A 72089-nucleotide genomic window follows, 5' to 3' on the forward strand; every position below is an offset into this window, starting at 1 on the left:
TATACTACTACTTTAATTCTCACTACAGTCCTGTGAGGCAGGTGTTATTGTCATCATCTCCATTTTGTAGAAGAGCTAACAGAATCACAGGTCAAGCATTTTGCTCAAGGTCATCCAATTAGTACATGGTAGAATGGGGATTTGAATTGAAGCAGTCTGGCTTGAAAGTCTGTGATTTTAGCCATTACCACATATAATTTGATAAATGATGAGTTTATCAATCAATCAGTACATTCCAAAGGCAAGAGTCAAGTAAATAAAGTGGGTTTGGCAGCCAAGGCTGGCTGCCCAGCAAGACACCTGGTACATGGAAGTGCTCAGTAAATACTGGTAGACTGAATGAATGAAGATAGGCTATGGAGAAAATGGAATGGATAAGAGAGATGCTGGAGATTACAAGAGGTGAAAGCGCTGGGATCCCAGATGGACCCATTTACCCACATGTGTACTGTGGTATGAGCTGCCTAACTTCTTTCAATATTTTCATTTTAAAAATAAATTAAAAATATATATATAATAAAAGAAATTCACAAATTAGTAGCATGTATGCGAGCTATTTGTTCTGAGGGGTTGACATGTCTATGCTTCTGGGTCCTGGAAACTGGGGGATGAGGGTGGTCAGGCTGGAAGCACCAGGCAAGGGCCTTTGGGTGAAAACCTAGTGCCATTTCTTCTCTCTCCCAGGAAAGGGTGGTCATCTGGCAGTTTTTAAACAAAGACTACATCTATGGTGAGCTTTATAAGAATCGTGTGAACATATCCAGCAATGTTGAGCAGTCCGATGCTTCCATCACCATTGATCAGCTGACCATGGCTGACAACGGCACCTACGAGTGCTCCGTCTCCCTGATGTCAGACCTGGACGGCACCACCAAGTCACGCGTCCGCCTCTTGGTCCTCCGTGAGTGTCTCCAGTCTTTCAGGAGTTGCAGGAAGAGGGTGGGCTGGTGGCAGCACAGGGGGAAGAGCCCTGGTGATGAGACAAAGCCAGAGGCAGCAACAAGGAGCTCAGACTCCTCCCCTCGTCCAGGTTGTCTCCGGCAGAGGGACCGTTCCTCCCTTTGCCACTAAACACTATTCTGAGTTCTCCGCCAGTGGCCAACAGTTCTCGAGGACAGAGAAGGCCGATTTGGAGTGGTCCCTTGCTGTGTTGGTGGCCTTTCCCCCATACCAACTCCTCTTTTTCGTGCCATACTTATTACAAAGATAAAGGAAAATCTTAAATCCTATTGCAAAGACTCATTGTGCCTTAATTGGGTGCACATCATGATTCTCTTGTATCTTTCCCTGTCATAACTTTGGCTACCCAGCAGAAATTCTTCATGCCACCATCTGCTCACCCCCATCCCTCAACACATACTCCATCAATCAGGTTCTACTCCCTTTGAAATGTGTCCCAAGATAACATTCTTTTCATAGGAATGACTTATTATTGGAATTTATAGTTTGGGAAGGATCTGAAAGATCATCTACTTTAATATCCTCATTTTGTAGATGAGGCCCAGAGAAAGGAAGCAACTGACTCAAAGTCAAATTGTTATTGGAAAATAACTGTTATTTAATGAGCACTTAGTCTATGTCCAATATAAGAAATGGCACCACTGCTGAGAGGTTGCAATGCTTTAAACCAAAACAAAGATCTTTTTTCCTTCTTCCTTTTACATACTTGATTGCATTTTATTTTTAATTAATATGTTTAATTTAAATTGAATTTATTTTAAAATTTAGTTTAATTAATAATTAAGATATTTTAATTGCCATAAGGTGGTTGCCTGACATTTCGAAAGCATTATAGTGAGTCAAACTATACAACTGTGCAAACTAGCATTGTATAAAGGATAACTAAGGTCTCCTTCCACCCCACCCCCTAGAGAGGTAGCCAATGGCAGCACAGGTAGGTATTCCGTATTTTCCTCCTGTCCTTTCAACACACACACATTCCTGCGTACTTTTTTCTTTTCCTTTCTTTCCTTTAAAAAAATGGAATCATATTATAAAGATCACTGCGTTTTTTCTTTCTAGCCATGTTTCAAGCACATTTATCCAGACGGGCACATGCAGATCTACTGATTAACAGCATACATTCCCTCACATGGAGGTACCATGATTTATTCAAGTGTTCCATACTGATGAATATTCAGGCCATTAACTTTTTTTTTTTGTATGAACAATACTACAATAGACACCCCCGATACACACATGTACATATGTATGTTAGGGGTCTCTTAAAGCGCTCTCATTTCCTCTGGGCAATGGAAGTATTAATGCACACTTCCCCGAAATCCTCCACATAAGCATTATGTAAATGCTGATCCCCTGCCTCCCAACCAGAGCCAGAAGGATACAAATTTAATCTGAGATTATGGAACTCGGTGAAACCAATGTTTTACTTTTTTAAAACAGAAGAAGGGTCGGGTGCGGTGGCTCATGCCTGTAATCCCAGCACTTTAGGAGGCCGAGGCAGAGACCCGCCTGAGCAACATAGCCAGATCTCCTCTCTACAAAAAAAATTAAAAAAATTGAGGTGGAGGATTTCTTGAGTTGGGGAGGTCGAGGCTGCAACGAGCCGCGGTGATCCAGCCGCTGCCCTCCCACCTGGTTGACAGAGACCGGCCTCAAAACAAGCAAGCAAGCAAGCAAGCAAGCAAACAAAAAACATAGAGAAGAGATAGCCCATTTTTTAATGCACTCTAAGAAACAAGTTTAAATTATATGCATATAAACATACATAAATAAAAACATATATAAACACACACACACGTTTTCTTTCCTAATGGCTTTGCAGCTAGGCTATTTTAAGGCAGCCGGCCCACTCGGGCTGGATGACCTCAGTAAACCGAGGTGAGCAGGAAGCTCCAAGCCAGGCAGCCCCTCAGCCTGCGCCTCGGGGCAGCACGCGTGGTCTCAGTCTCGGTCTCAGCTGGGAAAACTGGGGCTCTGGGACCCGGGACCCGGTGCCGCGGAGTGAGATCGGTGGTCTCCCCGGCCTCTGGCGCCCCCTGATGTCTGTAGCGGGAGTCGCAGGCCTCGGAGAGGCCTCGGCACCCGACTGGTTCCCTTTCCCCTCTCTCCCTATCACTGCTCCTCTAGTAAATATTCAGGTAACATCTGCAGTCTGCTGGGGAGGTAAGACTGAGACTGCACCGAGGCCCCGGAGTCTCACAGTCCCCACATGTGTGGAAGGACTATTTGATCTGTTAAAGACCTGTTTGATCGGAGGTCCTACCTGTTTTCCATGGTGGAAGGCTGAGGAGAGAGACCTTAGTGAGGGATCTGGACAGGGTGAGAGCAGGGGTTCCCGGGTGAGGCCAGAGGGTTTAGGGGCTGAGAACTAACACATTCCGCCCTAAGGTTGATCTCTTTGGGAGTGGCTGGTCACTTCTTTGCCATTGTCTGTACCTCTGCCTCTGGAGAGAATTAAGGATTTGCTTTCAGCAGTTTTCCCTTAGCAAATGGTGGTTTCAGCAAAGCCGTAACAGTTTTTGGATGCGTTCAGATGCCTTTGAGTGCTCTGTAGATGCCAGTAGGCCTCAGTTACTTTTCTTCCCTTTTTGTCTTTTATCCCAAAGAAACCTGGTTGCAGAAAGGCTCTACTGTCAGTCATGCACACTTGGTATGACTTTGGGGACATCTGGGACTCCTCAGGTGGGATTGGCGTTTTGCCCGCTCTCCAGTTGTGGAATAAGCCTTTGCTTCCTATTCAAGGCATTCCTGGGAAAAGGCTGAATGGTTTGGATGCGTGGCGAGGGATTCTCCCGTACCTCTGAAAAGCTCAAGAGAGAAAGCTTGGCTCAGCAAGCCCATCCTAGGGGTCCTCTGGGAAGTGGTGTTCACCTTCTCTTGTTCCCCGGGAACCTGCTTGTTGGCTGCTGGTAAGAGTGGTCCTTAGGCCGCAGCCTCCCCATCCCCACACTGCTCCAGTCCCAGGGTCTGGTCCAGGATAAGTGAGGCCTGGCCTTGAACTTTGGACCTCTTATGTTTAGGAACCATTCAAGGGAAAGTGACAATCAGGGAGGGTCTCTAATTTCCCTCATGCTCGCCCCACACCTGGCCAGCCCTGACTATGGCAGCAGAAGATGTTGGGCACACCCAGCAATAGCCTGGCTGTTTCCAAGAGGAAATACTGTGGCTGCCGGGCTAGAGGGGAATGGTGTGTGTGGAAGGGTTTCTCTCAGCAGCTGCCGGGTGGGGCTGAGATCAGAATGCACTCCTGATGCTCAGAGACCATGCACCTGGATTATAGAATGAGCAGCACTGTTCATTGGGTAAGCAAGCCATCCAAGGGGATGTGAAAAGAAAGATGCAGAGGGGACAGGCTTGCCACCTAGGGATTCCAGGAGCAACCCTCTCCACTGTGTGTCCTCCGCTTCTCACCTCCAAGGACAGGACCTGAAGTCTCAAGCGTGCTTCACGCTGCTTCTTGCCTCTGAGCAACTTCTTGCCACTTTGCACGTGCTGTTCGCTCTGTCTGGAGTATCATCACCTCTTTCTCCGACCACCACTCCCACCTCCACCACTGGTCTTGTTTACTGTCTTGCTTCCTTTAGGCCACAGCTGATCTTGGGATTGGGACTGTGTTTAGGTCTTATCCACCCCAGCAGCCTTGCCTCCTGCCTGGTCATTGTTCAGCTACTTGTCTTTTGACCCCACTAGATTCCTTGACCCACTCACTGTGTCCGCCAAGTGCCCAGCACTGTCAGACACACAGTAGGCACCCAGTGAGGTTTGTAGAATGAACCCAGCTCCACAATGGTATCTTGACAATGCTGAGTGAAAGGCGCAGGGTTAAGCTTCCCAGAAATCCAGGGAATCGGGTTGGGGTTGTGAGATGAGGGTGACTGCCGTTCTGGGTAACCTCCAGTCTATGGGCTTCCCTCTCCTATCTCTGCACCCTCTGCCTGCTCGAGTTCCCTCAGTCCTCATCCTTCACCCTGCGCACAACTTTACTGCTGCCTGTGGGTCCTCCCGTCATCCCGTGCTCATGGCAACTGCACGTTATCAGCAAAGCACAGGAGGAGGATGGTGCCGAACCCAGAGAGAACATTACTAAGAAGTGAGAGTGGAAGGCTTCAGAGATCACTTAGTCCAGGGGTAGACAAACTAGGACCAAATCCAGCCCACAGACTGTTTTGACATTTCTAACATACTATTTAAAGAGAAAAAGTAGCAGCAACAAGGACAATATGTAGTCTGCAAGGCCTAAAATATTGCCACCTGGCCCAGTACAGAACAGGTTTGTTGTCCACTAATTTTATAGAATGGAACACTGAGGTCGAGGGGAATTGAGGATTTTCCCAAAATGGCACAGATGAATCAGTGGCAGAAGGAGCTCATATAGGCTGGTGGAGAGTGCACAGGATCTGGAGTTAGAAGAGCTGGGTTCTAGTCCCAGCTTTGCCAGGACCCATGAGCAAGTGTCCTCTCTGGGCTTCAATGTCCCCATCTTTCTTTCTTTCTTTATCTTTTTTCTTTTCTTTACTTTTCTTTTTTTTTTTGAGATGGAATTTTGCTCTTGTTGTCCAAGCTGGAGTGCTATGGCATGATCTTGGCTCACTGCAACCTCCACCTCCCAGATTCAAGCAATTCTCCTGCTTCAGCCTCCTGAGTAACTGGGATTATAGGTGCGTGCCACCATGGCCAGCTAATTTTTTGTATTTTTAGTAGAGATGGGGTTTCACCATGTTGACCAGGCTGGTCTCAAACTCCTGACCTCCGGCGATCCACCTACCTCGGCCTCCCAAAGTTCTGGTATTACAGGCGTGAGTCACCTCGCCCGGCTGGAACATCCCCATCTTTCTAACAGCCATGTTCCGCTATCTTTAAAATCCCAGGACTGTAAACTAGAGCACACATGAAACCATGCCTTGGAAAGTTACTGCAGGCCCACGATGCTTCCCAGCATATGTACCACTCCTCTGTGATGGTGACAGACCACTGAGGGCATATTGGGGTAAACTGGTTTTACAGCGTTCCATCTCACTACTCAACTACGGAATTTTCTGCCTGTGAACAAACAAGGCAGTATGTGTGCATGGGCGGGGGTGGGGGGCGGGGACAGTGGCTGTCACCAAGCCCCACCTGCCTCATGCCTTCTCTTTGGTCTCTCCTCTACATAGTGCCACCCTCCAAACCAGAATGCGGCATCGAGGGAGAGACCATAATTGGGAACGACATCCAGCTGACCTGCCAATCAAAGGAGGGCTCACCAGCCCCTCAGTACAGCTGGAAGAGGTACGACATCCTGAATCAGGAGCAGCCCCTGGCCCAGCCAGGTAAGAGGGCAGTAGGGAAGGTGGGCTACCCACGTCAAGGTGCAGCACGTGCAGCTGATTGGCTAGGGGCTGCAACTCAGGTTGACCAGTCAGATCCCCCTGAAGGCCGCTTGCTTCCCTACCCTACCCCTATCCCCATATCCCCACTTCTCTAAGCACTGGTTTCTTGTTTTTAGACGGAGTCTCCCCTGGTCGCCCAGGCTGGAGTGCAGTTGGCATGATCTTGGCTCACTGCAACCTCCTCCTCCCAGGTTCAAGCGATTCTCCTGCCTTAGCCTCCCAAATAGCTAGGATTACAGGTGCCCACCACTATGCCTGGCTAATTTTTTGTATTTTTTTAGTAGAGACAGGATTTCACCATGTTGGCCAGGCTGGCCTTGAACTCCTGACCTCAGGTGATCCACCCACCTCAGCCTCCCAAAGTGCTGAGATTACAGGTGTGAGCCACTGCACCCAGCCAGCACTGGTTTCTTATAATAATACCTACTTCATAGGTTCTGGCAAGAAACAAAAATGATTCATGTAAAGCACGTAGCGGAAGCCGTGGTAAATGTTAACTTGTTTTCTTTGTTCCGCATTCCTCAGTTCTCTTGGATGAACGTGCCCTGATATGCACTCTGTGCGAAAGCATGGGTAGGATTTTAATTTGATTGTGTCCTGAAGTATACATTTGAGACCCCAAGTCTAACTCAGCGGCTCCACCCAAAGGTGGGAAATTTAACCTTCCCATTCCTTATCCAGGTGGGTCCATCTCAGCGGTCACAGACCCCCACTGCCCCAAACACACCACCCTTTTATGGCTTCACCCAACTACAGCACCATATTGCTGTAAGGGTCCTTAGGGGAGGCGATGGTGGATTCAGCTGTAGTTGCCAGGAGACCAGTTTTGTACTGGGCAGCTTGGTATTTGACCTTTCAGTCAGGAAACTAACTGGAAAAAAAAAAAAAAAGAGCTATATAAAAATCCTACCATCCTTTCCACATCCGGAACCAATGGGTGTGGAAATACCCTGGTGGAGTCCCAGGGCGCCTAGTGCCCACCCCTGCTCCTGAGGATCAGGAAGGACAAGGCTTGCTGGGTGCTGGGTGCAGTGGCTCATGCCTGTAATCCCAGCACTTTGAGAAGCTGAGGCAGGAGGATCACATGAGGCTAGGAGTTCAAGACCAGCCTGGGCAACATGGTGAGACTCCTGTCTCTACAAAACATTTTTTAAAAATTAACTGGGCGTGGCAAGACTCACCCTTTAGTCCCAGCTACTCAGAAGGCTGAGGTGGGAGGATCGCTTGAGCCCTGGAGGTCGAGGCTGCAGTGAGCCATAATCACACCACTGCACTCCAGCCTTGGTGACAGAGCAAGACCCTGTCTCAAAATAAAATGAAATAAAATAAAATAAAATATTTTTTAAAAAGAAAGACAAGGCCTGAAAGGTGTCAAGCAGATTTAGCTTCCGGGAGGTCTTTCAGTTGAGTGTAGGTGGAAAAGGAGGCCAGAGGTGGAAAGCAAAGCCCAGCGGGGCACACAGCTCTTCTGAGAAGATGAGGTGCCCAAGGGTGGGGGTGAGGACCGGGGGAAGAATATCTGGTGTCCTGGATAAGCCCAGCCGAACGGATGCACACACTGGGGGTGCACTCAATCCAGGATGAGTTTTATCACTCGTTTGGGGGCAAATTGACTTCTTAAAAAAGTTAGTAGAATCCACTTGACCTAACTTAAAATAGGTCAATGTAACATAGATTTTCAACAAGCTTCCGGTTGTGTTTACGTATTTCCGGTTGGCAACTTTTTATCGAGTATGTCTGGAATTTTTGTTGAAACCACCTGGCAGCTATCCCAGGGCTCCGTGGCCTCCTCTCTCTGGTCTGTGAATAGCCTAGTGACTCCAGTCATGGTCATGGTAGGTCTGCTGTGGACACTGGTAGTGTCTGATCTTCTTTCCAGCAAAGTGTGTATAGGAGCACCCAAAGCTGAAGGTTACAGGTGGCAAATGCTATAATAGCTTTATACTCAGTGGTGATGTAACACAGAAGATGCATAAGATCAAAGAAGGGTTCTCCAAGGAGTGGGTATTGGAGTCGACAGTGGTTAAGAGCATGCCATGCGCTTGACTCCTGGCTCGGACATTTGTTAGCTGTATGACCTTGGCAAGTGACTCAGCTTCTTTGTGCCTTAGGTTCTATGTCTGTGAAATGGGCACAATGCTAGTGTTTACTTCATAAGGTTGTGAAGTTTAAATGAAAGTAGATATAAAGCACTGAGACCAGTGTCTGGTAGGTAGTAAGCACTCATTTAATGCTAAGTATTATTAGCTGTTGTCTGAGTTGGGTCCTCAAGGATGAGGAGGCTTGGCAGGGAGAAAAGGAAGGAATCATGACTATCTGGTGCGGCTGAGGGGCAGAGTGCATGTGTAGTGTAGGAATGGTGGGAGATATTCTTGTTAAGAAACACAGTGACGAGAAATCACGAAGAGCCTGTGCGTCACACTAGGGAGGTTAGTCTTTGTCCTGTAAGCCACAGGTACCTTCTGAGGAGCCTCACAAAGGGACACCACAGCTGCAGTTCTCTCCTGCCTCCACCGGGAGACTCCTCTGGTTGTTAGAAGCCAAAACTTAGCTCTTTCATTATCCAAAGGGGAGAATCCTGAGGACAGGAAAGGAGGTGAAAAGAGAACTGCTTCTTTAATTTGTGAAAGCTTTAATTTGTGAAAGCTTTATCCTGTCTCTAGTTAAGATTTGCTGAGTCAGAATGTGGACCTGGGGGTGACAGAAAAGAATATAGTTAATGTCCATAACAACACGCTTTTGCATCTGGAGACACTGTGGGGTGAGGGCAGAGTTCTCAAAGCCTTTGTTTCCACCCCACTTCACAGAGCCTTGGAGAATCTGCCAATTCTGGCCAGGTGCAGTGGCTCATGCCTGTAATCCCAGCACTTTGAGAAGCTGAGGTGGGTGGATCGCTTGAGTACAGGAGTTCGAGACCAACCTGGGCAACATGAAACCCTGTCTCTACCAAAAATACAAAAATAAAAAAATTAGCCTGGCATGGTGGTGTATGCCTGTAGTCCCAGCTACCTAGGAGGCTGAGGTGGGAAGATCCTTGGGCCTGGAAGGCAGAGGTTGCAGTGAGTCGAGATGGTACCACTGCAGCCTGGTCACTAGAGCCAGATCTTGTCTTAAAAAAACAAAACAAACAAACAAACAAAAAATAAATTTAAAAAAAGAGAATCTGCTAATTCTTCTGCTTCTGTGGGTCAGCCCAAATTATTTCTGGCTTTTAAAACATTTCAGTCCACTATGGATGATTTGCAGAGGAGGGTACCTCTGCCCTCCTACATCTGAAGACAATTTCCAACATTACAGATTGGTTCTTCTGACTAAACCCTCAGTGGAAACAAGCTAGCAGTGAAAAGAACAGGGAATCTAGAATCAGGAAACAAGGATTCGAGTCCTGACTTCTCCACTTTGGAGCTGTGAGTCACTCACAGCCTCTTTGACCCTTAGTACTGCCCTTTGAAAAACATTGGGATTCCCCAAAAGCTGTGAAGAGGATGAGAGGAGATCCCACGTGTAATAGCTCTCAACAGACTTTGTAAGCTGTGTCCCAGGAAGCTGAGTTTCATGCGCTGAAGAAACAGGAATTTGGATATCAAGGAAGTGGGGGAGGGGGTAGTTCTGGGGCCTGGAGCCCTTAAGGGGAGGAGGTTGCGAAGGGTGGGGACCAGTCCCGGGAGGATCGTGAGGGCCCTGTGTGAGACAGAGGTGGCAGCAGGGTCTTGCCGACAAGCTACGGGATTGGGTAGGGGTTGGGGGGGATGCAGAAACGTTAGATCTTGTCAACGTGACATTAGCGTCTTGGTGAGATCGGAGGTTCTCTTAAGGGGAATCTCACCACAGCTGGAGCAGAGGAAGGTGGGAAGCGTGTGACCGTCCTGTGCATTCCCCTTTCTGACCACAAGGTGTCGCCACTGCAGCGGAAACATTAGTTTTCTCCGGATTTCGGAAATTACTAGTCCCGTTCCGAAGGAAAAGGGGCTTGGGAGCCCCAACTCAGAATCAAAGAAGGTCCTGTGACACAAGACCTGCACTGGTTCATCCCAGCAGCTTCTAATGCACACCGTTTGCACCAGGGAACTGGGGGAGGATAGCGCTGACTCAGTGAACTAGGAAACCCCATGTTCCCCACCCTCAACAAGGCCTAGAGCTCAAACCTGGAGTCTGACAACTAAAAAGGTCCTGACTGTGCAATGTGCTGCCTACACTAAACCCAGAGTCTGAGCTTCACCCTCTAAAGGGGTGGAGATCTGTTACGAGCTCTAGACCTCGTAAGCATGCCCAGGACCATAGAGCATTTCCTACAGTGTATTCCTTCAAGATGCCTCTTAAAAATAACAAATCCAATTCATTTAGAAAATGGAGGGCATGAATACCATACCCCGCTGTCAGAGGTTCGCAGTGCTCAACAGCATTGTAGGAACTCTGAAAGTGCTGCCCTTAGAAAGCTTACTTAACCCTAACTCAGTGATTCCTATTGCTTTTTTAGGGACCCCTCCATGCCGCATATTAATATCACATGTAAACAATGTTCCAGAAAACATACTGAGGCGTGGAATTCTAGGATAGAAGGGGGCACATTTTATGAAGAATGAGCATCCAGAGAGTGTGTCCTGGGGTTCAAGGGAAGAATTTGAAGAAAGTACAAGCGAAAAGGCTGAAAGAAAATAGCACCAAATCAAAGTGTTATTTCTAGGTGATGGAATTATGAATGATTTTTATTTGTTCTCTCTTCTTTAAAGAGGCTTTCCTTGGCCCTTTGGATGAGATTAAAACCCCTTGCCATAAGCTCAGATGGTACCTCCATCTTGAACTGTAACCACCATCGTTTCATGTCTGTCTTCTTTGGGAACCTGGAAACACCAAGAGGACAGGGACCCTCTTTATCTCGTTTATAGCTGTGATCAGCAGCTAAAGATTTTCTGTATTGAACTGAATTGAAATAATACTTTTATATCATTTATAAATTATTATAAGGAGCATACATTGCTTTTATAATAAAAAATTTTATTTTATTTTTATTTTATTTTGATGGAATCTCGCTGTTGCCCAGTTGGAGTGCAGTGGTGCATCTGCAGCCCTCACTGTACCTCCACCCTCCCAGCTTCTGCCTACTCCTTTTGCCTCAGCCTCCAAGTAGTTGGGACTAGAGGCGTACCACCATGCCTGGCTAATTTTATATTTGTGTAGAGACGGGGTTTCAATGTGTTGGCCAGGCTGGTCCCGAACTCCTGACCTCAAGTGATCTGCCCACCTCGGCCTCCCAAAGTGCTGGGATTACAGGCGTGAGCCACTGTGCCAGGCCACAAATTTTTAAAAGAAAATTATCAATGGCTCCAGGGAGTTCCAGACCTGAAACAGGATTTTTGTTCCTGTTTTATCATTTCTTAATTTTGTGTCCTTGAGCAGTTCACTTAACTTCTTTAAGCCTCCAGTTAACTCCATGAATTGGAGATTGAAATATTGAAGGTTGCTGGAAGGATAGAGGACATCACATTTGAGGATGCGTACTGAGCAGCACATCTGGAGAAGGAAAATCTTGAGATGCAATCTTGCAAGAAAGTGACAATGGGGAGGAGAGAGGGCTGCTCCCCTGGTTTCGCCCCTAGCACCAAGTGGCAAGAGACAAAGTTGTTATGATTGACAGGGCCAGATCTGTGACCTGAAGCTTGGACTTGTTACTGAAGATTACGGGCAGCCCCTGAAATGTCTGAACAGAGCAGTGACAGGATCGTATTTACAATTTAGAGCGTCTCCTAGGAATGGCGTGTAACCACCTGGTGGCAGTAGGGATCAGGCAAGCCTGGCTCTGCAGCAAAATTAGAGGATGCAGGTCTCCAACTCCTCTCAAAATAGCAGTTATAACAAAGCATCTTGGATGGCAGGACATATACATATGCCCAAGCACAAAGCTCTTGCTCTCAAGATGAAGAAATTCATAGGATGATAGATTGAGGGAAAGGTCTTCCATGAGACATTCTGGTCCATTCTCTTGGATTCTGGAGATCAGGTGTTTTCACTCCCACTTTCCAGAAGCCTGGAGCTCAAAGAAGTTAAACGGCTTGCTCAAGTGGCGGCAGATGCAGAGGAAGAGTCTAGACAGTCTGCCTTTGTCCCACCCCAACAGCACACACATTCAGCACCCCCCATACCACACACGCAACACACACCACACATCACACACTCACCACACACACCACACACTACACACGCACCACACACCACACATCACACACTCACCATACACCACACACACTACACACGCCACCACACACTACACACATCACACACCACACACACTATACACTACCAATAATACCACAATAATATTACACACCAATAATAATGACCCCAACACATCACATACCACACACTACAATAATAATTCACAATAACCACAATAATACACCATACACACTACACACACTAACAATAATATCACACACCACAATAATAATTAAACACACCACAAACACCACACCAACACATCACACACCACACACACTACACACACCACACACATCACACATCACACACCACACACACTACACACACCACACACATCAATACTCACCACACACTACACACACCAATAATAATAACACTACAATACATCACACACCACCACACACACCACAATAACCACACACATCACACACCACAATAATACCACACACCACCACACACCACAATAACATCAATAACCAATAACACACCATAAATAATCTACCAATAACAACAATAACCAACAATAATATTACACACCACACACTATACATGCCACACACACACCCCACACATTACACACCACACACACTAAACACACCACACACACACACCAACACATCACACACCACACACACACCACACACCACACACACTACACACACCACACACCACACACATCACACACCACACACACTACACACACCACACACACTCACACACCACACACATCACACACACCACACACACTACACACACCACACACACACACATCACACACCACACACTATACACGCCACACACACTAAACACACCACACACCACATACACTACACATGCCACCACACACTACACACATCACACACACACCACACACACTATACACGCCACACACACACCACAATCACATTACACACCACACACACTAAACACACCACACACACCACACCAACACATCACACACCACACACACCACAATACCAACTTCAACACACACATCACTACTGACCACATCACACACACTCACCACACCCACTACACACACTGCCACATACACACCACATCACATGCACCACACACACTACACATGCCACACACCACACACAACACACACCATATATCCAACTGCAAACGGAACAACGGCGAATACTCACACACCAGACACGTCACACATCAGACACATCACACACTCACCGTACCCCACACACCACACACACACCACACACACACACACACGACACACTACACACTACACACACCACACACACTCACTGTCCCCACACCACACATATACTTCCCACACTCTACACACATTCACATACCACATACCACATTCACCACCCCCTACCACAAACACCCCAGAAACACACACCACACACTACACACACACAGCACACACTCCTTATACATACACCACACACTACACACACACACCACTCTCATAGTGCACAGCACACCATACATCACCCACTCACCACATGCACATCTCATACCACACACACTCCTTATGCCACATACACACCCCACACATCACACTCCCACCACACACACTATACACGTCACACATCACACACACTATACACACACCACACATCACACTTCCATCACACACACTATACACGCACCACACATCACACTTCCATCACACACACTATACCCACCACACATCACACTCCCACCACACGAACTATACACACACCACACATCACACTCCCATCACACACACTATACACACACCACACATCACACTTCCATCACACACACTATACCCACCACACACATCACACTCCCCATCACACACTATACACACACACCAATCACATCACACTCCCATCACACACCATACACACACATCACACTTCCATCACACACACTATACCCACCACACATCACACTCCCATCACACACACTATACACACACCACACATCACACTCCCATCACACACACCACACACACACACCACACATCACACTCCCATCACACACACACTATACACACAGCACACATCACAATTCCCATCACACACACCATACACACCACACATCACACTCAATCACACACCATACACACACCACATCACACTCCCATCACACACACTATACACACACACCACACATCACACTCCCATCACACACTATACACACACAGCACACATCACACTCCCATCACACACACCATACACACAGCACACATCACACTCCCATCACACACACTATACACACACACCATACACACACTCCCATCACACACACTATACACACACACCACATCACACTCTTAATCACACAATAATTATACAATAATACCACACATCACACACTCCCATCACACACACTCATACACACACCACACATCACACTCCCATCACACACACTATACACAGCACACATCACATTCCCATCACACACACCATACACACCACACATCACACTCCCATCACACACACTATACACACCACACATCACACTCCCACCACACACACTATACACACACACCACACAACATACTCCCATCACACACACTATACACACCACACATCACACTCCCATCACACATCACACACACCACACATCACACTCCTACCACACACACTATACACACACACCACACAACATACTCCCATCACACACACTATACACACCACCACACTCCCCATCACACCACACTATACACCACACATCACACTCTCATCACACACACTCCTTATGCCACATACACCACACACATACTCCTACCACACACAGAGTATACACACACACTACACATATTTCACACACACCACATACCATACATACACTACTCTCATAGAGCAAAGCACACACACACTGCACACCACTGACACACCACACACACACTGACACACAACACACACCACATAACACACACACACACCCCACACACTTCTCTCGTGGCAGAAATCCAGAGATCAGAGCTTTTGATTTCCAAAGTAATAATATCTTCTGATTAGAAAGCATTTTCATGCAATACCTAATGTGTATTATGTTTCCTGAGCACTTACTACATACATATTAGGTATTCTGTTGTGGGCTTACATTTATTATTAGTACCTCATTTTATGCTCGCAAGTACCCTGTGAGGCAGGTACTATTGTTTCTGATTTTAGTTGAGGAAATGGAGGTTGAATGAAGCTGAGTTACTTGCTAAAGACAAATTAATAAGTGGCAGAGCCAGGTGTCAAACCCAGGGTGCCTGAGTGAATTCTAAGCACTTCACATTGTGAGCCCTGCCTGGTTTAATCATCCTGCAGCCCTGGAGGTGGAGAGGGGGGTCTGGCCTGGAGAAGCTCAGTGGCAGAGTTTGTGCCTCCCTAAGAGTCCAGACCTCCCGTTCCTGGCTATCTCCACTCCACTGTGGTGCCTCTCTTCACCCTGACTCTTCTTCCCCTGCAGCCTCAGGCCAGCCTGTCTCCCTGAAGAATATCTCCACAGACACATCAGGTTACTACATCTGTACCTCCAGCAATGAGGCGGGGATCCAGTTCTGCAACATCACAGTGGCCGTCAGATCTCGTAAGACCAGTTTGGGGAGAGAGGGCTGACAAAGGCCACAGGATAACTGGTGGTGGTCCAGAGACCACTGTGAGGGGGAATAGGGGAGCCTCTCTAGGGCCACGCACCTGCAGGGTAGCTGTGGTGACCTAGGCAGGATGGACTCTGTGCCAGGCACCTCTCACTCTGAGGCCAGTCCAGTTCCACTGGTGTTTGGAAGTGGAACCTAGGACTGACTTCTAGGACTGAGAGGCTTCGTCAGTCCCACCTGCCTAGAAGTCACTCAGTGGGCGTGGAGGAAGTACCCAGGGCAGCTGCCGCAGAGTCTGGACCACATCCTTCTGGGGTGAGACACCACGTCTAGCTTAACGAGCTGGCTGGGCTGACACCTGAGGACTTTTGCAGAGCCAGGGTAGCCCAGAGAGTGTTAAGATGTGAAGTGGTCTATATGTCTCTGTCTGAACCTCCATCCTGAAGAGTATTCCTGGGCCACAGCTGGTCACATTCCTCCAAGACCATGCCTTTCATGGAGTGTTACCAGAAGCCGGCAGCTGCTGCTCCCCTGGCTGGGAGGAGGCCCGGAGCTAGCTTAGAAGCTTAGCTAGTGCAGCTGCTCTGTCCTTTTGCAGCCTCCATGAACGTGGCCCTGTATGTGGGCATCGCGGTGGGCGTGGTTGGAGCCCTCATCATTATTGGCATCATCATCTACTGCTGCTGCTGCCAGGGGAAGGACAACACCGAAGACAAGGAGGATGCAAGGCCGTGAGTGTCTGGGCTGGTAGCCTGTTGGAAGGGTCTGGGGAGACTGGAAATATGCATCCCAATTCCTCACAGCCTCTTCTACTTGCAGCCCCCATTTTGTGCAGTATATCACCCCCATTTTGTGCTGACAAAACAATGACCTGCCCAACCCATAAAATGTGCATTGCAGCCCCAGGACCTGCCTCCCAGGCCTGTGGTTGTCCAGTCTGGGAGCTCAGGGCAGGGCTTCCTGCGGCATGACTAGAGCCAAGTGTGGCCTGGAGCCCCTGTCACGGGGCCAGTTCCTCCTGGGCTGGTAGAGCCAGCCTGTTCCTGTAACCCCCTCAGCTCATGCATGGAACAAGTGTGTGGCACCTTTACTCTCAGCCCAGCCTTTCAGCCCAGTGTCCTCTGCAGCTGGTGGGTGGGGAGGAGGTCTGGAGGCTGCTCATGAGGACCAGCTCCCTTGCGGGTCCACCTGAGAGCAAATCCTTCCCCTCTGTCCCCCGCTGCCCTGCAGGAATCGGGCAGCCTATGAGGAGCCGCCAGAGCAGCTGAGAGAACTTTCCAGAGATGGGGAGGAGGAGGACGACGACAGGCAAGAAGAGCAGAGGAGCACGGGGCGTGAATCCCCAGACGACCTCGGCCAGTGACGAGCCGGCAGCAAAGGGCGGCAGAGGAAGGGTTAGGGTTTCATTCTCCCGCTTCTGGGCCTCCCTTCTCCTCTCTAAGCCCTGTCCTACTGTCCCTCCATCCCAGACATTGATGGGGACATTTCTTCCCCAGTGTCAGCTGTGGAGAACATGGCTTGCCTGGTAGAGGGTCCCTGTGACTGACCCTGCTGACCTCGCTGTCCTGTGAAGTAACCCCTCCCAGCTGTGATACCTGGTGCACGGCCTGGCCCTCATTCGAGACCAGGCTGCAGCCTCCACTTCCCTTGTAGTTGGCAGGAGCTCCTGGAAGCACAGCACTGAGCATGGGATGCTCCCGCTCAGAACTCTCCAGGGAGGCAATGCCAGCCTCGGGTGGTGGGGGCTGCCCTGCTTACCTGTGTGCCCAGCACCTGGAGGGGCTCTGGGCAGAGGGTGTGCACTCCACACATTTTTGTTGAATGAATGAAAGAATAAGTGAGTATGCTTGGGGCCCTGCGTTGGCCTGGCCTCCAGCTCCCACTCCCTTTCCTGCCTCACTTCCCGTAGCTGTCAGTATGTTCCAAACCCTCCTGGGAAGGCCACCTCCCACTCCCGCTGCACAGGCCCTGGGGAGCTTTTGCCCACACACTTTCCGTCTCTGCCTGTCAATATCCTACCTGTCCCTCCAGGGCCATCTCAGATCACAAGGATTTCTCTAACCCTATCCTAATTGTCCACATATGTGGAAACAATCCTGTTACTTTGTCCCACATCCAATCATGGGCCACAAGACACATCCTCTGAGCGAGTGCCTCTCGCTGCATTAGAGTGCCAGTTCCTTGAGGCAGGGCCTCATGGCTTTTGCTTTCCCTGAAGCCCCAGCAGCCGGCGCCCATCCTAGTGGGCACTTAAGCTTAATTGGGGAAACTGCTTTGATCGGTTGGGCCTTCCCTTCTTTGGTCTCCCTGAGATGATTTTAGACACAAGGATGACTCCCACCCAAACCCACATATTCATTCAGTGAGTTAAATATGAATTGATTTAAAGTGAACACACACAAGGGAGCTTGCTTGCAGATGGTCTGAGTTCTTGTGTCTTGGTAATTCCTCTCCAGGCCAGAATAATTGGCATGTCCCCCCAAACCACACGGGTTCCTGGTTGTTCCTGCATCCTGATACCTCAGCCCTGGCCCTGCCTAGCCCATTCGGGCTCTGGTTTTCTGGTGGGGCTGTCCTGATGCCCTCCCACAGCCTCCCTCTGTTTGTCGAGCATTTCTTCTACTCTTGAGAGCTCAGGCAGCGTTAGGGCTGCTCAGGTCTCATGGCCCAGTGGCTGGTCTTGCCCAACTGCAGTTTACTATTGCTGTCTTTTCTGGATGATCAGAAAAATAATTCCATAAATCTATTGTCTACTTGCGATTTTTTAAAAAAATGTATATTTTTATATATATTGTTAAATCCTTTGCTTCATTCCAAATGCTTTCAGTAATAATAAAATGTGGGTGGAAATTCTTATTTCTTTTTTAATGTAGATTTTGTTTGCAGTAAGATAAAGCTTGGGTCTCATGGGTCATCTCTACTCACCATAGCACTCTTCTGCTTCCTAGGGGAGGTGAGACAAGGTAACGGAGTTGAGAATCCTGGGGTCCCTCTGCTCGTGGCCGCAGTAGGGTCAGGCAGTGCCTCTAGTGGCTGCTGGGAATAGGACAGATTCCTGCCTGCTAGTGGAGGTATATTCCAGGAGCCTGCAGTGTCAGTACCCCAGGAGGCCTGGGCATCAGTCCACATGCTTGACGGAAGATGGTGGACATGCTCTAGCCAGTGCTGCTCCCTATGATGCCCCTTCTGAGAAAGGGGCGGGGTAGTCCTCTTGTTCTGTCACAGAGAACTGTGACGCTTCCTCCTCCAAAGTAATTTGGCTCCACTGTCGGCTCTTGGCTTTGACATTGACTCTCCTGAGAGACATTCAAGGTCTGTTCCTCGGTGTCCTTGCCTGTGCTCCCTCCTGTCCCAGCACTTGTCACGCAGTACTGTGTGCCTATTACACCTGTATACAGTTCTGTCTCTGCCTTGCCCTGTAAGATTTGTGAGGACAGGAACTGTAGCTGCCTTATGGCCTGGCATGTGTTGACCCTTGACAAAGGTTTGTTAAATGAATAACATTTGGTATCACAGTATCTTGCCCAAGGATATCTCCTAGCTCTCTAGATACTCTGAGGTGACTTCCAATCCTCACAGTGCAAAGTTCCACAAGCATGTTCTTGAGGGAGCCACAGAAGTGGAGGCAGCCATCTTCCCCCAGGTTTGACTTGACTTCTCTCTGCCCCTCAAAGGACTCTGAAGGTTCACCTGCCTTAGCTCCAGGCTTAGGGAAGAAAAGGAGGGAAATCGAGACCCACTGCATTAATTCAACGACAAATATTTTGTGAGCATCTACTTCATGCCAAGCAGTGTGCTGGTTGCAGAGTATATAAAAGTCACTAAGACACTATTATTCAGGAGGAGCTAAAATCTAACAGAGGTCACAGACATAGAAACATAAATGATGTGAGCAAGAGAAGGGGCTACAGGAACACAGAGGAGGGCCTGAGTAACTCAGCCTAAGGGAGTTCAGGAAAGCTTCAGAGAGGCGGTTGCATTTGGGCTGCATCTTGAAGAAAAATGAGGAGTTTTACAAGTGGAAAAGGGCTGATGCTGACATTTCTTCTGTCCTCCAATGCAGGTTTCTGTTACTTGAATGTCAAATCACATTATCACTCTGTAAGACTACAGTTTCCTGCTGAATTTATTTCAGTCCACAGACTCTGGGAATTAGACTGTTGTAGGTTCTTATACAATCAAAATTACTCCAGCAATACAGTCTCCTTAGAATGTCAGGCATCCCTTCCCAAATTATGGTTTCCAGCTGCTGGTTCAAAGACTTCGTGGTGTTTTAGAAGAGAGACAAAGGCTACCCATTAATTGAAGGAAGACTGTGTACTAAACCCTTATTGGGCACTTGAGACAGTTTTTTTTCGTATAATCCCCACTCACAATTTCAAATACTCGGGCATATGCCAATGTTAGGTGTTCATGTTATCACCTAAGGAGGGACTCTGGCTGCCCAGAGAGGAACCCACGAACTAATATACAGCTTGGTAAAGTAGCCACTCTTCAGGGTCTTGTTATTTATTTATTTATTTTTAATTTTACTTTAAGTTCTGGGATACATGTGCAGGACGTGCAGGTTTGTTACATAGGTCTACATGTGCCACGGTGCACCTCTCAACCCGTTATCTAGGTTTTAAGCCCCACATACATTAGATATTTGTCCTAATGCTCTCCCTCCCAAAAAGTCTTGTTCTGAAGCTGCTTTTGTGACACAGTGACAGGACCTCAGCTCTCAAATGCAGAGCCACGTTAACCAAGCTCACAGTGCCTGATGCACCATGCTTATAGCAGCAGCACTTGCTCTGGGCCAGACACTGTTCTAGGCCTTTTCCATAGAACATCTCATAATCTTCACACTATGAGATAAGTGCTATTATTATTCCCATTTTACAGATGAGGAAGCTGAGACACAGTGAATTTAAGCAATTTGAATCAACACAGAATGTCAATTTGCTATTTATAACTGTCAAGTAGACCAGCCTTTCTGTCCACCTGACCCAGGCCATCTCACCCCGTGGGCACTATGCCCTCAGTTGCTTACTGGGCTTGGAATCAGAACAAGAGAAGTTGGCTACCATCAAGGAGCTCTCATCCTCGATGGCAGTCTGTGTAAGTAGGTGTCATATCCCCTGTGGAAATTCTGGAAGATTCTCTGGTCTTGGCCCCATCCCTGGATATTCTGGCTTGGGGCCTGGGGCATCTGCAGAAGTGATCCTATTGGTAAGTCTGGTCCAATGGGGAGGGCCTTTCTGAGGACGCTTGGCTATTGAGTTTGCTCACCGAGACTGCCTCTCCTCAGGTAGGTTTCCAGGAAGACCCAGCCTGGTTTCTGTCTGTGATGGTCCTTTGTCTGCACTTCCTCAGCTCACCATGTCATCCCTTCCTACAACCTTTTTTCTCATGCATACACTACCTTTATATTTGCTAAAACACTCCTCCAGCTCCAAATAACTCTGTTAGGTCTGGGAACCGGTCTTTCCTCTTGAGGGGATACTGAATTTTGCTGCTCGGATCTAGGATTTTAAAATTTATCTCTAAGAGGCAATCTTAATTTCCCTGATTTCCATGTTGTTGAGTAAATTTTTTGTTTCAATTAAGATGAGCTAAACTGCTATAAAAGTGGACTAAAAAGCTATAATGGCTCAAATACAATATAAGTTTGTTTCTCACACAGGTAGCAGCTTTTGAGACAGACTCAGGGGCCCAGTCTTCTGTTTATCTCCAACTGTTTACATTAGTGGGTCTTCTATCCTCAAGGGCCTGGAAATTGCCTGCAACCAGCCAGCAGAGAGGAAGGAGAGCAGAGCAAAGGTGCAGATGCTTCCTCAGACTTGATCCAGAAGTGACCACCCTGATTGTGCACACATGCCATTGGTCCATTGGCAAGCACTAGTCACAAGGCCCCAGATTGTGCAGGGAAGGCAAGGAAATGCAAACTTGTGACCTTATGATATGTGCTCAGGAAGAAAAAAACTGGCTATTGGCTTCTGTCACAGTTGCCTCTTCCTAAGTTCCACATACCCTTTCCATTTTACAGATGAGGAAACTGAGGCTCAGAAGCAGAAACTCATTGGAGGCAGTATTACTAGTAGGTAATGGAGTGAAGATCAGACTCAATTCTGTCTGATTCCGAAGACCTTGCTCTTTCTACTTGAAAACATTTTCTCTTGATCCTGTGTATGAACAGGATGATGGAATGGGGGACATGTGGGAGTGGAGACAGAGTTAAGGTTTTTTTGTTTTAAATTTGTAAAATTTGTGTATGGCAGTTGTTACTTATAATACAGGTATCTCAAGTATAACAATATATATGCATTTCTGAAAAACTTGCCTTCTTCAAAATCACACACTAAAACTAATAGGACATACAGGAAAGTTAGGATTAGAGGAAGACCACGTAAAACCAATGGAACTTTGAAAACCAATGGGCCTTTGTAACCAGATCACTTTCAAAACGTTAACAACCCTTGTGAAAATACAAGTGATGTTAAATCTTGGTGCTAAATCTGTTAGCACCAAGTATCACAGTCAGTCAGCCTTAATGTGGGCACTCATTTCTACAGAGACCTACTCACCACAGTTTAAAAACTATCCATTGATCCACTTGTCTATCTTTTTGCCAATACTGCACTGTCTTGATGAGTGCAGTTTTCATTTTTCATTGTAGAGTCCTCTTGATTATTTAAGATTGTTTTGGCGAGCCTAGATCCTTTGCTTTTCCACATAAATTTAAGAATCAGCTTTTACATTTATAAAATATATGCTTACGATTTTGATTGGGATTGCATTCAATCAATAGATCAAGTTGGGGAAAATTGACATCTTAATACTGAGTATTCAAATTTATGAAAATGACATACCTTTTCTATTAATTAGGTCTCTTTCATTTCTCTCAGATATATTTTTTAGCTTTCGCTGTAAAGGTTTTGCAAGTATTTTGTTAAATTTAAAAGTTTTATATGATTGATACTATTATAAATGATACTGGTTTTTAAATTTCTATCAGTTTTGATTAATTTATTTTGAAGTTCTGTTATTAGGCACACACATTTAAAATAGCCATGTCTTCCTATTGAATTGGCTTTTGTCAATAGAGAAATAATCCTACTGATCTCTGGTAAATTAATGTGACAACGTTTTTATGCCTATTGTCTTTATGGTATTTTTTTTCATTATTTTATATTCGACCTATCTCTGTTATGATATTTAAAGTGGATCTTTGTTTTAAAAATCCATTCTGACAATCTCTGCCTTTTAAATGGAAGGATTTAAGTCATTTATTCTTAATTATTGATATGGTTTTTAAAAGTCTACCATTTTGCTGTTTGTTGTTCTATGTTTTGTTTTGAGTTTTTGCAGTTACAATTCCCTTTTCCCTCCCTATTTTGAGTTAATAAAATATTTTAAAACATTCCAATTAAATTTTATATTGGATTAGTAATAATACATTTAAAAGTATCTCTGACATATATATGTAGAGAGTATACACTTTAACAAATTATTAGTTATGCTTTAGTTTTTCTCTCAGGAAAATGGGACTTGATGTATGAATCTCACACAGGTTCCACTGAGAGGCTAGAGAAGATCTGTCTGGCTGAAAGGTAGCTGCTGTAGCTCGTATAGAAAGCCAGTGAAAGCAGGTCCCTGATCTCTCTCGGCAAAACCTGCCCTCCCTGTCTTGCCCAACAAAAAATAAAGAAAGAAAAAAAGAAAAATGATGGGAAAATCCTCCACTTAGGTCTCAGCGTTACTCCTAAAGTCATTGCCATTTTATAGGATGGGAAATTCACCCAGAGTTGCAGAGGAACAATCATGTATTGGGACAAAGAGAAAGTAGGAGAGAGGAAAGTGATGTTGGGCTAGTCTAAGGAGCCACCAAAATGAAGGCTGTAATTTCTAGACTCATTTTGAGGTTTCTGACCCTGATTGGTATGGCAGGGCCTAAAGGTCCTTCTGATCCTAGACAGCCAAGATTGTCCCCTCTGTCTTGCCAGGAACAATACAGCTCCACAGTTGCTCCTCTTTCCTTTATGAGGAGAGTGCCCATCCAGATTTTCAACCTTACTCTCTTGGAAAGTCATTCCCCATGATGATTAGAAGTTGCAGTTCAAATGTCTGGGAAGATAAGCCAATGAGTTGAGGTATATGAAGGCCAACAGCCATTGTGTCTTAGCTGTAGAGCAGAGAGGTGACCAACTCAAACTGAGGTCTAAGTGGCTTTGATCACCAGAGGCCAAGGGAAGTGACTCAAGGGCAACATGCCTGACCCATTGAACTTGTCTCCCCTCTACTTCCTTAGCTTTAAGGCAGGAGAAATTGAAGATAAGAAATTGTGAGAAGGCAATTGATACCTACTCAATAAAATTCAATAGAGACAAACTAACTTGAAATATTACAAAAATTTTCTTGTCCGCTCCTGGAACTCCTCCTTTTTATTATTTGAATAGTGACACATCTACTTCTAGCAGCCAGATCTCTTAACTCTTCTTTTGTATTTTCCATTACTGTATTCCTTCCTAATGCCTTTTGGGGAGTGTTCCCTGACCCAATCTTCTAGCTCACTAATTCTGGGAGAGAGGCTGGCTTAGTTTAGGTTTCTGTGAAAGCAGAGCCTCCGATCATGATGCCTGCCTTACTCAGGAGATGATCCCATAGCAATAGCCCACTCCATAACACAGATTTTGTTGATTTATTTTCTATCCCACTTTCCTTGTTCCGTCACTTCTGCTTCCTGGGCAACTAGGGCTCATTCTCCTAGGGGCCCTCTGAGAAACTGTAGAATGTGCCTCAGGATTGTAGCACTGAAGGGAGGAGCAGCTGGGGCATTTATCTACCGCTTCCATCCCATAGGTATCTACTGGCTAAGGGATGTTTCTGGGGCTGTCACCTCCCCCACACTTCCCAGCTGCCCTTCCCATAGGTTGGTAGAAATCTCCTGAGGGAATAAAGGAGAGTGTAGCGTGCACTTGAGTAGGTGCAGAGGCATCATGTGTGGACCTGTCCATTATAGCTGAACTACAAGCAGATGACGAAGGGGATGAAGCGTAGGGACCACAAGCACTTGCCCAGGCCCTCAGGGTGGACAGCCTCCAGGCTTCCCCACGTCAGGGAGACCCTGACCCTGGGAGCCTGTTTATACCTCAGTTTCAGGCACTGTCCCTCTTCAGAAGCCTTAGCTCCTGATTGCAGTCACTCGGCCTCAAGTGTGGGCTGGAGGGAGTCCCTCTCTTGTTATCTTCTCTGGCGAGGCACCTCTTTGAAGCTTGCAGCTGATTCCTGTAGAGCTGGGCTGTCCAGTTACTGGACAGGGAATGATTTGCTCAGAGCAATACAATGAAAATAAAAGAGCCCCTGAATGAAAGTTTTTCCCAACCTGAGAGTCCTCCTAGACTCCACTTTCTTTTCAAGTCAACTAGTGGCCAGTTTTGAAGATCTTATCCCTTTAGCATCTCTTCTATGAGTCTTCCTCCTCACCATTCTCCTTTCTGTTGCAGCATTGTTCTGAGGCATAGAGACCTAACCTCATCTGCTTATATATTCCTGGTTTGGAGCAAACCTTGTTTTCTGCCCATTGGTAGCCCTTCAAGCCAGCTTTATGCAAAACCAGGGAAGTGGCCTCTGCATGGGCAAGTGTCTAAATTAAGGATTTCAACCTTCATAAAAGGATGTCACTCTAACCCCACTCCACCCTTCTTGGCTGGCTTAAATTTAAGAATATTTGCACTTAAATCCAAAGAATATTTGCACCTCAGAAATTTCAAGAGATTATAAGTTTGGACTTACTGCTGATTGATACATTTCAAAACTTCCAATAAAAGAAATAATACAGAGAGCTGTACAAAGTATAGAATATTCTTTACTTTGTCCTTGTCTCAAGCCAAGCCATCGGATCTGCATCTTCGGTTGGAATCACCTTGAGTCCCTCTGAAATTCTTTTACATAACTACTTTAGTGTTATTCCACTGGGCATCATTGTAGGAAATTGTTAGAAGCAATATTAGGTCTCTCATTTTTTTATTTATTGCTAGAGTATTGTTGACACTGTTCACTACATTGTAAATTACTCGTTGATGAAAATCCACCAGATAATTTTCTCTCAGGTCTGCTTACTAGGAAGATTTTTGCTGCTCAGTTTTTTTTTGTTTTTTGTTTTTTTCATGATCTTGGCTCACTGAAACCTCCACCTCCTGGGTTCAAGTGATTCTCCTGCCTCAGCCTCCCAAGTAGCTGGGATTACAGGCGTCTGCCACCATGCCCAGCTAATTTTTGTATTTTCAGTAGAGACGAGGTTTCGCCATGTTGGCCAGCCTGGTCTCAAAGTCCTGACCTCAGGTGATCTGCCTGCCTTGGCCTCCCAAAGTGCTGGGATTACAGGCATGAGCCACCGCACCGGGCCTCTTTTTTTTTTTTCTATTCCCATTAGGTCTTAAGTTTTTGCTACTCATAAGCAAGTCTGCTATAGACACATTGTGTTAAGGGCACCATGAATTATATACAACTTGTGCTTTCCTTATTGCAATGATTGCTAGGAAGTTCAGAGTCAAACTTATATATGTCAAGGAACTGTTTAGAATTTTTTCCAAATGGAGTTGGTGAACTAACTTTGTCCATGATTTCATCTCTCTCTCCTTTTTTGCCCTCATTTTATCTTCACAGTGACTTTGCCTTTATTTAGTTCTCATCTTTTATGTATTTGTGGAATCCACCTTAAGTCCTCTTGAAAACAAGACAGGATTGAGTAGCAGTGAATACGAATAATAAAAACAGCTGTGGGGAGTGAGGTATAAGCGCCTGGAGCTGGGGGTTGGGGAGGGGAGAGTTTTGGCTGATTCAGCTCCTCGGGAGTCACAGGCCTGGATGAGGGGCATGACATGGAGGACATGCCCTGGGTGAGGGTGTGCGGTGAGAAAGCAGCCGAGGACGGGTTCTGAGGACAGCTTTCTAACAGATGGAGGAGATGACAGTGAAAGGCCTGCAGCGAGGCTGGAAGAAAGCCCGAGAGAGGACGGGCTGGGAAGCAGGAGAATATAGGTTCTTCCCTTTGAAAGTATTTTAAACAAGCCCATCATGTTTCTATTCTGCCCTTTTCCTCATAAAATCAACAAGAGGAACTGCACAGTTGAAAGACTTAATTGAGCATAGTTTATTTGGCTTGGCAGGCTTCTATGGGTTTTTTTTTTTTTTTTCTCCTGAACAAAAAAAAAAAAAAAAAAAAAAAAAAAAGGCTACCCACGGAGAGAGAAGCTTTTCTGTTTCCACCTAAAGTTCACTTCCCACATTCCCAGCAGCCTTGGCAGACCCCTGTCAGTGTGGTCTACGGCGAAAATAAGCGAGCCTTCCAGCACTTTCAGTCTGAGAGCACGCCCTGATCCACCAGCGGACCCCCCAGGGAGCCAGGGCCCAGCCTCTTCAAGCTCCTGTGGCCGAAGGTGACGTCAACACCCACTGCGCGCCTTCAGAGCAGCAGCGAGGCGGAAGTGGATTTCTGTAGAGAGGCACCTGGACGCATAATTTAGTCTACTTTCACTGCCTCCCCCACTTGGCAATCAAAACCGGAGATGCTTTTGAGCTTTCTTTTGTGCTGCCCGGAGAGGAGATGGGCTTATTGTGCCAATGGGCAATTATTTCATATCGCTCGACAGAGCACAGGCTGCAGATGTCTTGGAGCAGGAGCTTTGCAAGGTGGATTCAAAGTGTCTCGTCTCACCAGGCATCCAGGAAGAGGCTTCAGACACCCTGCGGGAATACTTAGTGAGCAGCTTTCTAGACACATCAGCCTCACAACTAGTCAGTCTCCGTGTCTCAGTATCTTGTGGTGTGCGTATACCAGCTAGAGGTTGTCCAGGGTGGGGACAGTGTATTAGAGGAACATGAACAATCAGCTGAGGAAATGAAAGAAGAATTGAATTTTATAAAGCATATTCAAAGTTATGACCCATTTTAATCTTCACAGCCACATTATCAGCCAGGCATTATTCATCTCAGTTTACAGATGAGGAAACCAAGGCTCGGGATATTAAAGTGACTTGTCAAGGATCACGCAGCTGGTTAGTGACAAAGATAGAGCCCAAACTTAGGTCTAACTGTTTTAGTTCTGGACTGTCTTACAGATTTTTTTTTCCCCCAGAAAGAGATTGAGAACCCTTAAATAAAAATGTTCGTTGCTTAAGTACAATTCTTCATACCATAAGCCTTAGTCTCTCCTTTCAGAAACAATCTATATGGTTTATCAGCTCAGGGCAGCTTTCCTCCTCTCCCAGCATGTTACTTTCATCTTCTTGTTCCGATTTTTCTCTAACTGGCTTTCATTGTCTTTTTTTATGAAACTAAAAACATCCTGCAGTTCCTTTGAACCCACTCCATGACAGGGGAGAGCTCTGTAGCTTGGCAGGGGAACAGTTAAGCAGAGCAGAGAAACAATGCCACTATCAAATATCGCCCAAGGTCCCATTAATAAGGGTTGTTCTCCAGACCAGACAGGACCAAAGGGCAGGGTTGTATTTATGTTATTTCTGCTCCCTTAACTTCTCTATCAGTTTGATGCCATGGAAATAATCGAGGAAGACCTGAAAACCAGGTGCTCTGGCTTTGTGTGACTTTGAACAGTGGCAAGGTCTCTGGAGTTTTTTCCCTCTTATTGATAAGAGAATGAGTCAGGAAGTGGTTCAAGATCCTCTTCTAGCACCAACAGTCATCTGTATGGAAGAAACCAGCATTTTTACCTCTGCTTTTGACTTATCAGTGGGGTTGACCTGCAATTTATGAATATGGCAAATGGGAATATGGGGAAAATCATATGAAAGAATAGTCTATTCTTTTAGAGATGATCTTTCAGCCTGAATCAGGAGAATAATGTCATTTCTTTTTCCATTACTTTCTGAGGAAGGAAAATATGTTCACTCTTGTATCTCCAGTGCCTAAAACAGTGCTTGGACATAATGTGTGTTCAACAAATATTACTTGAATTAATGAATTAATAAAATAAACTTAAATATCCAAGAAATCCAATATTTCTTAAATTTCAAAACTGTAATTAATACTTGAAAATCTTTGTGTTTTTATCCATGTGCTAAGTACATGTCTGTGATACTCCATCGTCCCCATACCCACCCTCCAATTGAGTTTCCATAGGACCTGAGGTCTCTTTGGCAATTCAGATCTTGCTAGAATTTAAGGCTGTGTTAGTTAACAAAAATATAGTAACTTGAAACATGAGGAAAAGCCTCATCAGAGATATGAACAGACAATGCACAGGAAAAGAAGTGAGAATTACACTTAACCCTGGGAAAAGATGCTCAATATCATTCACTTATAAGTGTAAATTGAAGCTACACTAAGATACCATTTCCCACCAGTAAGATTGGCAAAAATCCAACATTTGGACAACATACTTTATTGGTGAGGCTAAGGTGAAACAAACACTCTTCTACATTGCTGGTAGGAATAAAAAATGGCATCATCACGATGGAGGGGAATGGGGGAAATTTAGCAATATTATATGTGCATCTACCATTTGACTCAGCAATCATACTGAAATTTATCTTTTAAAAATCTAGATTTTAGAACACTATCCCAAAGCCACAATAGCAAAAATATGACACTGTGTATGTATAAGGTACTGTTACAACATTATTTGTAATAACAAAAGACTGGCGACAATCAGAATCGATAGCACAATAGTTAAATAAACAATGCTTCAGACACAAAATGATACACTGCAGTGTAAAATGGGGATTATCTCTATACAGTAAGTGATCTCTAGGGTATATTGTTAAATGAAAAAAGCAAAGTGAAGAAAAATATGTGTAGTAAGCTACCATTTACATATGAAAGAAAGAGTAGAACCTATCTACCTATCTCTGTAGGTATGCATTTGCTTACATTATAAAAACCAATAAGGGAATAAAAAATATTTTTAAATAGCTGTATAGAAGACGAGAGGGAGGAATATATTTTATCTTTGAATATTCCAAATATTTGTCTTTAGAAACATAAATTTTTTTAAATTATAAAACAAAATTAAATAAAAACATAATCCCCCAAAGCAAAAATAAAATAAGTGATTATATTTGTGTAGCCAATAAACACCATTATGAAACAAAGAGAAATGAACTCAAATGACTTTATTTTATTTTATATTTTTTCATGTCAGATGGGTAATGTGGCCATGCTGTAACAAGGTTCAAGGGGGCATATCTCACACGTGCACATGCGAACTCAATCATCACACTTAAGCTACAAAAGCAACCTCAAATGATTTTTTTTTTTTTTTATTTTTGAGACTATGTCTCTGATCTTGGGTCACTGCAGACTCCCCCTTCTGGGCTCAAGCAATCCTTCCACCTCGACCTTCCAAATAGCTTAAACCACAGGTACGTGCCACCACGCTCAGCTAAATTTTTAACTTTTTGTAGACACAATGTCTCACTATATTGCCCAGGCTGGTCTCAAACTCCTGGTCTCAAATGATCTTCCTGCCTTGGCCTCCCGAAGTACTTGGATTACAGGAATGAGCCGCCATGCCCAGCTTTCAAATGACTTTAAAACAGCAATTTGGCCATATATTCCCATTGAGATCAAGCCTAAGGACAAAAAGAACAAAAAACACAAAAACAAAACCTTGAACTGTTCTCAGTAGTCATATTGTTGGTGGTAGAGTTGGTATTGCTATTTTAAGACTGCCGTGTTGTAGGTTAAAGAAAAGTGATTGTTTGGTTTCATTGAGAACTATATATTTTTGGTGTGGTTGAAAGGAGATACAGATTGGTGAGTTTAAGTCAGAACCTGTAGACCTGTATTTCATTTGGAATATCTATATAAAATCATGACGTGTTTGATCTTAAAAACATATTTTCTAGTTCTGCCTACTGAAGAAACCCAGACAGAGTTTCTGACTGTAGTCAGGGATCCCCAAGACCAAACTCAGGTTCAGTGATTCTCTAGAAAAACTGGCAGAACTCAGCAAATCTGTTGTACTCATGGTTACAGTCCATTACAATGAAAAGATACAGATTAAAATCAGCAATGGAAAAAGGCACATAGGGTAGATTGCAAGAAAGACAACATATAAGCTTCAATTTTTCCCATCCCAGTGGAGTCATATGGACAGCCTTAATTTTTCCCAGCAATGATGTGTAGCAGCACAAACAAGGTAGTGCCAACTACAGAAGACTTTTTTTTTTTTTTTAATCTGGGGTTAGTAATGTGGGCATGAATTTCCAAAGGTCAACAAATACTGCATGGCCCAAGGCATCTATCAAAAATCACATGAATAGCATAGACTGCCCGGTATGGCCCAAGGTCCTGTAGAAACAGGCATTCTTATCAGGAAAGATATCCCAAGGCCTTTGAAGTTATCTCCCAGGAGTTGGTCAAGGGCCAAACTTTTTTGGGAATGTACAGGGTTTGGGCAACCCATGCTTACTGAGTTAATCCTTTGCTGCAAACTGACAGCAAGGCACCACTAGTACACAGATTGCGGTAAATACCATTGCTGACAAACAAAAATAGGTCTTTTTGGAGAAATGGCTGAATCCAGGTCTAAGGAAGGAAATGTACAAGGTGAGCCTACAATATATTCAACTCAAACAACTCAACAGGAAAAAAACAAATAACTTCATTAAGTTATTTGTGAGCAAAGGATGTGAATAGACATTTCCCAAAAGAAAACATACAAATAGCCAACAGGTACATGAAGAAAATGTCCAACATTACTAACAATCAGAGAAGTATATATCAAAACCACAATAAGTTATCATTGTACCCCAGTTAGAATGGCTATTAAAAAGGAAAAGTATCAGAGAATAAGGAAGTTATCAAAGATTATTAGAATTGTGTCACTAGGACTCAGATGTCAATCTAAATAAGTTTCCACTGGCCAAAGGACAGGATAACTTGAGCAATGATAATAAAGATAATTATTACAGTAAAAACTTTAAAAACCACATATCCATTTTTATAATGATACTAAAATAACCACAACAACTCATTGGTCCCCTTTGGAAGATGCTAGGAATAACCCACATTATTAATTTAAAAATGGGTAAATAAAATATTTGTCCTCTCTTTCTTAAATGATTAGAAAAACCAGATATTTGATATGGTGTGGAGGTAGAGGGGCTTCTCTTTGCAAAAGCATTTCCACTGAAAAGAAAAAGAAAAAGAATGGGATAGAATTATAGTATCGTTACATTTCAAAATCTACTGAAGTAGTGGATTTGGGCAATGATCATCACCCCCAAAAAAGAAAACAACAGAGACTGTCCCTCCTATTAGAAGTACAAACACCACCTGTGAAGGCCTGAGGTGGGGGAAAAATGTGACCAAGTATGTAAATGTAATTGCCAGTTCATAACTGATACAGGCCAGAGGAAAACATGTTAAATGATCTATTAGGGCAGCCATGCAGTCAGCAAAATCCAGACTATAGGAAACTACAGTATAACTATGGAAAACTACAGAGCTTGTTTTATCACAAAATTTTTTAAGTTTGCAGAAAATAAAGGGGGAACCTACAGAATAAAAAAGACATATCAATAAATTAGAATATATGATACTTATTTGCATCTCAATCCAAACTATCAAAGTGTAAAACAAAAAGCAAAACCAAAATCATTTCTAAGACAAGTGAGAAAATGTGAAGACTGACTACTGAATAATATTCAGGCATTATTATAAATTGATTTTAGGTGTGTACTGAGATTGCCTGATTTTTTTGGGTTTGTTTTTGTTCTTTTTAGTCCTTATCTTTCAGAGGCACAGATTGAAATCCTTATAAATTAAAATAGTATGTTTGAAATTTGCTTCAAAATAATCTGGTGGGAGGTATAGGGAATGGGTGGGGGTATAGGTAAAAAAAAAATTGCCATACTTGTATTGGTAGCTGTTTAATCAGGGTGAGAAGTACACTAGATTCTTTATATGTTTTCTCTACTTTTTTATGTTTGAAATTTTCTATAATAAAAAGTTAAACCAACAAAAACAACAATAAAAACAAAAGCCCTGTATCAAATGACAAGATGGCCCCAGCATTTTGATTGAAAAAAGGAATAATAGGTAATCTCCCTCCCTTTCTTCCTTCCTTCCTTCCTTCTTTCCTCTTCCCTTTCCTTCCTTCCTTCCTTCCTTCCTTCCTTCCTTCCTTCTTTCTCCTTCCTTCCTTCCTCTTCCTTCTTCCCCTCCCTCCCTCCCTTCCTTCCTTCTACACATATTTATCCATTATCTACTCTGTTCCAGGCAATGTAAAAATAGCAGTGAACAACTATAGTAACCAAAACAGCATGGTATTGGTATTAAAATAGACACAGAGAAAAATGGAACAGAATGGAGAACTGAGAAATAAAGCCACATATTTACAGCCAACTGACCTTTTACAAAACCAACAAGAACTTACACTGGAGAAAGGATACTCTCTTCAATAAATGGTGCTGGTAAAATTTGCCATATGCAGAAGAATGAAACTGGACTCCTAGCTCTCACCATATAGAAAAATCAATTCAAAATGGATTAAAGACTTAAACATAAGACCTGAAACTATAAAAATACTAGAAGAAAACCTAGAGTAAACTCTAGGACATTGGTCTAGGCAAAGAATTTATGACTAAGACCTCAAAAGCACAGGCAACAAAACCAAAAATAGAAAAATGGGACCTAATTAAACTGAAAACTTTCTGCTTAGCAAAATAAATAATAAACAGAGTGAAGGGGGTTGAATGGGAGAAAATATTTGCAAACAATTCATCTGACAGGGTACTAATATCCAGAACATACAAGGAACTCAAACAACTCAATAGAAAAAACAACTCCATTAAAAAGCGAGCAAAGAATGTGAACAGATATTTCTCAGAATAAGACATACAAATGCTCAAGAGGTATATGAAAAAATGTTCAACAGCACTATCAGAGAAATGCAAATCAAAACCACAATGAGATATCATCATACCCCATACCCCTTTTTATAATGGCTACTATTAAAATGACAAAAAATAATGGATGCTGCTGAGTATGTGGATAAAAGGGAACTCTTATACATTGTTGGTGGGAATGTAAATTAGTACGGCCACTATGGAAAACAGCATGGAGATTTCTCAGAAAACTAAAAATAGATTAACCTAGCAATCCCACTACTGGGTACCTACCCAAAGGAAAATAAATCAATATATCAAAGAGATACCTGCACTCACATGTTTATTGCAGCACTATTTACAATAGCAAAGATATGGTATCAACCTAAGTGTCCATCAACAGATGAATGGATAAAGAAAATGTGGTATACATACATGATGGAGTACTATTTGGCCTTCAAAAAGAATGAAAGCGTGTCATGTACAGCAACACTGATGGAACTGGAAGTCATTACCTTAAGTGAAATAAACCAGATACAAAAAGACAAATATCATATATTCTCACTTAAATGTGGGAGCTAAAATATTTGATTATGTGGAGACAGAGAAGAGAAAGATAACAGAAAGGGTGAGTTGGGGGTAGGGGAAGGTTGAAGAGAAGTGGGCTAAAGCACACAAGTGTACAGTTATATGGAAATAATAAATTTAATGTTTGATAGCAGAGTAGGGAGACTATAGTTAATCAAAATGTATTATACTCAGGTGATGGGCACCCTAAATACCTTGACTTGATCACTACACATTATATATATGTAATAAAATTTCACATGTATGCCATAAATTTGTCCAAATTAAAAAAAAAAGCAGTGAACAAAGAGAAAAAAAAATTTCTTTTCCCCGTGGTGGGAAAAGGTAATCCTAAATAAAATGAATGAGTAAAACAAAGTATGTCCAATGCTTATAACTACAATGGTGAATAATAAATCAGGCCAGGGGGCTACAGAATATGGATAACTGCTATTTTGAAGAAGGGGTCAAGACCTCATTGAGAAGGTGACATTTGGGTCAACACCTGAGGAAGGTGAGGAGAGAGGTATGCAGATATCTACAGGAAGAGCATTCTGGGCAGGTGAACCACCTAGGGCAAAGGCTTTGAGGCAGAAGTGTGCTTGGAGTATTTAAGGAACAGCAAGGAGGACAGCGTGGCTGCAGCAGAGGGAGCAGAGGTGAGTGTGGGAAGCAAGGTCAGGGAGATAGTGCAGGGTCTTAGTGGCTACAGAAAGGACTTTGACTTTGAACTTTGACATGACTTAAGATGAAGAACCAGTACAGGTTTGTTTGTTTTTAAGCAACTTTATTGAAGTATGCATTAATTTCCTGGCGCCACCAAATAAATTGCCAACAATGTGTGGCTTAAAACAGTAGAAATTTATTCTTTCACAGTTCTGGCAGCAAGAAGTCTGAAATTGGGATATCTGGAAGCTGAGCTCTGGGAAACTATAAAATTTTGAGGAAGGGAGATAATGAAAGAGCAGCTAAGACTGAGGAGCAACCAATAAGGCAAGAGCGAACCAAGAGGACGTGTGGTCCTAGAAGCCAAGTGAAGAAACTGTTTCAACTCTGTCTACAAAATATTGCTTATAGGTCAATTAAGTTGAGGACTGAGACTTGGACCATTTGATTTAGCAATGTGGAAGTCACTGGTGGCCTTGATAAGAGTAATTACAGTTGAGTGACATGGACAAATGCCTGATTGAGTTCAAGAGACAATGGGAGGAGAGAAATTGAGGACAGGAAGAAAAGATAATTCTTTTGAGAAGCTTTGCTCTAAAAGGGAGCCAATAATGAAGCAGTAGACAGAGAGGGGCTCAAGGGTTATTTTTATTTTTAATGAGAGATCTAATTGCACAGTGATGGGAATGATCCAATTGGGAGGGAACCATTAGTGATGCCAAAGGGGAGAACTACTGGTTCAACACTCTGAGTCTAGGATAAGATTTAGAGAAGGGGAGAGTTATTGGCCTTAAGAGGAGCACCAACAAGTTATTCATTCTAACAGGCAGGGTTGGGGGTGGAGTAGGGGGCACAGCATGTGGTGGTCAGAGCTTATAGAAGTTCTCTTCTGAATAATTCTTCCTCAGTGAAGTGTGAAGCTAAAAGTGAGGATGGGAAGGAGATGTTGGCATTTTAAGGAAAGAAGAGAAGGTATGAAAGAGTCATCTAAAAAAGAAGAGTTAGCAAGTGAGTGGAATAGGAAAAGAAAAGCATGACTGGAGAGATAGTGGATGAGGCAAATGCAGTAGTGTTAAGGGTCTCCTTGAGGGTGGTGGTCATGAATTCACAGTGAGACCAGGTAGCATGGCAGTGTACTTTTCTTCAGCATTATTCAGATGTGTAGGTGTTGGTGTGAAGTAGGCAGAGAGTTGTGTTTAGCAAGGCTTCAGATTGTGCCACACAATTGTTTAGTAAGGGAAGTGGGAATGTATACCAGGGAGTGATCATAACACTTGATTGTGGACTTCGAACATGGTAAGGATCAAAGACAAAAGCATTGTACGACACAGGAAAAAATATGATTAAATTAATGGGTTGTAGGTCCTATTAAACCTACAAGTTCAAAAATAGGAGAATTGTTTAACTTGGGGTGACAGAATGTATGAGCTAAAAAATGGAGGTGGTGAGCAGAGAGTATAATGTTGAAATGGAAAGTATGGAGTTGTGTTATTGGTATATGTCTAAGAAAGTGGACAGTAGAAGCAGGGTGAAGGGCAAATTCCTGTGGAGAGGATGTCAAAGAACCAAGACATCTGATCCGTGAGAAGATCATCTCATGAAGACTGAACTCTCCAAGAACTAAGGCAGAAGTAGTATTGGAGAGTGTGACAGAGCTCAGAGCTAAAATAATCAAAGAAGGAGTGGGAGTGATCTGGTGGAGTAGATGACAGCAACAATGAGGAAGAGTGGTGACATAACTTGTCAACCTCACCTTCCCCTGAAGTAAGTCATAAGACCCTCATGTGAGAGGTGCCCTTCCTGTATCTGGAGGAAAAGGAAAGGAACATTCTTATCTCTGAAGATCAAGAGATGCCAAAAAGCATATGAACAGGCAGGCCTCACTAAGTTTCTCTCAGTGCATTACCATTAGACCATACCAATTCATCCTATCATATTTCTCCATGACTCTCCATTCTTTATCAAATCTATGATAAAAACACTCAGGTTTAATTGTTTATTCGAGTCTTTATTTCCTTATCAAGGCTCCTATGTCATATAGAACTTATAAATGTGTATGCTTTTCTCTTGCTAATCTGTTTTTGTTACAGGGTCTCGGCCATGAACCTAAGATGGGTAGAAGGAGAGATATCCCCCAACATCTCACATAACCATTTCCATTTTTTTCAAAGAGAAAATAAAGAATATATGACTGTATGCTTGATTGTTATAGTTCTGTAGGTGTATAATACTTTGGAAAAATGCTCAACAACTGGCCACATTGATTTCCTGGGGAAAGGAATTAAGTACATGGGGACAATGGTGTTATCCCCAGGGGTTACTGTGTATCCCTGGCAACTTTTGAATTTGAGCTACATACATGCCATGCTAATTACAAATAGTAATAGTGATATTAATTTAAAAGGATGTCTTTTTTTTTCAAGTTGGGGAGACAAAATATGCATACACTTCTTAGTATAAAATGGAAAGTGTTTAGTGTCCTAAGAGAGGCAGAGATGAGATTGTATTCCAGGCTTGGCTAGAAAGTCAGGGCTGGTGGAAATTTAGGTACAAGTGTGAGTTTGTATTCTGTTTAAATATACTTCAGTGGAACTGGAATGAATGCCCCAGTCTCCAAGTTCAGGTCATGTTCAGCAGTGCTTTAGCCTCCAACAAGTTTTTTGGTTAAAAAACAGGTGCCAGAAAATTTGTAAAGTTCCATAAGGGCGCTGCTAGCATCTGGCAAAAGTCAAGGGTTTAATATTGCTAGTTAAAAGCTTTTTAAACACTCATCACCCTCTTTTGTGACCTGTTCTAATGTTAAAGTAGCTGTGCTTAACACCATTGTGTGCCAGCGGGAGACAGAAAATGCATGTTATTTTTAGTAAAGTCTAGTGCAAATGGTGGATGCTCTTTGGACTCTGCTGGCAGATTTGATTCTTAGCTCCTGGAAAGCCAAATGTATTTAAATTGCCATCCTTGTCTGTCATCTCAACGAGTGAAATGAACTTTTCCAGTTCCTCAAACTGTGATGTGGTGGGTGAATAAAACCCCAAGGTGGCATCCAACTAGGACTGGATTGAAAGTTTCTTTCTTTTTTCTTTTTCGTTTTTTTTTTTTTTAAAGCTAAGTAAGGACACAGAGTTTCAGCTCAGCAGCTGATAAAGACATCTGATTTACTGGGAAAGAACACAGAACTCTTCCACCTTTATTTTCTAAAACAGGAAAAGTCTCAGGCAACTCTTTAACTCTAGCTCTTTCCAAATCAACTAGTACAAACTGTCTTAAAGATTAAGATACCCTAACTTGAGAGAAGGAAAACTCTATATTTCAATATTGTACTGCCCAAGTCACCAAAAAGCCTCTCATAAAATTTCTCTTTATTATTAAAGAGACAGGGTCTTACTATGTTGCCCAGACTGGACTCAGACTCCTGGACTCAAGCAATCCTCCTGAGTAGCTGGGACTACAGGTGAGCATCACTTTTCTTTCTTGAATCTATTAATACGGTAAATAACATTTATAGATTTTTGAATGCTAAATCATCTTGCTCTCCTGAAGAAACTCAACTTGGACATGACTTTTTTAATATATGGAAAGACTATATTCCTTGAAAGTTTAGAATTCAGCTGTTAAACTGTGTGGCTTTGGCATTTTATTCTTTAGAATACTTTAAACTGTTGTTTCAATTTCTCTGTTTCAGGAAATATAATATAGGATTTCTTTCTTCCTGAGACACTTCCAGTGAATTGTATTTTTCTGGGAATTTGTTTCCGATTCATCCAAGTTCCCAAATTTATTGGTATGGAAAGTTCATATTATTATTTTATTTTATGTCCTTAACCCCTGCTGGTCTGAACTTAATGTCTCCTTTTGGAACATAATGTTGTTTGTGCCTTCCCTCTTTTTGCTTGGTTTATCTCATCAGAGTTTTATCTATTTTAATATTTTTCAAAAAGCCAACTTGGGCTTTGTTGAACCTATTATGTCTCTTCTATTTCATTGATGCTTTCTTTTTATTATCACCCTCCTTCTATATTTAATGGGCTTATTCTAACTTCTTAAGTTGGTATTTAATTGTTGACTTTTCAGCCCTTCTTTACTTGTAATATAAGTGTCTTCTCAATATTTCTATATTCTAATATGTAGTGTTTGATTATTATGCAGTTGTTATGAAGAATTTTTACTATCATTTAGTCACAAGAAGGTTTTAGCAACCATTATTTCTTTCAGATGTACAGGTTTTAAATGTTATAAAAAATTTATATTGATAGATGAATAGTGGAGAAAGAACATGACTGTATGTCAATTTCTTGAAATGTATTGAGATTTAATTTATGGTTTGGTCCATTATCAGTTTTTGAAAAAGTTCCATGTCTGTTTGAAATGAATGTGACTGACAAATTGTCCATTAGATCAAATTTGTTAGTTTAAAATTTCAAATATTCCATATATTTACTGGGTTTTGGTATGCTTGACTTATCAATAATAGACTTGTGTTTAAATCTTTTGGCATGATGATGGATTTGTCTGTTTTTCCTTATATTCTATTAGTTTTCATTTTGTATTTGTTGAAATTATTATAATAGGTGTATAAAAGGAAAAGATCATTGAATTAACCAGGAAATATAAAAAAGTTGAGTATTTTATTTTTCCTGGTTAATGCAATGATTCTTATACTAAACACTCTTATTTGGTATTAATCTAATTATGACAGGATTGGTATTTCTCTATCTATTTTTAAACTTTTACTTTAGGTTCAGTATATATATTTTTTATTCTTTTTCTTTTTTCTTTTCTTTTCTTTTCTTTTTTTTTAAGACTGACTCTTGCACTGTCGCCCAGGCTGGAGTGCAGTGGCGCTATCTCGGCTCACTGCAACCTCTGCCTCCCAGGTTCAAGTGATTCTCCTTGTCTCAGCCTCCTAAGTAGCTGGGATTATAGGCACCCGCTGCTACGCCTGGCTCATTTTTTTGTATTTTTAGTAGAGATGAGTTTCACTATGTTGGCCAGGCTGGTCTCAAACTCCTGACCTCGTGATCCGCCAGCCTCGGACTCCCAAAGTGTTGGGATTACAGGCATGAGCCACTGCGCCCAGCCTATCCTTTTTTCATCTTTCCGTAGCAATTTGCTTCAGGTGTAAATCCTATAAGCAGCATATTACTGGAGTTTTAAAAACTCAGAATGGCAAACTTTTAACTGGTGAGTTTAGTCCATTTATATTTATTGCTAGCATTGATATGTTGCATTAGATTTTACCATTTTACTTTATACTATTTTCCTTGTTCCCCAACCCCATGTTTTTCTTTTTCCCTTGCCTCCAGAGGTATGAGTTAATTTTATTGTTGTTGATTGCATTTTTCCTTATTCCAAATGTTTTCTATTGCTTTGGAATTATTTACTTTATTTATATTCTCTTAATGGCTACCTCTGAAATTTTGCCACACCTATTTGACTAAATAATATCGAGTGTAAAATAATATATTAATCTCTTAATAAACCATTCTAATAACTTAGAATACCTTCATTTCATTTAACTCTCCTTCAGACTTACATGTTATTATAGAGCAAGTATTTTAGTCCCATCCTTTATAACCTCACAAGTTAAAAAATATACTAATAATTACAATTTTTATAAAACAATATTTGTATTTGTCTAGATTTGCACATGTTTGCCATTTTATATCCTTGCTATCTCATAATGCACTGTCCTTCTAGGATAATTTCAGAAGTCCTTTATTATTAGTTCAATTGGTGGCAACAGATTTTTAAATCTATAAATGTATTTATTTGATCCTCTTTTTTCAAAGATAGTTTACTGGGTACCCAATTCTAGTTTGATAATTATTTTCTCTCAACATTTTGGAGATATTATTTCACATCTCCCGACTGACTTTACTGCTGCTAGAGTTTTCTGTCATTGTCTGTTTGTAGGCAATGTTTTTCTGTGGCTGCTTTCGAAGTCTACTTTGGTGTTAATGAATTTTCCCTTCAATATCTTTGGGATAGGTTTTAATATTTATCTTGAGGATTTGTGTTTTTCATTATTTCTTACAATTTTCAGCCATTATCTCTTTAAATATAGCGTCTCATCCATCTCTCTATTCTTAAACCTCATCTTTTTTCTTCATATCTCTTAACATCTCTTTCTTATTTTCCATTCCATTGTCTCTTTTTTCTACATTTCTTCAGAACTATCTTCCAACACAGTAATTTTCTTTTCAGCTGTGATTAACTTGCCATCATGGGTTTTTTCACTTCAAATTCTAATTTGTTTTATTTCTGGAAGTTCCTTTTGTTTCTTGTTCTTCAAATACACCTGTTTGCTCTTCTTTGTGAATGAGTCTTTTATGTAAACATTTCATGCATAGCTCTTTTATTTTCTACGTCTGACAATTTCAGTATCTGCAGGTCTTGAGTGGGTAACTGTTATTTGATGATTCTACTCTCACAGTGTGTCACCTTTTTTAAGGCTTTGTTTAATGAGCTTACTGCTTGATTTTAATCTGTAGGAATTAAATCCTGTTTTCTCCTACACACTGTTTTCCATAGTGGTTGTACTAGTTTACATTCCCACCAGCAGTGTAAAAGTGTTCCCTGTTCACTGCATCCACACCAACATCTATTTTTATTTTTTGATTATGGCCATTATGGTTTTGATTTGTATTTCCCTCATCATTAGTGATGCTGAGCATTTTTTCATACATTTGTTGGCCATTTGTATATCTTCTTTTGAGAATTGTCTATTCATGTCCTTAGACCACTTTTTGATGGGTTTTTTTTTTCTTGCTAATTTGAGTTTGTTGTAGATTCTGGAAATTAGTCCTTTGTCATATGTATAGATTGTGAAGATTTTCTCCCACTCTGTGTTTACTCTGCTGACTGTTCCTTTTGCCATGTGAAAGCTCTTTAGTTTAAGTTCCAGCTATTTATCTTTGTTTTTATTGCATTTGCTTTTGAGTTCTTGGTCATGAAATCCTTGCCTAAGCCAGTATCTAGAAGGGTTTTTCCAATGTACTCTTCTAGAATTTTTATAGTTTCAGGTCTTAGATTTAAGTCCTTGATCCATCTTGAGTTGATTTTTGTAAAATGTGAGAGATGAGGATCCAGTTTCATTCCCCAACATGTGGCTTGCCAATTATCCCAGCACCATTTGTTGAATAGGGTCTCCTTTTCCCACTTTACGTTTTTGTTTGCTTTGTCAAAGATCAGTTGGATGTAAGTATTTGGGTTTATTTCTGGATTCTCTATTCAGTTTCACTGCTGACTTCTCAGTTCCTTAAATGCCTCTCCTCCAATGATCTTGTTCTCTACCTCCCTCAGGAACTCATTCATAAAACAATACCCAGATTATCTCATTATCAGTAACTGTGACCTTCTATAATCTTAATTTCATGCATTGCACTCTCTACCACCACCTGTCTTTCTAGCTCAATCCCCCTGGTACCACGACATCTCTATCTATCCTTCAGTCCTACCTCCAATCCATTGATCTAGTCATCTTGATACTTTATTCATCTTCCTACCCAGTCTATATTTTTTACTGAGGTAAAATAGACATATACAATTTACCATCTTTACCATTTTTAAGTGTATAGTTCAGTGGTAATAATACATTTCTATTCCTTTTGCTCCTTCATGTCCCCCACGCCCTTCCCCTTCCTGGCCTATGGTAACCAATCTACTATCTTCATCAGATCTGCTTTTTTAGCTTCCACATGAGTGGGAACATGCAGCATTTGTCTGTGCTTGGCTTATTTCATTTAATGGCCTCCAGTTCCATTCATGTTGCTGCAAATGACATTTCATTCTTTTGCATGGCTGAATAATATTCCATTGTGTAGATATACCACTTCTTGTTTACTTATTTATCAGTTTGTGGCTATTTGGGTTGTATCCATTTTGGGGCTATTACAAGTAATGCTGCTATGAACATTTATGTGCAAGTTTCTGTAGAAACATGCACAGAAATGGAATTGCTGGATCATATGGTCACTCTGTATTGAACTTTTTTAGGAATTGCTAAATTGTTTTCCATAGCAGCTGTACCATTTACATTCCCACCAGCAGTGTATGAGGGTTCCAATTTCTTTACATCCTTACCAACACTTATTTTCCTTTTCTTGATGATAGTCATCCTAGTTGAGTGTGAAGCAGTTTCTTTTGTTTTGATACGCATATGCTAATGACTAATGATATTGCACAATCTTTTTGTATGCTTAAGGGCCATTTGTATTTCTTCTTTGGAACAGATACTTGAAATATTTATTCAAATCTTTTGCCCATTTAGAAACTGGGTTGTCTTTTTTTATTGTTAAGAGTTCTTTATTACTCTTTAAACTAGACCTTTATCAGATAAATGATTTGTAAATATTTTTTCCCATTCTGTGTGTTGTCTTTTTCACTTTCTTGATAGTGTCTTTTAATGCACAAGGCTGCTTTTTAGGTCTTAGTTTCGATATATTCCAAATTATTTTTTCTTGTTTGTTCTGTTGGTGTCCTATTAAGAGACTGTTGCCTCATCTAAGGTCATGAAGATTTACACTTGTATTTTCTTCCTCTAACAGTTGTATAATTTTAGCTCTTACATTAGGTCTTTAATCCATTTTGAACTAATTTTTTGTGTTAGGTAGGGTCCTGTCTTAGTCCATTTGTACTGCTATAACAAAATACCTCAGACTGAATAATTTATAAAGAACTGAAATTTATTTCCCTTGGTTCTAGAGATTGGAAAATTCAAGATGAAGGTGGTGGCAGAATTGATATCTGGTGAGGGCTGCTCTCTGCTTCCAAGATGGCACCTTGTTGCTGCATCCTCTGTAGGGAACACTGTGTCCCCACATGGTGGAAGGGACAGAAGAACAAGAGTGTGCTTCCTTCAACCTCGAGCCTTTTTACAAGGGTGCTGATCCCATTCATGAAGGCTCTGCTCAAAGACCTCCAAAAGACTACATCTCTTAAAACTGTAGCACTGGGGATTAAGTTTCAACATGAATTTTGAAGGGACATCATCATTCAAACCATAGCCTATCTAAATTCATTATTTTGCATGTGGATATCCAGTTGCCCTAGAACTATTTGTTTTAAAGACTATTCTTCCCTCTATTGAATGGTCTTGGCACAGATACATGAGTTTATTTCTGGAATAGATTCAATTCTGTTCCAATGATTTACATACATCTCTCCTCATACTTAAGACCACTTTTATTAATGCATTGTAATTATTTACTTCCCCCATTAAACTGTGAGTCCCTTGAGATCAGGAGCCACATCTTTATTCATCTTAGTATTTTTAACTCAGCATTTAACAGACTCTCAAAACATTTTCACTGAACAAATGAAACTAACCACTTAATTTTGAGGAAAATAAAGGGAATGGAGTCTACAATACAGTTGGTTCCCTTTCCCATGTAGTACTTTACCTTATGAAGTGGCTTTGAAATTCTGACATCCTTTCGCCATTACTCAAATTGGCAACTATTGATTCTAACATGTAGTGAACACCCTCTCATATGGAAATATGGGCACCACAAAGTTTGCAATTGAGAAAAAGAGATAATATCATGAACCAAAATAGCTGTAATTAAAAACAGTTAAATATTGTAAGATAATACAAAGGAAATACTACTGGAGTTAGAGGGGGCAGAAATCACTGTCAACCAGGATATCCATGAGTATACCAATCACTCACCTAGTCTTCCTGAAGGGTAATTAATACTTCAAATTCAATGCCAAAGATTTTTTTTTTTTTTTTTTAAAGAGGAGACAGGGTTTGAATTTTTCTAAAAATGTAGTTTGGGGATTTTGAATTTCTTTGAAGAGAAAGACCAGCTATTCTCTTAAAATAAATCCCTGGGGCCTATTGAATTGTTTTCATTTATTTGACATATACCTCAAAAGTATAACCAATACTATTGTTTAAATTAAAAAATTAACTTAAACAATTCACAGAGGACTGAATTCAGGTGACAGAGAACAAGACTTAGGCATCTGAAGTCATAAGTCTGAATATTTTAAGCCTTCCTCATCTTCTCCACCCAATTATTAATAAGCTGAGTTTTTCAAAGTTCTTATTATTAGTTTTTTAGAGGCAGGGTCTTGCCCTGTTACCCAGGCTGGAGTGCAGTGGCATGATCACAGCTCAATGCAGCCTTAAACTCCTGGGCTAAAGTGATCCTCCTACCTCAGCCTCCCTAGTAGCTAGGACTACAGGCATGCACCACCATGCCTGGCTAACTTTTTAACTTGTTGTATAGCTGTGGTTGTGCTATTATGCCTCAGCTGGTCTCAAACTCCTGTCCTCAAGTGATCCTGCTGCCTCACCCTCCCAAACTGGTGGGATTAAAGGTGTGAGCCACCACCCCTGGTCTAAGTTGATTTTTAAGAAAGACACAATGGTTTTAAAGCTTGGATATGAAGTTTTTAAAGAAAAATATACTACTAGAAAGTATAATATATAAATTTAGTCTATGAATTGTTCTTTTTCCAAATCTGGTATCAGAAACAGATGAATGCAAGATGGAGGACAATATAGTGTATTAGGAACATGATCTATACAAAAGGTCGGTCAATTAAAAAAAAAAAAGGAACATCGTCTTTGGAGTCAGACTGACTTGGAATAACAACAGTTCCTTCAGTTAGGAGCTATGTGACCTGAGCATTTTTTGGTCTCTAAAATGTATTGCCTCCTTCAGAGTGGTAATAAGGGTTTAATTAAGATGACACATATAAAACATCCATAAGGCAGGTATTCAACAGTTAGTAAAGGAAAATATGGGTTACAAAACCAGAGGCCCAGGACAGTCATTCTTTGTAATCAGAGGGACCAGAGTTTGGGGTCAGACAGACTTAAATCAAATTGTTGCCTCTGTCAATGTCATGTGTGGTCTTGGCTTGTGGTTTCAAGCAAAAGGGGTTACCATACCTATTTTACTCATCCTAGGTTATATATTACCCCAGGTTGAGAATATAAGCCAGTTTAAATCAGTCACAGAGTGAACACCTGACTCGATATAATACCTGCTTGCTTTGCAGTCCAACGGATGAGAAATTCATTCAATATCTAGCCATGTGATGTGATTTAGGGTATATTACATAACCTTTCTAATTTTGCCTTCTCATCTTTCAAATGACTCCTTTTGCCAAAGTAAGTATATTTCAAAAACTTTTTAAGGTAGCAAAACTCTGTTTGTTAAAGAATTTTCTTAGTTATTTGCAATAAAAACAGCCTGCAGGTCTGTAGTGCAAGAGTCCCATTTCATGACAGGAAGAAACAGATTAACACTATTTTAGAACCTTTCATAACAGACATTCAATACCTTTATTATCAGGGGAAATAATTATCAATCTATAACATTCCCAAAAGTACAACTCTAAAAATGTCAGTTTTGTTCGTATAGGACTCAAAACTTTAATGATATACCCATCATACAGCCAGGAAGCAGAACAATCCCTCAAGAAAAAAAGTACAAATGCCAAGATGCTCTCCAACCACAATTTTTTTAAATCTATGAAACAATTTCCTTACAAATTAAGTAGTTTTTATAGTAGTGACATTTATCATTGATGTGATCTGTTTAATATGACTGTAGTAAGAAGGAACTTGGGCCTGTTATTGTTTTCAGAAATTGAAAAGAGTACCATCATTAAGATAAGGAAGAGAAAGATTTGTATCCATCTTTTTGGGACATGTAAGATGAGAGTGAAGTGTCACAGTTGGAGAATTTGTGGATATTGCTGGAGGAATTGGAGATGCTCTCTAGTAAGCGGGTAATCCCTCTTCCCCGAACACTGCTGTTTTGGCCAGAAATTTTCGCCCTAGATGGGTAGTCACCTGGGATATTGAAAATACGAGAAAAGAAATATAGCAATTTTATAATTTTATTACAAAGAGATGCCTCGATTAACTGACTCATCCTACTGTAGGCCTTTCACTAAGCCATAATTCAATGGGTCAACAATAGAAAAATGTTTTTGTTTTTAGCCCAGGAAACTTTTAATTGAAATTCTTTAGGTACCACTTGAAATTTCATGTCACGAGCTTTTAAAGTGTCTCACCCCACAAAAGATATCATTAAAATCAAAACTATAAAGCTATTGCCGCTACAAGAAAAACAAGTTTTCTTTTAAATGCTCTAACAAATTCTGAGAAGTTACAATGTATCCAAGTGACCCAAAAATGTACATAGCTAAACTGTTTAAGGTGCTAATGCCAAATAAAACCCTCAATTCAACAAGTGCCTTATATCCTAAAGCGAATTTAGATATCACTGTTTAAATACCACACCCTGGGATCTTAGTAATAGGCTCTAACATCCTTTAGGTGCATTTTTGTAAAATATAAGGTGCTTACCAATGGGTGTGTTTGATCTTTGTTCCTGATTAGCAGAGTTGAAATGAGAGAATCCTGAACTCCCGACCCTCAGCTTCTGTAAGTAGCAGGAAAATACCAGGGAGAAAAATGTTTATTTCTTATCAATTATTGGATGGTCTGTCTTGAATTTCAAATTACTCTCTAAAAATGCAAACTAACACTCAATACTTTTCCAGTGTCTGATCAATTTTTGCTGCAAAGACGGGGAGAAAATAGGATAGACTTTGGAGGGAGATAAGGAGTTTCAGGGTAAAAAAGGGTTTGCTTTTTTTTTTTTTTTTTTTAAAGTGAGATTATAGCAGTTTTGCTGATAATGAATTAGAACAGAGTGAATCCCTGATGATACAGGAGGGGAAAATTACTGAAGCCATGTCCTTGAGTTTACGGTAAGGGAAGGAAATCTAACATACACATAGCCAGATTGGTTTTAGATAGGAACACAGAAAATTCATTCATTAAAATAGGAGTAAAGCAGAGGATATGGTAGATGCAGGTAGATGAGTCATAGGAATATGTAGAAAATCTCTCCCAATTGTTTCTATTTTCTCAGAGAAGTAGGAGGCAAAGGCATCAGCTAAAGCAAAGGTAAGGGAAGAGATGATGAAATCTGAAGGAAAAAGGTGGTAAGAAATAACTGTCTAGGAGAGTAGGAAATCAGTCAGACTAGAGAAATGGGTATCTGTCAGGCAACATTAAAGGCCCCTTGAAGTTGGTGGTGATGAATAGTAAGATCGGTCAGCATGGTAGTTCCTTTCCAGGTGCATTTAGCTTCACAGGCATACGAGGAGAGTAGGTGAAGAGTTAGATGTAATCAGGGTTAGTATCTGTCAAGTATGATGAAAAAAAGAGGGCCAATGGAGTTGACAGTGCATGCAAGGCAGTGGAAAAGATAGGCCAAGGAATCTGAGTTGGGAAGGAAGAAGGTGAAGGGTAGAGACAAAGGTGGCAAAGGAGGAGACATGAGGCTACAGCATTACTAGCGTGAATGGTGCCCCGGAGTTGTGCAATGAAGTGGCCCTGTAAGGGAGTGCAAAACAGTGGAGGCATAAATGAATTGTATATCCCAGTAGAGACTAAATAACTGTTGGCACTGGGGTACTAGAAGATGGTGGTAGTCTGAGAGGGGGATGTTTGAAATTGAGATTATGAAGGAGATACCACTGGGGTCCAGGATATGATTGCTTGGTAGAAGGAGAGGAAATCGAACTGAGAGGTTAGGCAGCTGGAAGGACTATGTGTAGGGAAATTGAAATAAATAATTCTGATGGAAAAACCAGTTTTCTGGATCGGTGTTGCTCTAAGAATGAGGGGAACCAACTCAGGAGTCTACTGACTCCAAAAAGGGGCCATTTGGAGTCTACTGACTCCAAAAAGGTACTACATCTTGGATGGCAGGAATTTCAATGCCTAGGAATTTTGGGGAGACTGTATAAAGAAGTCTGGAAGCCACAATCAAGGACAACTACTTCAAATATAGGCCCATGACACATGAAGAAGAAAAAGATATCACCATTTGAAAAGGCTAATAGAGAAGCAGTGTCCTTAGAGGAGGGTCAAGTTTTAGTTACAACCAAGAAGGTAAAATAGACTTTCCCCCAAAGAGACTGAAGATATCTGAAATTCTGCTGATAACTAAGGCTGAGAAAACTGACAGGAAGGTTTCTTAGGAGTTGGGGAGGGCTGGGAAATAGGACCAGCCAAATAAGATGAGTCTGGGAGATGAGAAAGAATCTTAAGACTCCTAGGCTTCCTATAGTAACTGATGTAAACAATGAAAAGTCACATTATTGAGATTAATTCTGATGATGTGAACACAGATGGCGGTGATGAAACTAAGGTAGGGTTTCTCAACCTGGGCACTAATGACATTTTAGGCTGGAAAATGCTTTGTTGTGGAAGGCTGTCCTGTATAGATAGAGTGCTAACAGCATTCCTGGCCTTTATCCACTAAATGCCAGGGGCACCCCCTCCCCAGATGTGACAACCAAAAATGTCCCCAGGCATTGTTAGATGTCCCACGGAGGACATGAAATGGAGTTGAGAACCACTGGGTAAAAGGTTTAAAGGGAGGGTAGAGAAGGGTCTTGCTCAGAGTACATATGGAGAGATCTGAAGTCCTTCATTTTTAGTTTTAAATTATCACACAGTAAAACTTTTTTTTGGTGTACACATCTATGAAGTTTAACATTATGTACAGACTTGTGTAAACACCACAATCAGGATGCAGAGCCATTCTATCACCTCAAAAACCTCTCTCATGCTCAATCCCTTTACAGACACCCTGTTCCCACGCCTATCCCCTGGGAACCACTAATTTGTTCTTGTTATAGTTTTGTCTTCAAAAAAATGTCATATGAATGGAATCATACAGTATATTCTAAAGTACGTAATTTTGGAGACTGCTTCTTTTGTTCAGCATAATTAACTAGGATGAATCTAGTTGTTTTTATCAGTAGTTCTTGCCTTTGAGTTTCCTTTTCACTAAATGTTTATTGTAAAATAATAATATTTATTTAATATCTATTAAGCTCTAAGGCAGGGAGGCCTTGGCACTGTCATATATTGCTGCATTTAATCCTAACAAATACTAGCCCCCATTATTGTTCTTGTTCAATAAATAAAAAATTAGTACAGAAAGTTCAAGTATCGTGCATAAAGTCACAAAGCTTGTATGTAGCAGAACCTAAAATAAAATTCAGGAATTCTGACCCTATAGCCCATACTCTTAACTGCTATGTACTTAGTGGTTTAGAGGCCTATTAATAAGTAAACAGCAGAGAGGGAAGGAAGGTGGTAGAAAAATTAGATAGCTTTTAATCAAATCCTAAATCAGGTCTTAAACATTTTTGAAGTAGATGTTCAGAATATTTATATTACTTACATTCAGATATTTAATTTTTGGAATATATCTTTGGAAATGTTTTATATAACGACTAAATACTGGTTTTAACTTTCTTAAAACTTTGTTAAATTGGTAGGAAATACACCAGAAAAAAAAGAATTTTACTAGACGCAACTGGATTAGGAACTGTTTGACAGGCCATGAAGGACTTCAAAATAATGTTTAAGGGGAGGGAAAGAACCAAACAAAGGCTTGATCTTTTACAGCTGTTGGCCAGAATCACATTGAGTAGAACAGCTAAAGAGACCAGCAGCTCTTAAAGTCAGGTTCTTACCTGGTAACGCCCTGCATCCAATACAACCATTTTGGGCGTCACACTATTGCTGGCCTCATAATCTTGTAGTGGTACATGAGCCTCTGTGAGCTGGATTCCAAAGAGAGTGGCCAGAGAATTACTGATGCAGTACCTTTAAAAGAAATAAAAATCTCACTATCAGAATCTCATTTAATTCACCTAAAAGTATTTGTATTTTAAAATCTCTAACAAAAAGAAAGCATCTGAGATACTGTTATAAACTGGGAAAAAATAAATTTGGCGATTCAGAGAAGACATATAAATAAATAGCAATACATATAATAAAACAGGTTATTACTGGTAAGCAATCTTTTGATTACCAGATAAAATTTTAGGTTCATTTTAAGGGCATGGCAATGAAGGTAAAGATTACTACGATTCCCAAATGTTTAAGGCAAGGAGAGGGAAGTGGCAGAAATAAGACAACAACCATAAACACTAATCTATCCTCTGAACTAATATCACCCACTGGGCTACCAGAGCACCCAGATTATCTGGGGCTCCAGGTACTTTCACTACAAAACGAGAACAAAAGACCTATGTGTTAGAGTACCCCAATAAGGAAGTGGTTCTGAAGGTTCACCCATATTGCTAGGAGAGGTGACATGGACGGAAAATAAATGTACTATGATGTACAAAACCACCTTTATTTTTATTTTTTGTGAGTACATAGTAGGTGCATATATTTATGGACTACTTAAGATGTTTTGATACAAGCATGCAATGTGTAGTAATCACATCATGGAAGATGGCATATCCATCCCTTCAAGTATTTATCCTTTGTATTATAAACAAGCCAATGATTCTCGTTTAGTTATTTTCAAATGTACAATTAAATTATTATTGACTACAGTCACTCTGTTGTGCTATCAAATACTAGGCCTTATTCATTCATTCAAACTATTTTTTTGTACCAATTAACAATCCGCACTTCCCCCTCACCCCTCTAGTACCCTTCCTAGCTTCTGGTAATCATTCCTTCTACTCTCTATTTCCATGAGTTCAATCGTTTTGATGTTTAGATTCCACAAATAAGTGAGCACATGCGATGATTATTTTCCTGTGCCTGGCTTATTTCACTTAACATAATGACATCTAGCTCCATCTATGCTATTGCAAATGACTGAATTTCATTCTTTTTTATGGCTGAATAGTACTCTATTGTGTATATATACCACATTTACCACATTTGCTTTATCCATTCATCTGCTGATGGATACTTAGGTTGCTTCCAAATCTTGGCTATTGTAAACAATGCTGCAACAAACATGGGAGTGTAGATATTTCTTCAATGTGTTTCCTTTCTTTGGGGGATATACCCAGCAGAAGAAGTGCTGGATCATATGGTAGCTTTATTTTTAGTTTTCTGGAGAACCTCCAAACTGTTCCCCATAGTGGTTGTATTAACTTACATCCCACCAACAGTGTATGAGTGTTCCCTTTTCTCCACATCCTCACCAGCATTTACTATTGCCTGTCTTTCGGATATAAGCCGTTTTAAACCAGGGTGAGATAATATCTCACTGGAGTTTTGATTTGACCCCCTTTGTTTCAAAAGAGCATTGTGGAAACAGAGTTACCCTGACTGCCAAAGCAATAGCAAGCAAAACAGCACAGAATAATTTAATCAGAATACAGTATTATGAAGAAACTCCTTTCCCCAACTTACGCAATCTTCTTGCAAACAGCTAAAGCACAGAAGAGAATATCATTTTCTTCATGCCACTTGCACCTGTACAAAAAAAAGGACTTTAATATTCTAACTGAAGTAGCACTGCTTAAAGGTTTTTATATGCCAGATTTCTATCTGAAATCTTTTAAAAAATGAGTTAAAGATTAAAACTTCAAATTTAACACAAAGATTTTTAAAAAACAGATTTTAATGCTACCTTCTCTGATACAAATTCGTGATACTACACAACCTACACATAACCATACAGTCAAATTTTACCTTGAAATAAAATGAGTGCTTCTGGCACATCAGTGACATGCACTCATTCAACAAACATTTATTCAATGTACACTATTTGCTAGGCCTTGTGGTAGGCACTAGAAATACAGTATTGAAAAAACAGAAACTACTGTCCACACAAAACTAACTTTCCAGTGGGAAAGACGGATCAAGAAAGATATGCAAGCATAATACATAGTAAATTAGAAAACTGGGAAAGTTCTAAGGAGAAAAAATAAAAAGGTGATATAAACTATGCGGGAGGAGCAACATTTTAGATAAAGTGTCAATGAAAGGTAACACTGAGAAGGTGGTGTTTCAATGGAGATCTCAGGAGGTGATGTTGGTGAGGAAATGATGGAAATAATTTGTGTAAGTCAATACAAGGTTACAAACACTAAAATAGCACACTTTCATGACAAGAGCTGCTATAAACTTGTGTATCTTTCCAATGAGTACACAGTCTATTAAGACTCAGAGCAGCTCTACTTGTACAATACAAAGCTTGCCTAAACTTAACAAAAGTCTTCATTTAAAATTATAAACATTTTAAACAGTAAAAGTATAAAAAGTCCATTATTTGCACTGGATGAAAGTTATTTCATGCATGGATGAATGGAAGACTACTTAAAAATAAAATTAAGATTTTCCCACTGTTTTTCCAAAGAAAAGTGATCCAATAAATGTGGTAGTTCACAAAACTGTAACATGAAGCCTTAGGTTAAAACAATACACAAACTATGTACATATATACACATACTATGTACCGGCAAAAGATAAAAATTAAGAAAACAAAAAAACCCTAAACTGCCTGGGCACAGTACTCTATAAAATACTCTGCCTTTCCACACAATCTTCTGTATCCTGTTAGAGCTATTAGTTTGCTTTTGTTCCCGGGATTATCTCATTCTTCTGGATTGTGAGTTGTGGTCTCCCCATTTTGTTCTTTTTCATGTTGCAGGCTTTTCTTGAATGCCTGATTATCCTTAATTGCATTCATATTTAGATATGAGGCACAATCTGTGCTCACTGCAACCTCCACCTCCCAGGTTCAACTGATTCTCATGCCTCAGCCTCCTGAGCAGCTGGGATTTTAAGCATGTGCCACCATGCCTGGCTAATTTTTGTATTTTTGGTAGAGACAAGATTTCACCATGTTAGCCAGGCTGGTCTCGAACTGCTGACCTCAGGTGATCCACCCACCTTGGCCTCCCATAGTGCTGGGATTATAGGCGTGAGCCACTGCGCCCAGCAGGCTTTCATTTCTCTGAGTCACCATTCAGGCCATTTTTTATTGGAAGGGTCCCCCTTTCAACCCAAATCTCTGCTCTAAGAAATTCTATCTTCACAAAAGAAACAAATAAAACATTTATTCCATATAGTATTTAATAGTTTTTAAACTCTTACAACACTTAAGTGACTTCTTCTGCATATGATTTTTCATAACTTTTTGAAACTCTTGAAATTCTACCAGAATTTACCATACATGACTAATATCTTCACACTAGAGTCTTATTGGATAGGAGATTCTGAGGCCAAGGATGACTGTGTCACTCTTTCCCACAGAAATTTTCCCATACAAGTGCCTTATGTACAAGAGGAGTTCCAATCCTGCCAAGTATCAAAAGCTCATTAAATTGGGCTAAGAAAAACTATTTTAAAGTGATAAAGTATAAAACTGCACTTCTTAATACTACTGTTGCTGGGGTTTCTGGTTCAAGATGGTGAATTAAACACATGCACAAATTTATCTCTTCTTGGTCCCAAGACCCTGTGAAGATGACAGTCAAAGAATAAAAATGGTAGCTGTCCACAATAAAGGAAAAAGGCAGGAAGAGGCCTCCATAGAAAATATTTTAACAAATCTTTGGCAAATAAACAAAATAAATGGTAACTGATGAAGCTAGAAAGAAGTCACAGTCTTCAGTGCTCAAGAGGCTAACAGCAGAAGAAGGTCTGCCTATCAGAACTCTGAAGAGGCTCTGGACTTGTGAGCATGTCTCTATTCACAGAACAGAAAGGGAAGATACGAGGCTGAACTTCTATAAAAAGAATAGTCTACTTCCCTGACCCCCCATGCAAAAAAGTAAACTGTTCTTGGAAAACCAGGCAGCAAGAATGGCTGCTGGTACCCTAAAGCAAAGCCTTTCATATTCTAGCATTTAGGATTTTGCCTCCAACTAAACATCTCTCTTGTCTGCTTTCCTTACAGGAAAGCCTCATCAGTTAACAATCCCCACTGAACAATATGGAACACTCAGCTTTGTAGCCTCATTTCTAAATATGAACACAATCAAGGATAATCAGGCATTCAAGAAAAGCCTGCAACATGAAAAAGAACAAAACAGGGAGACCACAACTCACAATCCAGAAGAATGAGATAATCCTGGGAACAAAAGCAAACTAATAGCCCTAATAGGATATATAAGATTGTGTAGAAAGGCAGAGTACTTTATAGAGTGGTAAAGAAGACCAAATACTTCACATGGATTTATGAAATTATTACATCCAGAATCCAAAATCCCAGTTTTTCTCATCTCTTCAACCCTCATCAACACTGATGATGGCCATGATTTGTGTAACATAGCAACACTTACAGGCTGAGAGGTACTGAGACTTTGAAAAGCCTCTGCCCACATTTTAACTTGTCAGAGCTCATCAGGGCTTGTGCTGAGTTCTCTTTCTGCTGTTTGCTGAGGTGATCTCATGTACATGCTGTGAGGTCCATCAAAGCAGAAGACTTGTCTTCCTGTACTGTATCTTCTGTGCCCAGCACATAGTGAAAAGAATGTGGACACTACCCAAACTGCTTCACTGAGCTCTAGCAGGATGACAGTTGCTTGCCTGCTATCTCTGGATGTGATGCCTCACCAGGACCTCAGAACATTGTGACCTTGCTCCTCTCCTCCCCATCTATCCAGTAGTACACACTAGAAACCTGGGTGTCATCTTTCATTATTTTTTTCCGTTTTCTCTCTCTGGGTCCAGTCCATCAGCAAGGTCTACTGACTTTAACCTATCCTAAATCGACCTATTCCTCTCCATCTCTCCCTGTGTTCTTGCGTGTTTAAAATTTTTCTAATGGTTTATGACCACCCCCCGCCCCGATTGCTTCAACCTCATCTTGTGCATTCTCCTCTTTACTCATTACTCCACAGTCACACTGACTGTCTAACAATTTCTAGTAAACACCAAGCCTTTACCTCAAGGTTTTTCCATCTCCGTCCAGGGTGCTCTTCTTACCATTTTTTGCATGGCTGCATCCTTTTCCCACTTCGGTTCTCAGTTCTAATGTCACAACCTCAAAGTCTTCTTGACCATTCTATAAAGTGGTCTACTTTTCTATACATTCTTCTCTGTTAGAGTGTCCTGTTGATTTTCTTCTTAGCACTTACCACAAGCTAAAATCACAATTTTCTTTATTATGTACTGTATGTTTCTTTCCTACTTAACTGTTAGCTTCTTGATGGCAGGGACCACATTAATTTTGCTCACTTTTGGATCATTTCCTGGCACAGAGGAGGTGCTCAATAAATATTTGTTGATGAAATAAAGGCTACCATGTTTTAGTCAGCAAGTCATAGACAGTGAATTAGTCCAAGAATAATTATGACAAGAAGCATCAGGAGAATAGGGGATCTATAAAAGTTATAAATATTCTAGCCTCTAAAATGCATGTTATTAACAGACTGTTTAAGATTCTAAAATTCAATTTGTCTAATTGTACTCAGTTTCACCAATACAAAACCTACCCATTTCTGTTAGAACTAAACAAAACATTTACCACAAATTTACTACCAACTTTAAGGTCTTTTAGTAAGCGTTTAAGAGCAGTGGTTGGAATAGGTTTCATTTGCTTGTATTAACAGACTCTAACAGTTTCTATTGTACACTACAATCCAAACTCCCTTGTAAAATATCATACATTTGAATCTTATTATGTTGTGAAGCTCAATAAAAAGTAGATTTATCCTGTCCAAAGAAGTTTAGTAAAGTGCCTACAGTACTGTGTAAGAGTTTTACCTTTAACAAAATCCCACAGCATGGACCTCAAATGTTTTAAACCAGAGCTACTCTAATCTTGTTGCAGAGTATAGCTACTCTGCTGAACTCAATACTGTATTTCTTCAATTATAAAACACATTTTCTTCACATTTTAACCCAAATTAGAATGCATTTTACAATTGAAGGTATTGCACAATGTACATTTGACAGTCTAGAAATAGTTGCCATTGCCTAACCATGTACAAATTTAATTATTAATCTTGATGGTAACCAGACATTTGCAATCCTTCAACATTTTAGTCAATAAACCATTTAAAGATTATTTGAGGACATATTAGTTTGTCCCTGAAAACTTTCTTTTGACCCCTTCTGAAAAGATGAAGAAAGAACTGGCATCAAAACTTGCAGAAAGGGTATGCTTAGAACAAAACCCCAGAGTCAACAGTGGAGTTCTTTTTTAAGAAATGCTGTATCGCCAACACTCTTAATGGCACAGAGGACAATAATGTATAAAAACATGGAAAATGAATGACTCAATGTGAAATTTCTGAAATACTTCAGCCTGTAACTGAGGTAATGGTACATAAATCCAAATATCTTAACACTTCATTCATAAGCTTTACAGATTAACAAGAACAACAACAAATGTGGGGAAAACAAAATCTCCACCTGCAGCATAACTAGAAGAATGCTACAAAACTCAGTTGTCTATAAATAGAAAAATGAAAACTGTAATTTCCAATGGAGCAATTTCTCAGTCTCCTACCCCAATCTTTACATGGAGTAGAGTCCAGAAAAAACTGTGGGGAAGAAAGAAAATGGAGAGCCTAAGATTAAATTAAAATCATTTTTACAATGAGGAAGCCCATTCTTTATGTAAATATTCAAACAGTCCTAGTAGATCAGAGCACTGACTATAGGCAAGTGCCACGCTAAGTGAAAGAGGAAGGGGGAAGGGCCCTTTAGAAATTAGGTGGAGGAAAAAAAAGCAAACGGGGAAATTTAAGATCATGCAGGAAATAAAATTCTAAAAACCTACAACCACACTCCCACCACCCTGAAAACATTCATTAAAGAACCTGTACTTTGTCACATTGATAGAGAGGAAGGTTCCTGGAACAAAGACTCTCAATCAAACCTCCCCATAAATTATCAGCCTTGTCCAAGAAATGCAAAGGAGCAATGTATCTTCATCTACAGAAAGCTATTATAGGAAGAAAACAAGCTATGATAAGAAGAAGATAGCCAGGCATGATGGCTTGCACCTGTAATTCCAGCAATTTGGAAGGCTGAGGCAGGAAGATCGCTTGAGGCCAGAAGTTCGACACTAGCCTGGGCAACACAGCAAGACTCTGTCTCCATGACAAATGAAAAATAACTAGGTAGGTATGGTAGCACATGCCTGTAGTACCAGCTACTCAGGAGACTGAGGCATGAGGATTGCTGGACTCTAGGAGTACCAGGCTGCAGTGAGCTATGATTGTGTCACTGCATTCCGGCCGGGGTGACGGAGTGAGACTCTCTTTAAAAAAAAAAATAATAAAAGAAAAATAAAAGAAAACAGAAAAGGAGACTCAAAACACTTTAGCTGATAATTTCTCATACCCCCACCCACCAAAAAATATGAAGGAGGGGAAAAACGTAACATTACTGTGTTAGTCTGTTCTCACACTGCTATGAAGTAATATTTGAGACCGTGTAATTTATAAAGGAAAGAGGTTTAACTGACTCACAGTTTTGCATTGGTGGGGAGGCCTCAGGAAATTTACAATCATGGGAAAGGCAAAGGAGAAGCAGCCACCTTCTTCACAAGGTAGCAGGATGAAATGAATGCAAATAGGGGAAATGCCAGATGCTTATTAAATCCATCAGATCTCATGAGAACAGCATGTGGGAACTGCCCCCGTGATCCAGATACCTCGACCTGGTCCCACCCTTGACACGTGGGGGTTACAGGGATTACGATTTGAGGTGAGATTTGGGTGGGGACACAGAGCCAAACCATATGAGATTTGGGTGGGGACACAGAGTCAAACCGTATCAATTACCATTCCATGTTAAATTAAATATCCTGAAAAAGCATATGAGAATATAAAAACACACCCTGAATGAGAAACTTCAAAACTAGAAACAGAAATAAACAAAAAAGAAGAAATTAACTCAGGAAAGAGAGGGGAAAAAAAGACAAAAACATTACAGAAAAGAACTAAATTACCAACTGCCCAAGGTTGAACAGATTCATTTGTAAAGTTAATAAGAGAAACTGAAGAAAGCAGAAACTATCATGAGAATAAACAAAGTAAAAAGCGTCAGAAAGTGACTGAAAGGCAAAGAAGATCAAACATACATATATATTGGACTCCTTTTAAGAAGAAACATTAAGCAGTGGAAGAAAACTAATATTAAACTATGATCTAAAAAAAAATCCCCAGAAATAGAACCTGATTCTGCATATTGAAGGGGCTCACCAAATGTCTCAGAAAATGGACCTGCATATAAACTCAGAGAAATATCCTAGCAACAGTATTAGACTTTAAAAATGAAAAAAGACTAAGGTCGTCTCCAGGCAAAATGATCAACTAACTCCAGTCAAAAAGATCACATAACTAAGGCCAAAATAACTAAGGCCAAGAGAATTAATTGACCAAATTTCACAAAAGGAACACACAAAGCCATAAAATGAAGTGGCATTTTCTAGAAACTCAAGGAAATACGGTGTAAACCATTAGAAAAAGTTTTAAATGTTCAAGAACACAGGGAATACTCTTCCATGAGCCCCTGATCAATTTACTGTATCAAGGTTCAGCAAACTTTAACTTTTAAGGCATCAAATATCACAGCAGGCAGCTTACAACTACAGGAAATGCAATGAAACACAGACAGAAACACAGTAATAACAGGAGATTACTCTCAACACAAGATATATCAACGGGATAAAATATAACTAATGAAAATATAAAATACAACTAAAGAAAATCTAAACAATACAATCAATGTAGATGATGTATGTGTGTGGATCTCAAATGCTATATCCTGAAAAGAAAGTATATTCTCATATGCCAAGAGAACAGTCACAAAAATTGATTATAATATTAAGTCAGAAAAAAAAAACCCTTAAATACCAGTAACTTCCATAAAGTAAAAATATTATAAACGCTTTCTGATCACAATGTAAAAGCACTGGAATTTACTAAAAGAAACAAAATGCAGAAAGTCCTTTTCACTTGGACATGTAAAAGCCTTGTTTTAAAGAGATGGTAGTTGAGAGTTAAAATGACATAATTTATTTAAAATGGCAATGAATATATGGCATGCAATAATCTATGTAATTCATTGAAAACAATGATTAAGAGAAACTTCACTCTACTAAACACATTAAAAAATCAGGCAAAAGATAAATAAATTACATTTCCAGCCCCCAAAACTAGAAAAACAACAACGTACAAAGAGAATAACAGCAAAAATTAATTAGGAAGAGAATAGAAAAACAGGTCTAATAAATTAAAATCCTATTGTAGACAACACACTTGCTTACAAAAAAATGAGAGTGCACAAATATACAATGACAAGATAACCACTGAAACAGATGAAATTTAAAAAAATTTTAAGAGACCACACTTCCTTGCAGATCTTTAAACAAATAACTTTGAAAAGCTATATAACATGTACCATTTTCTAGAAACATACAGATTACCAAAATTTACCTCATTAAAATTAGAAAGCCTAATAAAATCAATTTCCATAGAAAAACAGAAAAAGTTATCAAGGAACTGCTCCTACAAAAATGCGCCAGTCCCAGAGATGCACAATCTGTGTGAGAAAAATTTTAAAACATATTTGAAAGACACAAAAGTAGATTTGAACTATGGAAAGATGTCCCAATCTTTGGAAGCAACTCAATACTATAAATGTTTCAGTTATCCCCAAGTTAATTTATAAATTTAATGCAATCCTAACAAGCTTTTTTTAAATGAAACTAGAATAAAGTTCTCTTGAATATTATTTTTGTTTACAAAATGGAAATGCATCAGACATTCAAAAGCTAAATTAGCAAAAATGGAATATGAACATGGAATACAAACAAGCAAATGAACTTAACTATTAATATATTCCAAAAGAGTAATTTGTACTGAAAGGGGAAAAAATAACCTAAATAACTTCTGAACAAAGTATTTTGACTATATACTTTCAGACTATAAACAATGATAAACAAACTCTAAACAGTTGTATGTCTTTTTAAAAAAATAATGGTACCATATAATTCTAAAAAATACTGACAGCCAGGGTTCTCATTCTTAGAGAAAGGAAATTTTTTAAAAAGTAAAAAAGCTAGAGAACTCTATGGTATTGGATTGAAATAACAGGTTAAGTGTGAACTCATGGTAAGACAGAGATGGATAAAAAGACTGACAGACCTAGCTACAAACAGATATGTATGGAGAGTGTGTACACACACACACAAACATATATTTCCTAGCTCTCTACTAAAGGGATATAGAATCAGTGACACTTTAGTAAGAAATGAGCACACCTACCACCCAGATTCTATCTCCTAACTATTATGCTCCACTAAAATAAACCAGAGATTCTTGGGAGAAATGGCTAATCCAGGGCTGGAACAGAGAAAGTACAAGATAAGCCTGTAACATATTGTGCCAAATAGAAAGCAAAGAAGCACTGTTAGATAGAAAGCAATGAAGCAATGTCAAAAGGACACACAAACCCCTGCTTGAAGGTACTCCTGCTGGCCATATATGGAACAATTTGATCATAAAAATAAATTACAATAATAGATTAAAATGTATTGAATAAGAATCCATGAGTCCATGCTCATATAAATGAAAAAAAAATGGGTAAAAAGGAGAAACTTTTTTTGGTTTTACAGTGGAATGCCAACCAATAAATGCAGAAGGAACAATCAAATAAGAAAAATCACCTTTCACAATGATAGTAATAACTGACTCAGGCAAAAGTCAGCACTTGATACTAAAATTTGTATATGAAAGTTTGAGGAAGAGAATACCTACCCAATTTGAAAGTATTTCCCCACAAAATATTTATTAATTATATGGTAAAAACCCAGGAGTAGTGGCTCATGCATGTAATCCCAGCACTCTGGGAGGCTGAGGAGGGTGGATCACGTGAGGTCAGGGGTTCAAGACTAGCCTGGTCAACATGGTGAAACCGCTTCTCTACTAAAAAATACAAAAATTACTCAAGTGTGGTGGTGCCTGTAATCCCAGCTACTGAGGAGGCTGAGGCACAGAATTGCTTGAACCTGAGGTGGAGGGTGCAGTGAGCTGAGATTACGCTACTGCACTCCAGGCTGGGTGACAGAGCAAGACTCTGTCTCAAAAAAAAAAAAAAAAAAAAAAAAAAAATATATATATATATATAGTAAAAAAACAGTAACTTTCCAAGAGAGAAATATTGACAGGTACTATCTGAAACAAGTGATCAAAGTTATCATCATCAGTAATGGGATAAACTGACATCACATGCCTCCAGATATGACACACTGAGCAGTCACATAATCCCTTCTGTGGTATTCCTGCCAAAAATGCATAATCTCAATTTAACCATGAGGAAATACCGATCAACTAAAAGTGAGAAACATTCTATAAAATAACTGGCCTGTACTCAAAAATATCCAGATCATGACAGTCAAAGTAAGACTGAGGAACTGTCCCAGATTAAAGAGATAAATAACTTCCCAGATTAAAGAGATAAATAACTAAGTGCAACATGTGGTCTTGGACTGGACTCTAGAATTTGTTTGGCTATAAAAGACATAGTGGAACAACTAATACAATATTAATATGGTCTTCAGATTAGATAATAGTATTGCATCCTATATTCAATATCATGATTTTGATCATTACACTATGGTAATATAAATGTTCTATATACACATGCGTGCGCGCACACACACACACACAGTAAAAGCCTACAGCACCCGGTATTCCCAGGCAGTCTCTCATCTAACTACTAACCAGGCCAATCCCTGCTTAGCTTGTGAGATCAGACAAGATCAGGCGTGTTCAGGGTGCTATGGCTGTAGACTAAACATTCTTATTCTTAGGAAACACATATTGAAGTATTTCGGTATAAAGATGCATAATGACAGCAACTTACCCTGAAGTGATTTTGAAAAAGTGTATATATATTTAGAAACAAAATTATAAAGAAAATGTATTAAAATGTTAGCAATTAAGGAAACAGAGAATAGTAAACTTTGTAATATTTTTGCAACTTTTCTGTAAGTGTAAAATTATCTCAAAATAAAAAATACTTTTGCCAATTGATTTCACTTATATATTCTTTTACATGTAAGTACAAGAGTTCTATGTAATAAACATCTCTCTAAATAAATCTAAGGACATTCTTTCATCAGTATAGAAATTCTAAGTGATAAGAAAGAACAGTTTATTTGGCAGGTTTGTTTTTAGTGATACACAAGTAACAATGTATCTTACTATCAATGAAATCTTATATTCAAGGAAATACAATGATTCCAAGCTTTCGTCGGAAAATACTGCATAAAAAGGCAAAAAAGTCCTACCATATTTTCCCAGTTTAGAAAAGAAGTCAAAATGACTCAAACAAAAATGCTAGCAATACCTTGTGTTGCTAGAATAATCCCACATGGCCACATCTAGGAGGCTTCGAATCCAAGTCTTAGAGGGCTCCTTGAGAAATTTTTGTTGGTAGATCCCCACTACAAGGTCCTCTACAGTAAGAAGTTGTAGATCTTGCCTGATTTCTTCCAGAGTAAATAGAAAAACACATACAATTAGTAAATTTAGATACTCGGAAGATATCAAAGTAGAAACAAACACAGATATTAATTATAACGCACTTCTGCAGCAACCCAGAGTTTTACTTACCTGATGCCTTTGCCATATGCTTCAAACACCAGTTGACTCTTGTTCTATCATCAGACTGGAGAAAGCAAAAAACAAAACAAAACAAAACAAAAAGCTACTTGTATCTTCTCCTACTTTGAATGACTTATAATGCTGTACTTTCAAAATGTGGGGGTTGGGAGGTAGGGGGCACAGGAGAAAGACTGAAGAGTTTGTGCCAACAAAATGAAAACTATAAAAAATTGACATATATTAGAAAAGACTACAGCTATTATTAGTCATATTTATACAGAAATGTTAAGATACTTTATGAGAAGCAAGGGGGACCTAGGGTATGCAAATGAAGAAACCAATGTTCAGAAAAAGATCAGATAATCACCTCATGGTTATACTAAGTAGCAAGGTTAAAGTCCACTTTTCAACTGCAAGCCTCGAAGAATATCATCTCTTTAAACATTACAAAGAAGGAAGGGATTGCTACAAAGATAGTTTTGAAGAAAAGGTAATCTTGTTTGGTAAGATAGGTGTACAGAATGGAGTATCCATTCTTTTTTGAGACGAGTTCCTCAGCTTGTCGCTTCAGGCTGGAGTGAGTGCAGTGGCCGGATCTCAGCTCACTGCAAGCCTCGGGCCCCGGTTCACGCATTCTCTGCCTCAGCTCTCTCCCGGAGTAGCTGGGGACTACATGCCTGCCACCTCGGCCTCGCTAAGTTTTTAGAGCTTTTTAGTAGAGACGGGGTTTCACTGTGTTAGCCAGGGATGGTCTCTGACCTCTGACCTCGTGATCCGCCTGCCTCTCGCCTCCCAAAGTGCTGATTACAGGCTTGACACCGCTACTGGCCGAGTATCCATTCTTAAGGGTAAAAAGATATTGCAGATATTTCAGAAAGATGAACTCAGAGAACATGAACTCTACCAAAATAGAAATATGTTTAGCTTTTGCAGTCTTCAAAATCCTCTCCAAAATTGAGACATTTTCAAAATAGGCACTACACCTAATTACATTCAAAACAATTCAAAATGAATGTGTGTTTAAGACACAAGACAAAAATACACAGGCAAAAAATTTTGTTTTATGGATCTTTTGTATTATAAATTGGATATCTTAAAAGTACTTAACCTGAAATTACCTTGCAGTAGATAGGGTAATAGTCTCTGGGTTGGGATGAATAAATCTTATAAAGGTTTTGTAACACAGTTGCTTGGTTATGCCCATTCAAAAAATTTGAAATAGGAATCTTTGTGACTAGAATCACCTGAGGGAAATAAAAGGAGAAGTTCAAATTTTGAGCAAGACAAATATTATGGGTAGGTATGGAAGTAGGGGTACAATAAGAGATAGTGGGTAACACAGTTAAGTACCTGTACAAAGGCATTGTGGTAAGGATTTTACATATTTTAACCCACAGTCTTATACAGCCATTCTATGATGTGATATGTGTAAAAGCGTAGGTGCACGTATGAGAAACAACTGAAAATTAGTAAGTTAATAACTGGTAAACAATTGAGTCATGACTTAAAAAACTCCAGGTTTGTTCAGTAACCAGGCCTGTAGTGTTTTACTACTCCCATGCTGCCTTTCATAAATTTTTACTAATAAGGCTGGAAAACCTAATAGTAATGATTGCTTTATAAAAAAGCATGATGACGTCCACTTCACAGTGGAAAAGACCAAGTAATTTAGACCAATCCTTCCCACAGAAAATAAAAAGTGTGGAGGATATTAAGATCACACAGAGCATTAAGGAATTAATGGGTTAAGATTAGGAGAATATGCTCTGGCGAAGTGGCTCACTGTAATCCCAGCACTTTGGGAGGCCGAGGCAGGTGGGATCAAGGTCAGGAGATCGAGACCATCCTGGCTGCAACATGGTGAAACCCCATTTCTACTAAAAATACAAAAAATTAGCCGGGCGTGGTGGCTGGGCACCTGTAGTCCCAGCTACGGAGAGGGCTGAGGCAGGAGGAATGGTGTGAACCTGAGTGGAGGTTGCAGTGAGCCGAGATCATGCCACTGCACTCCAGCCTGGGCGACAGAGCCAGACTTTGTCTCAAAAAAAAAAAAAAAAAAAAAAAAAAAAGATTAGAGAATACATAAACTCAGAGAGGTGAGATTAGCTTTAGGAAGTTTTTCCTCTGGATCATTTGCCAGTTCCGGAAGAGGAAGCTGAATGACTGAATAGAGTGCTTTTAACAGCTTCTGGGCCTGGCCTTCTAGGCCCCCAGGTGTCTTAAAAAAGCAAACACAAACCCTTTCCAGAGGAAGTTAACATTATCGTAAGTCTCAAATTACTCTGAAATCATTACTTCCACCAAATACTCCATGAACAATCAGGTACACAATAAAACAAGAATGAGAATGAATATATAGTTGACAGAAAGATACCCACAGGTACTCCAGATTTTGAATGGACAGATTTTACTTAATTATGTCTGAGGAGACCAAATTACAAATTTTAACACAAAACTGTTAAATATATATATACACAGAGAGAGAGAGAGAGAGAGAGAGAGATTCAGGAAGTCAGGTGTGGTGGTATGCACCTGCAGCCCCAGCTACTCGGGAAGCTGAGACTGGATCATTTGAGCTAGGAGTTTGAGGCTGCAGTGAGTTATGTTCATAGCACTGCACTCCAGCCTGAGTGAATGAGCAAGAACTCCATTTCCCCTTACTCTCCCCCAAAGAAATGCAGGAGTTGTTCAACTTCTAATGATAGATTAGGGAAAAGCTGAACAAATAAAACACCTTCTTCGAAGACCTGCAGAGACAAAAATGTGGTGAGGAATCATGAATCATGGGCCCAAAATCTCGGAAAGGAAGAAATCTTGGAGAGTTGAATCTGGCAGTTGGGTTTGTTTCTTCCCAGGGCCAGTTACCAATTCTGGAAGAGGACATTTAGAGGCTGAGAAACAGAACAGAGTTTCCAATGAACTCAGAGCTGGTAAGAACCAGATATTTTATTGCAATATTACTTACTTAAAAAATTATAATTAAAATTAAAAAATAGTCCATTGTCTTCTGGCTTCCATTGTTTATGCTGTGAAGTCAACTGTAAATTTTACTAATAATCCTTTGGTGATTACCTGTTCATCCTTCCCCCTTTTCTAGTAAAGGCCAACTACAAATTGACTTTTGTGATGTCTGAAACCCAATTTAAAACCACTTCAATCCCTGAAAATGGATTAAGGTAATCTGAGATGCTATTGACTCCAGCTTTCTGACTGACACAATCATAAATCTTCTTTGGAGAGAAATAACGAGATTTCATATACACTGTTTAGCACTCGAAAATAACTAGACATATGAAGAGATTGTTAGCTTGAATGAACATCACCATAACCAACAGACTATAAAATCAACTCCAAAAAGAAGATCCCTATAAGAGGATTATCTAACATAACCCTTTAAAATAACTAGGCTCATTATGTTTAGGGAAATTAAAGGCAATATTAGTAATTTCTGTAGAGCCATAAAAAAGCATCAAATCCAAAATCTTAAAATCTATTCCCAAGCCCATTTTATAATGGCAAAATAACCTTGATAATAAAATTAGATAAAGTTAATCTCAGTCTTTAACATAAATGGAAAAGTCCTAAAACAAAATAGTAATAAACCAAACTCAGTATATTATATGTAAGATATATAGTGACCACGCTGGGTTTGTTCCTGGAAGACAAGATTGGTTTAACGCTAATAAATTACCACACAAGGCTGGCGCGGTGGCTCACGCCTATAATCTCAGCACTTTGGGAGGCTAAGGTGGGTGGACCACTTGAGATCAGGAGTTTGAGACTGGCATGGCCAACATGGCAAAACCTTGTCTCTAATATAAAAATTACAAAAATTAGCTGGGCGTGGTGATGTGCACCTATAATTCCAGCTACTCAGGAGGCTGAGGCACAAGAATCACTTGAGCCTGGGAGGCAGACGCTATAGTGAGCTGAGACCATGCCACTGCACTCTAGGTTGGGTGATGGAGTGAGACTGTCCCAAAAAATAAATAAATGGCCACATGAACAAAAGACAAAAATCATATGACATGCAGAAAAAGCATTCACTAAAATGTGCAACTGCTATCTCCCTAGCCAAATAGGGAATATAAGCATATCTTGGAGATGCTGTAGGTTCAGTTCCAGACTGCCATAATAAAGCGAGTACTGAAATAAAGTGTCATGCTAATATTTTGGTCTCCCAGTGCCTATAAATTATTGTTTACTGCACTCTAAAGTTATGACTATACTGTTATTAAGTGTGCAGTAGCATTGTTTTAAAAATGAACATACCTTAATATGAAAATATTTTATTGCTAAAAATACGATCATCTGAGTCTTCAGTGACTTACAGTCTTTTTGCTGGTTAAAGATCTTTTTTAAAAAATGTTTTTACTTCCATAGGTTTTTGGGGAATAGGTGGTATTTGGTTATATGAGTAAGTTCTTTGGTGGCGATTTGTGAGATTTTGGTGGACCCATCACCCGAATACTATACACTGAACCCAATTTGTAGTCTTTTATCCCTCACCCCCTTCCCACTCTTCTGCCCCAAAGTCACCAAAGTCCCTTGTATCATTCTTATGCCTTTGCATCCTTATAGCTTAGCTCCCATTTATGAGTGAGAACAGATGTTTGGTTTTCCATTCCTGAGTCGCTTCACTTAGAATAGTCTCCAATCCCATCCAGGTTGCTGCGAATGCCATCAACTCATTCCTTTTTATGGCTGAGTACTATTCCATCATATATACACACACATATATATACTACAGTTTCTTTATCCACTTGTTGATTGATGGGCATTTGGGCTGGTTCCACATTTTTGCAATTGCAAATTGTGCTGTTATAAACGTGTGTGTGCAAGTTATCCTTTTCATATGACTTCTTTTCCTCCAGGTAGATATCCAGTAGTGAGACTGTTAGAATTTTCAAATGGTAGTTCTACTTTTAGTTAGTTAAGGAATTTTCACATATTTTTTCCCATAGTGGTTGTACCAGTTTACATTCCCATGCTGGTGGAAGATCCTGTCTTGATGTTACTGGCTGCTGACTATCAGGGTCATGGTTGCTGAGAGCTGCAGCTGCTGTGGCAATTTCTTAAAATAAAACAATGAAGTTTGCCACATTGACTCTTCCTTTCATGAAGAATTTGTAGCATGTGATACTGTTTGATAACATTTTACTCACAGAACTTCTTTTGAAATTTAAGTAAATCCTTTCAAACCCTGCGGCTACTTTACCAAGTTTATGAAATATTCTTAGTCCTTTGTCATTTCACCAGTGTTCACAGCATCTTCACTAGGTTTCATCTCAGGCAACTAGTTTCTTTTCTCATACATCAGAAGCAACTCCTTACCCATTCAAGTTTTATTGTGAAATTGCAGCAATCCAGTCACATTTTCAGGTTCCATTTCTAATTCTAGTTCTCTTCTATTACTTCCTCCACTGAAGTCTTGAACCGCTCAAAGTCATTCATGAGGGCTGGAATCTACTTCTTGCAAACAGCCTTTAGTGTTGATATTTTGACCTCCTCCAGTGAATTATGTATGTTCTTAATGGCATCTAGAATGGTGAATCCTTTTCAGAAGGTTTTCAATTTACTTTGCTTAGATCCATCAGAAGAATCGCCATTTATGGCAGCTATAGCCTTATGAAACATATTTCTTAAACAGTAAGACTTGAAAGTTGAAATTACTCCTTCATCCATGGGCTACAGAATGAATGCTGTGGTAGCAGGCATGAAAACATTAATCTCTTTTTACATCTCCACCAGAGCTCTTGGATGACTAGGTCTAATGTCAATGAGCAGTAAAATTTTGAAAGGAATCTTTTTTTTCTGAGCAGCAGATCTCAACAGTGGTCTTAAAATATTCAGTAAACCATGCTATAAGCAGATGTGCTGTCTTCTAGGTTTTGTTGTTCCATTTATAATAGCACAAGCAGAGTCAATTTAGCATAATTTCCTAAGAGCCCTAGATTTTCAGAATGGTAAATGAGCACTGACTTCAACTTAAAGTCACCAGCTGCATTAGTCACTAACAAGAGAATCAGTCTGTCCTTTGAAGCCGGGCACTTATTCTCTCTAGCTATGAAACTCCCAGATGGTATCTTCTTCCAACAGAAGGTGGTTTCATCTTCACTGAAAATCTGCTATTTGCTGTAGCCACCTTGATCAGTTATCTTAGCTAGATCCTCTGGATGACTTGCCGTAGCATCTACATCAGCACCTGCTCCTTCACTTTGCACTTTTATGTTATAGAGATGGCTCTTTCCTTAAACCTCATGAACCAAACTCTGCAAACTTCAAACTTTTATTCTGCAGCTTTCTCACCTCTCTCAGCCTTCACAGAATTGAAGAGAGTTAAGGCTTTGCTTCAGATTAGGCTTCAGCTTAAGGGAATGTGGTAACTGGAGAATGTGGATCTATTCTGACCACTAAAACTTTCTTCGTATCAGCAATGGGGCTGTTTCACTTTCTTATCATTGGTTGTTCACTGTAGTAGTACATAAATTTCCTTCAAGAACATTCCCTTTGCGTTCACAACTTGGTCATTTGGCACAAGAAGCCTAGTTTTTAGCCTATTGCAGCTTTTGATATGCATTCCTCACTAAGCTGAACCATTTCTAGCTTTTGATTTAAAGTGAGAGACATGCAACCCTTCCTTTCACTTGAACACTGAGAGGCCATTGTAGGATTATTAATTGACCTACTTTCAATATTGTTGTGTCTCAGGGAATAGTGAGGCCCAAGGAAAGGGAGAGAGATGAGGCAATAGCCAGTCAGGGGAGCAGTCAGAACACATACAACATTTATTGATTAAATTTGCCATCTTACATGGGCATGGTTCCTGACATTCCAAAACAACTACAATAGTAACATCAAAGATCACTGATCACAGATCACCATAAGAGACACGATGATAATGACAAAGTTTGAAATATTGCGAGAATTACCAAAATGTGACACAGAGAAAAGCACATGCTACTGGAAAAATGATGCCAACAGACTTGCTCAACGCAGGGCTGCCACAAACCTCAATGTGTAAAAAAATGCAATATATGCAAAGTGCAATAAAGTGAAATGCAATAAAACAAGGTGTGCATGTAGAAGGAAACATCTTTATCCTGATAAAGAACACACATCAAAAACGGGAGTGGGGAGAGAAAGAAAAAACTACAGGAAATAGCATACTCACTGGCAAAAACACTAGAAACTAGAGGTCCTGGTCAGTATACTAAGACAAAACAAATTTTAAAAATTTTAAATGAAGATACGTAGATTAGAAAGAATAAAGTGATTTCACAGATATGATTAAGTAATTTGCTAAAAACTCAGAGTTTACCAATGGGTGGGACAAAACCAAAATATAAAAGTAAACAATTAGAAAATATAATTTCAAGGGATATCATTTATAACAGCAACAAAAGGCATGATAAACTATAAATTTAACAAATGATATTCAGATTGTTAATGGAGAAAATTATAAAATTTCATTGAAAGACATTACGGACCTAAAAAATAAGAGGGAAGCCCTATGTTTACAAATATAAAGATTCAATATAATAAAGATACCAGTTTTCTCCAAAATGACTTAATGTAAAACATGAAGAACTGATTCTAAATCGTGTATGGAAGAACAAAGGGTCAAAGCAGCCATGATATTCCAAAAGAACGAGGTTGGGGGCTTGTCTAAATAGATATCATCAAACTACTGTGTTTAAGGATATGATATTGACAGCAAAAAAGTAGAACAGAATAAAGAGAACAAAAGATCCTCCCACACACAAACAGAAACATATGGTACAGGTGGCACAAACTGATTATTCAATAATTGATGCTGTGATAAATGATTATCTACATAGTTAAAACTTGAAGTGAATCTCTCCTTCATACTATACATAAGTCAATTCCAGGTAGAATAATAACCTGAATACAAAAAATAAAACTCTATAATTTTTAGAAGAAAATAGAGACTATTTTCACAACCTTGGGGTAAAAAAGAATTCTTGAATAAGACACGAAACCCCACAAATGATAAAAATATCGACACATTTACCAAATTAAAAATAAAAACAAGCTGGGCACAGTGGAGCATGCCTCAAGTCCCAGCTACTCAGGCGAGTGAGGCAGGAGGATCACTTGAGCCCAGGAGTTCGAGCCTGCAGTGAGCTATGACTGCATCTGTGAATAGCCATCACGCTCCAGCCTGGGCAATAAAGCAAGACCCCATCTCTAAAAAACAAAAAATGTTTAAAAAGTCTGTTCATTAAAAGACACCATAAAGAGAGTGAAAAATACAAGACACAAACTGAAAACAGGTATCTGCATACAATTTTTAAAAAATCCATCAGCAGAGAAGATAAACTTCCACACATCAGTAAGAAAAACAAACAATTCAATAGAAAACGAGTGAAAGATATTGAGTTAAAAAATACAGGAAAGAAAATATATATATCATGCTTGTACAACCCGCGGCACGCAGGCCTCATGCGGCCCAGGACGGCTTGAATGCAACCCAATACAAACTCATAAACTTTCTTAAAACATTACAAGATTTTTTTTGTGATTTTTTGT

At 40.4% G+C, this 72089-nt stretch overlaps 2 protein-coding genes, 1 long non-coding RNA gene, 1 other non-coding gene and 1 pseudogene across 4 annotated transcripts in view; 1 reads left to right on the top strand and 4 right to left on the bottom strand.

Moving 5' to 3' along the window:
• Nucleotides 1–583: 583 nt before the first annotated feature.
• GPA33 (glycoprotein A33) lies at nucleotides 584–18942 on the top strand. The gene is made up of 5 exons (XM_031658917.1): nucleotides 584–901; nucleotides 6117–6272; nucleotides 15957–16076; nucleotides 16685–16817; nucleotides 17317–18942. The coding sequence occupies exons 1-5, from the start codon at nucleotides 811–813 to the stop codon at nucleotides 17447–17449; spliced, it is 633 nt and encodes a 210-aa protein (XP_031514777.1). The 5' UTR covers nucleotides 584–810; the 3' UTR covers nucleotides 17450–18942.
• On the bottom strand, nucleotides 11007–19098 carry LOC116271502. The gene is made up of 2 exons (XR_004180123.1): nucleotides 19012–19098; nucleotides 11007–11173 (listed from the first exon to the last, which is right to left on the bottom strand). It is a non-coding gene; the product is annotated as an uncharacterized LOC116271502 (long non-coding RNA).
• An 11125-nt stretch (nucleotides 19099–30223) lies between these two features.
• Nucleotides 30224–30324, bottom strand: LOC116272515. The gene has a single exon (XR_004181185.1). It is a non-coding gene; the product is annotated as a small nucleolar RNA U13 (small nucleolar RNA).
• Nucleotides 30325–46418: 16094 nt separating this feature from the next.
• The window catches only part of MAEL (maelstrom spermatogenic transposon silencer), a 33807-nt gene continuing 8136 nt past the window's right edge, over nucleotides 46419–72089 (bottom strand). Inside the window, 8 exon segments of the mRNA XM_003893499.3 lie at nucleotides 46419–46965; nucleotides 47485–47560; nucleotides 50682–50814; nucleotides 52372–52434; nucleotides 63280–63421; nucleotides 63546–63600; nucleotides 64655–64765; nucleotides 64767–64780. Coding sequence (XP_003893548.2) covers nucleotides 46778–46965; nucleotides 47485–47560; nucleotides 50682–50814; nucleotides 52372–52434; nucleotides 63280–63421; nucleotides 63546–63600; nucleotides 64655–64765; nucleotides 64767–64780 — 782 coding nt within the window. The 3' untranslated portion in view covers nucleotides 46419–46777.
• LOC116271931 lies at nucleotides 62603–62721 on the bottom strand (annotated as a pseudogene).

Source organism: Papio anubis, chromosome 1 (genome assembly GCF_008728515.1).
Source record: "Papio anubis isolate 15944 chromosome 1, Panubis1.0, whole genome shotgun sequence".
Classification (NCBI taxonomy): Eukaryota; Metazoa; Chordata; class Mammalia; order Primates; family Cercopithecidae; genus Papio; species Papio anubis.

Bases quoted from the DNA above. Each gene is read 5' to 3' on its own strand.
- GPA33 (XM_031658917.1), top strand. From the start codon at position 811: ATGGCTGACAACGGCACCTACGAGTGCTCCGTCTCCCTGATGTCAGAC. The intron at 902-6,116 runs GTGAGTGTCTCC...TCCTCTACATAG, and splicing joins CGTCCGCCTCTTGGTCCTCC to TGCCACCCTCCAAACCAGAA. The intron at 16,077-16,684 runs GTAAGACCAGTT...GTCCTTTTGCAG, and splicing joins CACAGTGGCCGTCAGATCTC to CCTCCATGAACGTGGCCCTG.